The sequence below is a fragment of the Epinephelus lanceolatus genome, chromosome 10, assembly GCF_041903045.1.
Source record: "Epinephelus lanceolatus isolate andai-2023 chromosome 10, ASM4190304v1, whole genome shotgun sequence".
Lineage (NCBI taxonomy): Eukaryota > Metazoa > Chordata > Actinopteri > Perciformes > Serranidae > Epinephelus > Epinephelus lanceolatus.
In genome coordinates, this window is record NC_135743.1 from 17777892 (window position 1) to 17833667 (window position 55776).

Here is a 55776-nt window from a genome sequence, read left to right on the forward strand (position 1 = left end):
ATAAAGTGAAATTTTTCTGAATTCTAGTATTAAAAATGTATTGACAATTTTGATGGTTGTATTTTACCACTTCTATGTCTTCTGTATGGTTTTCATCAAAATCAAATGATTTAGAGACATTTTTTCACAATGTAAGTTCATGGGAAGAAGTCTTTTTGGGCCCAATAGCATCCATTACAGACCCGTAAGTTGAAATTCCACATTTGGCTACTACGTAACATTGGCTTTAAACCTGGCGCTGTTCCTGGGGGCATGGAGAGGACCCGCTCCATATGGACTAATCAACTCATCCTAAGGTAATGAAAACACAACAGTGATTATTTTGGGGTCATTATAAACTAATAAAAAGACAGTTATGAATACTAGATGCCCCTATTGTACTCACTAGACCTTTAATATGCACATTTGAGACCCACAAAGGATGAATTGTTATTACTTAGGTGGCTCTTTCCTTTAGCACCATCATCAGGTCAAAACTCTTTCATTTTGGTTTCTGATCAAATATTACACCTGCCCACCTGCCCTCCCATCTCTCTCAGTTGAACTTTGTGTTTGACAGAAATGTTAGGCCTACATGTAAGATACATGACTCTTGTCAAATGACAGATTACTCACTAATTTAAACAGTATTAAGTTGTCCCAATGGTATCAAAGGACATTATCTTGAATAAATGAAGCATTTAATAATGGAGTTAGCCTATTTATCAACATTTTTAAAATGTAAAGTAGCCTATATTGCATTTCAGAATGAAACACTCAAACAAAGAAGCTAAATAATGTTATGAACATATTTATAACGAACATCTGTTTAAAATCATGCTTATCATGTGGGACCCTCTTACCTCTAAGTGTATGACTCCTCAACCAGGACAGCAGTGTGGCCCTGCAGGTTTCTGACCTGTCATGGACTCTCAGGTAACTTTACTTCATGATTACATAACCTTTCCTTCAGCGCCATCGTCGGGTCAAACTTTTTATTAGTCTATATCTTGCTCTAAGACCAAGTACCAGTATAACCAATGACATTTCCATTTGCCTCGGCTCTCGACTGTACTTTGTTTTCTGCTAATTTGATAGTTAGCATGCTAATACACCAGGTAGCTAATACATTTGCTAGCATGCTAATACACCAGTTAGCTAATACACTTGCTACCATGCTAATACACTAGCTAGCTAATACAGTTGTTACCATGTCACTACAATAGTTAGCTAATACAGCTGTTAGCATGCTAATACACTAGTTCTCTAATACACTTGTTAGCATGCTAATCACTAATTATCTAATACACTTGTTAGCATGCTAATACACTTGTTAGCATGCTAATACACTAATTATCTAATACAGTTGTTAGCATGCTAATACACTAGTTATCTAATACACTTGTTAGCATGCTAATACACTAATTATCTAATACAGTTGTTAGCATGCTAATACACTAGTTAGCTAATACACCTGCTAGCATGCCAATAAACTAGTTAGCTAATACAGTTGTTAGCATGCTAATACACTAGTTAGCTAATACACTTGCTAGCATGCCAATAAACTAGTTAGCTAATACAGTTGTTAGCATGCTAATACACTAGTTAGCTAATACATTAGATAGCATGCTAATACACTAGTTAGCTAATACACTAGGTAGCATGCTAATACACTAAACATTGGCAAAGCCGTTAAAATAACAAGATGGTGACCGTGGTAAAGATTTTACCTACTTTTTACCTACGTGTGTTACCATTGCGATTTTGGGAATGCCAGCACGTTGACCCCAAACTGTTCAAAAGCTTATTTATCTTTCATACAGTCTCTGACGCTAACGTTAGCTTTTAGCTCAAAGCACCACTGTGGCTATGTGCAGCCTCACAGAGCAGCAAGCTAGCATGGCTTTACAAAAGTTTTTAAAAGTCAATTTGATTTTGTTTCATGGGTTATTAACTACCTGTACATAAACTATAAACATGTAAATGTCTTACTGTGAAGAACTTTTTCATATCTTTTATATACTAATGTGTAAAAGACATAAGAAGAAGGCTGCAGATTGTATGATTTCTATCAACAGTCAGTGCACTGCTAGGAAAGGCAGCTTTATTTGTATAGCACATTTCATGCACAAGAGCAATTTAATGTGCTTTACAGAGCAATAAAATATAAAACACAATATAGCATACAGAAAATAGTGAAGAGAAAAAAGATATTAAAGGTCAATTCAATACTAAATGATTTACAGTTTTAAAAAATCAAAAATTAAAGTGCAGACAAGAGGTGCAAAGATAAAAAGATTATTCAAAATGATTTCAAATTGAGTTTGAACACAAGGTCGCAGTCATTACAGGTTGAAGAAGGCAATGTAAAAAAGGTTTTTAGCTTTGACTTAGAAGAGGTCAGAGTCAGGGCTTGTCTAACATCATCTGGGATGTTATTCCAGGTTTGTGCTGCATGATAAAATGCTGCCTCGCCGTGTTTTGTTCTGGCTCTTGGGATGGTCAAGAGGTCGGCCCCAGATTTACTCAGGGTACTAGAAGGTTCATATGTTACAAGCATGTCAGAGATAAATTTGGGTGCTGAGCCACAGAGTGATAACTACTAAAACCCCACACCCACAAGCCAGATACTTTGCGTCCAGAACTTGAAGGCTATTTTTATGTGGGACATACATAGGGTACAAATCATCAGGTATTTTCAGGATTGCAATGGATAAATTACTAATGTCTAAATACCTTCAGTAAAGGATACATTTGTCATGATTATTTCTTGTGTCTGTGGTGCCACTAAAACATCACATGGCACCAGCATAGCACACAATCTGCACCATTAGACTGAGTAAACCAACAACCTCTGCTTCAACATCCACAAGAGGGAGACACTAACTCAACCACTGCTTAGCCATTTCACTGTTACCACTAAAATATGACTGTTTGACCCACTTAAATGCCCCCAAATCCGTCTTAATTTAACTTCACTGAAGGGCATATATGTGCTTTAAAAATACTTTAAAATCTTACGACTCAACAAAAGTACTTTGCTGGATTTTCTCTAGTTGTACATGCTGCAGTAACAGCTCCACGGCCTGCTGTAAAATACAAATATTAAAGCTACTAATCAGCAGCCAAAAAGCAGTAGTTTGCTCTGTATTGTTCAGATGTAGATTAATTATTTTGGAGATGTATTTCTAAATGCTTAGTTCAGAGTCTAGCTGCATGCTGCTTGCACCTTTGCTCTCCTGGCACAAGGGGGCCTCATGTTACCTCATGATCTGCATTGTTATCCTGCTACAGTGTCTCAGAAATATGGTACCCCTAAATATTAAAGGGGTATGGGTTTTCTCTGTGTACATAAATGTGCTTTTAAAGACTGTGAAACCTCAGTTAATGTCTCACTCATTAAGCAATGAACTCTGTCGAGTGTGTGTTCAGGCTGAGACTGGCCGTTAAAGAGGTGGGCCCATAATTATATATTTATAAACAATGATACTTAATGCCAGGGGGGACCATAATGGTTGAGTGCTTTGACAGCTGCAGAGCATGTTTGTATAGTCTCAGGGTGTTTTAGGGACTTTAGACACCAAGCTTGACTTTCTGTTGCCAGCTCCACACTTCAGTGGAAAGAGGAAAGTCCCAAAGTGACCCTGGTAATCAGACCCTGGTCTGAGGGTGGCTCAGGATAACGTTAAGGAGATGAGGTGTGATTTGTGCGTGGGTGCATATGCAGGCTTATACGTGCATTTATGGTTTGTATTGTGATGTGGTAACATGGCCACACACAGGGCAGCAGTGACATTAAGTCAGTCTGTTGAAGAGGGCATCTTCTCTCTGAATTCTTCTTCTATTCTCCTCATTCCTGCTTTTGGGAGTGCAAGTTTAGCTCTGATTCTGCAGCTTGGTGACATATGACCAACCCGAGGCAACAGATGAACTGACTGACACTGTGTAGCTGATTTACTGCAACGCGCAAAATCTGCATCCTCCAAAGGAGACTACTGTCAAACATTATAGAGTGAAGCATAAAGTTTACACGAGCTTTTACGTCTTGTTTATTCATAGTGATATGAGTTCACTTGATACAGAACATGGAGCATTTATGAGTCTATTTATGAGCTATTACCAGAAAGCTGTCATTTGTAGACAAGTACAATCAGCTGTAATGTGCCACAACTGAGACAATATTGTCTGCTCTATAACGAGACTGAGGTGTGAAAATCAACGTTCTCTCTGCTGACTTAAGGCACTGAAACGTGAACAAAATAACATTAAAAAAATCCCTTCCATGACATCAAGAGGGCACAGAAAAGTTCATAAAGGAAGTTTAAGTTTCAGTGCCTTTCTGTTTTTGTTTGCCTACTCTACACTGATCTGACATTAACATGACTTAAGCATGATAATACGCCCAATTCAGAATAACAGTATCATTTTGCAGACTGCATGTTGTTAAAGTCTTTTCCTTGTTGCGTTCTCTATAAAGTGGGAGTGGGACAGTTTGTTTCTGCACTAAAGCAAAGAAATAGACTTTACATTAAGTAACACGTTGGTGACTGTATTTGTAAAAGACTTCTCTTCATGCTGTGTGAAACTAGTTTATGTTAAGTGCTCCTCATGTTTGGAAAAAGCATGTTTTGCATTTGGCATCTTGACTGCGTTTAAATTTATTCCTGAAGCTTTCATTATTAACATGACTGAACCATTCAAAGCAAGAAATAAAAGTGTGCCTTTGAACACATTCAGCTGAATTCATGTTAATAATTAAGAGTGCATTAAATTGCAGATGGGGTAAACGTTAAGAGTAAAAGCCATTGACCCAGACTGAGTCATTTTCTGCACCGAGACATGACCAAAGCACCCGAACCGAGAAAAGCATCGATCCTTGAACTTCTTGAGAAATTCAGCCTTAGTTGTTTTGAACTTGAATGCAAAACAGGCAGATGTCAGAGAGGTCGGAAATGCAGAAATTATTATGAATTCAACGAAGTGTTGTCTCTTCTCCTTCCTGCAGTGTAATTTGCCCTTGAGCGCTAATCGCTTTCAGTTTGGGGAAAGCACCAGTCAAGTGTCACTGTGCGTTCATTAAAAGATGAGCGCTGCACTGTACCTGCAGTTGTTACCATAGGTGCGCTGGGATACACATTAGGGGCTATCTACACCAAACTTCTATTAGCTCTTCTCCGAAAATACATTTGCACGCTTATCTAAAATACTTAAGTGACACTAAAAGGAAACTGATGATTTGATCGCTGCCCATTTGATTTCATGGGGATGGGAAAGGCGCACTATTGGCCACTTTGGATGGAGTGATCCCATAAACTGTCACTGAACGTCGACAAGTTTTCTTCACGCGCACACACCTGAAGCTTCTTCAGATCCTGAGCGCCCTCGCCCCCCGGTTGATGCCGAGGATCATGACCATGAACGGTGACCATCCGTCGGTTGCCACCGCGCCGCTGGATCTGCGCACCACTAACCGAGAGCGTGGGAGCGCCGGGTCGAGGACTCCGGACTGTAAAAGCTGCACCAGCAGGGACGCTCGGGTGACGGACGGCTCACCTGCACCCCCCACGTGCACAGGGACGGACAGTTTGGAAATACACAGTCCCACGGTCAGGAGCGTCCCGGGCTCAGAGACCGGTGCTCCTCGCAAACGGCCAGCGGACAAATCTTCCTCCAGGCTTCCTTTCAGGAAGCGCCCGTTTGTTGTCGAGCCGGAGACCCAGAGACAGTCACCGGCTCCATCAGAGAGCGCAGACCGCTTTTCCCCTGCGGCAGAAACGGACTTCACAATACGAGACGATTTTGCTGGGCGTTTGGAGAGAGCCGCGGATGAAGGCAGGTTGGGAGCAGCAGTGATTCCCAGGCGGGTTGACGAGGCAGCACAGAGTCCACATAGATATTCCATCCCCTTTTTGCACCAGTTTGATTATGGTAAGACATGCTGGCCAACATTCACTCTATTATTTTACTTTTTTATTATATTCTTTAAGTGTTTGTACCCAAATATGTAATAAGAAGAATTTTGAACTTTGTTACACTTCAAAGGTTTCATCTATAGCACTGTATTTCTAAGGAAACCATCATTTTGTATGTTCAAAATAATCAAGCTGGGTATATATATGTGCATAATGTGTGTCTGTGCACCCTATTGAGCGAATGTTAAGTGGGAGATGCAGGAACATCATGACACAACCTGCAGGGGCTCTCTAAATTATCTTATTTTGGTACATGACACTATTTTGGTTTTAAGCAACACACAACACAGCACACGCTCCTCCTTACTTAACATGTTGGGTCACATTGTAACACTGTGGTAGAAAAGGCAGCCGAGTTGTAGGTGATGCAGCACTGCCGCTGAATCAATGGGAAAATGTCCAGTCAGCTATTCTGCAGCTTTTCTTCTGCATGGACAAAAGTAGCTCACTGTGTCAATTCACAGTCTAACTGAATAGTATGCACACACACACACACACACACACACACTACTTTCACAGTTGCACACTTCCTTATTACAGAAAATGGCTTGTGTGTCAGGGCTGTGTTTCCATTATTATATATATTTTAATAATTTTCTTTTTTTCTTCTTCCTCTTTGCCTCTCGACTTTTATGTCTCACTCTCCCCTTCTGTCTCTTTCTCTCTGTGTCGTTCCCACTCAGTTCCATACCCAGTGTACTGTTTACCCCATGTCCCAGAGCCGCACCACCCTGTGGCCCACCCAGCTGAAAACCTGCTGACTGCTATCACTCTGGCTACACGTCAAGATGAGGATGGAGACACGTATGTTAATGTCTTTTAAATGGCTTAAGTTGGAAGTTATGCCACATATCCAAGTCACTGATGCATACAGTAAACTTAAAGATTACTGTGATTCATCCTTTATGTTACATTACATAAGTAAAACTGCACCAGTTAAGTGAGTTTGTAAACAGATGTTTTCATAAAGACTCTTTTAGGGCCGACGTCACAACAACGTCATTTCATTAGCTGGAGGCAAAACACGACTCTCCACCACAGGGCTGTAGGCTACGTAGGACTTTTAAAATGTCGTGTTGTTGTGTTATTGAGAGCCAAAATAGAAGGAGTCATGACTCAAAGCTTAAAATTTATTACATACCAGCCGCCACTGCCTGTCAACAAAAACAAAGACAACTATGGTTAAATGCGATGAGACGAAAGGACTGGACGGAGGCGATGATCAAAAATGCTCTCATGTGCAGCGCACACTTCATATCAGGTTAGGGAAAAAGTATTTCCTGTTGTAGGGATAAACAGTGTTGTGCATATTAAGAGTTATCATGTCCACCTCATCAGAAATTGGGGAGGTGTTAAGAGGAATACTGTATTTCTCTGTAACGCTAACTTTTTAGCACATTAGCTAACATTAGTTTCAATAGCAAAACAAACCGTAGGAAACCGTTCAGGTGTCGTCTCTCTTTGTAAGATTGGCACAGTAATCAACCACAAAGCCGACCATCCTGTCAAATCATCCATCCACTGAGTGAGAGCATACGCGTCGGCCAGTCTGGTCCCATTGGTCAGTCTTTACTTATTCAAGTAACACTCACAGTTCTGGAGAGTGAGTGACCTGACATGGTGTGTTCGTAGATTCAGTGTGACGCTCTACATGAAAAAGAGCCCTGTTGGACGAAGAAACAGAGCGTTATATACCTTTATAAATTGACTAATGGTTACGTAAATCACACATTCACTCCGCTCAGTGCTCTGCTGCTACGTCTCTCCGTACAGAGTTCTGGGAGTGCGCTCTGCTGCTCCGAAAGTGCGGTGCTCAGGATAACCGAACGGTACATTCAGGCAGTGCTTCAAATTTAGGAACGGTGCAGTTTGTGCCAAAGTGCGCTCTGACACTTGGAATGAGTATTTCTGAATGCATCATCTTCCTCCATTGCCTAAAACAAGCCAACAGAACTAGCTAATTAGCACTAGCTAATGTCTGTAGAGAATTGTTTTGCCTCCAGCTAAGCGACGCCCACCAAAAAACATCATACCGTTGACCAGTTTTGCTGTTGTTTAACGCGGTCCCCTGTGACTCGAGTTCATGTCCATGTTTGGCTCCTTCGTTCACCATCAAGGCATGCAAAAAAAAACACATTCACAAAGTTCATGTAACATGGTGTGATTAACTGATATACATATGGTCATTTAGGGAGTGAAGTATTCCTTTAAGTTTTGTTTTGTTTTTTTCTTTAAAGTGGTAACTATTCATGTTTAAAGTTTCTCACATAATCTATGTGTGTTCATGGATCTGGTAAATCTGTCTATAGAGCTGCATCTTCCTCTGTGCGTGAACCATTAGGCGTTTTCCACAGCAGACATTTTAACTTGTAGGAGTAGGTATTACTATTATTAGTATTCAAACGTCCCTGTAAGCCGTCATACTGTGACATTGAGCCAGTGTGCTCACTACCAGGATCCTGAAACTGCGGCAGCTAAATGGAATTCAGGCATCATTAATTTTATTCTTTACACCTCATCTTTTCCTACTGTGACATGTTAAAATGTCTCACATGATAAAAGTTCTGTGACATTTCAGTCGGCATCTTAGCTCCGTACCAGCCAATAACAGACTGCAGTTCTGCACACTGCCTCTCTGCAGGCCTGACACTTTTACTACTTGAACTATCTTCTCAAGGGGAGACCGTCGACACGGTCATAAAGAGTGAAATTGAAATGGTCACATAAAAAACAAGTTAACACAAGTGATTCACAGGGATACACCCATAAAACACTAGTCTCAGCGAGTGAAGATCTGACCTCATAAACAAACTTCTGGCGTTGCGCAACCTGGATGTGGTTTGTGAGGCATCTGTAATATCATCTCAGTTTATTTGTTATGCTCCCTGTGACTCACCTGGTTGTTCATATTGAACAGGTACAGTCAGTGCCCCCTTTATATCCAACTGTTGTTTCACTTCCTGTAAGGGAACCTGGTACAGTGTAGATCAGGAATGATTCACAAAGTGTCAGTGAAGGTTTTGATCAGTCACGTTAACCTGGACACTGTAGCAGATGAGTCTGTGCTGCTTGAGTCTATAATTTTAAGTCTCTCAGGGCGTAGGATTGAGAGTACCGTACACAGGACACTGGAGGAGTTCTCGAGACCACATGAATGCAAATATTAGGCTTTAACGCATGGATACTTAACTTTGTGTAAAGTTTTAACATCCACCCACACACTAACTGAAATGTCAAACTCATACAAGAGTGCACACACACATACACACACGCTCACACACGCTCACACAGAGTCATAAGACTGGAAACATAGCATGTCCAAGAATTAAATGACTTTGATGTTGCGGTTTCAAAAAGTATCAGCATCATTTGCATCCATTCTCGTGATGACCAACATTTAGCAGAGCCGTAAGTCCCGTGACAAGTCACAGCTGCTTATTGTCCCATATCTGCCCGAGAAACTCATAATCACCATGACACATCCCCTATTAAGAGATAGTGGCAAGGAAATAAGTAGAGTGCAATGTTAACTACGCTAACGCTCACAATAGCCATGATAAACGGTACTTTTTTTTGTTTATATATACTTGTTGTATCGTGACAATAAATTGTTGACATTCCTCTCTGGAGCGTCATACGAGAATGTTATCCAAATTTGCAATGCAGGCACAGATCTAAATGGAAATATTTTATTTATGAGATTTAATGCACCAAAGCTGCAGTGCAAAGACTTTTCAAAAATCTGGCCCCTTTGTGATGAAGTGGAGACCTCGGCAGGCTTCTGCAGTACCTACTTGTTGCTCTGTGGTCGTCTGAAACTTTGTGTGAATTCTGCAGAAAGAAACATTCTCAGCCCCCCTGTACTTTTCACACCGTCTGTATGTACATGAGTGTGTATGTGTGTGTGCGTGTCAGCATAAAGTGAGTGACGGGGAGCGTGCGCGTCCTCTTACGTCAATAGGGCGTTCATCGTCTGTTCTCAGCGCTGCTGAGCCCCTTAGTTTCGGGAAAACCAGTGAGTGCTCAGTTTTTAAACACGATTGCGGTTTTTCTCAGGTGTCTCTGTCTCTCTCTCTTTCTTCTCTGTGTTTTTAAATGAATGGGCTCAAAAAACCCAAACATCCGTTCCTCACTTCCTCATTTACCGCTTTCTTTCTATCAGATTCATCTCTTTCTCTCTCTCTCTCTCTCTCTCTCTCACCTCTTGTCACTTGCTTATCCACGCTATCATTTGTACATGAGATGTGCTGATTGTCTTACAGCTCCTACAAATAAATTCCCTAGGTGCTTCCAGTCAGTCAGTGCATTTACATGCATAAAAACACTTGTATATGCAGAGTTTGGCAACACTCTGATGATTGAAACTGTTATCTAACACCTTTACTGAATCATTACCTTACTTGCTGACTTGGATCATTTTAAATCACCATGTCATGTAAACTCAGAACTTTGATTTTTAATGATGTTGTAATTCTGCATGTGCTCTTAACCACATGTAAACTTTTAGAAAAGACACAAACACAAAAGACTAAAAGTCTATAGCCACACTAGTGGTTCTGTAAGGCAAAACCAGGCCCCTAGGAAGTGAGCTGGGCTTTGAAGACAATTTTCATAGTGGCCAAACAGTGGAATTACATCTTCGGGTCCATCATGTGATGCCATTGGGCCCCAAAAGACTTTTTTCCCATAGATTCAATGATGTATTTGATCCATTTAGACTGACAACATTTCCAATGTCAAGAAGAGCTGCACAATCAAATCATTTAACCTCCATTCAAGTTAGCAGAGGGCTAAACTGTAAGTTAACCACTCTTACTCTGTGGGCTCAATGATGTGGAAGATATGGGGTAATTTCACACAGGGGAAGTGAAACTTTTTTGGCTTCATGTGCCTTTCATGCCAACTCCATGCCACCTTTCATGGGAATAAATGGGGCCCTGCCTTGAACGCTGTATCTAGTTCTCGGTATACATCCGTGGGGTGTACACATGATTTGAATTAAATTCTCATGTCAGCATGGCAACGTGCTCACAATTACAGCGCTAACTTGCTGATGTTCAGTGGATAATGTTAACCATGTTCACCATCTTAGATTAATATGTTAGCGTGCTAATATTAGCTAATTGGCACTTAATGTAAAGCATATTTATGGTCGATGGAAATGCAGTTTTTGAAATGTAGACCCATGAAAGGTCAGCAGATCATCAAAGCTATTACAGTTTATGAATGTGTGTATCAAATTCCATGGCAATCCATACAATAGTTGTGTACCCGAGGCCCTGATCACACAGAAAGCATTTTAGCAGCTGGAGGTGGCTTTTTGTAATAGTTTTAAATGAGAATGAACCTTTTTGTTCCCAGTTTTTGAGTTGCGATGCGCTTCGTGTTTCTGCACTCTAGGGGCCTTTTGCTGGAGCGAGTTGAACAAACTTCAACTCAGAGCAGAAAAGCACCCCACGTCATCACAGCTTTTTCCCCATTGTCCAATGGGATGACTTGAGAGGTGGGCCTTCTGTGGTGGTCACAAGTTTATAGTTGGTGTACAAAGGAGGAGAGATTGGTGGTAGTGGTTGCTGGGTGTGCAGAGCTATACGGCCCCTGAGTCATCCTAAAATATGCCTGGAAATGGCCATCATTGAGGACAAGCTCCTGGACCAAGTTGTGGTACCCCCACGTAATCCACCCTCTTTTTCGGGTCTCATTTACCCACACAGATCTCCGTTCCCCTGTGTCCACCAAACTATTGGGTAGTATCCTCTGCCTGTCCATTTTAGTAACAAGCTACTAATTACTGTGTAATAAATAAAATGAATAAATTCACGGTAGATTGATTACATGGTGGCATTCAATTTTTAAAAAAAGGGCAGTGCAGTGCGCCTTTCTGTGTGATCAGGGCCTCATGGCGCCAGAGGAAAAGTTATTAGGATTCATCTTCTGGGAACTATGGCTGTCTGAGCCAAATTTGATGGCAGTCCATCCAATAGTGATATTTCAGTCTGGACCACAATGGTTGAACCAACTGACTGACATTACCACCCATACAGCCACGCCACTAGCATGACCAGAAACACTCTATAATGGCAAATAACTGAACACATCCTGCACACATATCAACACAGCAACTTACCACCAGAGATGGAACTCTACTTACTGTCTCTTAGTTCGCAGTGCGTGTTCTGCAGACTGCCACGCATCCTTTAGGGCACTAATCTGATCTAATGATGGTACTGATAGTAATTAAGGTATTTCTGTTAATTGTATATGTTCAAGTATACATCAGACAGCCAGTCATTCGTTCCTTTTTCACACACCGAAGCAACTACGTAGGAAAAAGACGGTGTTTGCTTATGGTGTGAATGAGTCCACAGTCCTCCTGTTTTACTATCATCCAGCAACGCTCAACTGTGGCATGAAAGAGTGAATCATACTATCTGTGAGATTGTGTGTGCTGTGCTTTGAACCTCTTTTGCGAGTCCAAGTTTTCTGAGGAGCTTTCCGACCTGAGATGTGCGCAGATTAATGTTCAATATCCTGTATCATCCAAGAATGGAGCTCATATAGGAGCTTCAAAGGGCTATCACTCACTCACTCACTCACTCACTCACTAACTGTCTGAATCAAGGTTAAAACTGAGCACATTAATGTAAAATGCACTATGATTGCTTTTGACAATGAGTTGTTACCGTTATGATGGAAAAACCCCAGATCCCACCGTACAACAAACTGCTTGCTCATCCAGGTTTCCCCCACGACCACTTTATCCACAAAATCTGGAAGTCGTGGCATTCCTTATGACGAGCACAGCGGACTGTAAGCCGTCATTTCTTGTTAACCGGACTGTGGGGCGGGCTCTCTGCTTCTCTTTTGTTTACTATTCACACCACTGACACATCACCTCATTGCTCAGCTGGTCCACAGACCACAGCATATGTTAAGGCTTAGTCTGAAGTTCAGCTGCGTCCTTCACCCTCCATACCAAACAGGATACCGCACGATGCTGCCTTCTCTCTCAGCCTTCTTCTTTTTTTTTCTCGCAGTCTCTTTTCTTCTCACTCTCTCACTGTCAGTAACGCGGCAGGCTCGGGACTCCTGTCTGCGTCAGTGCCGCTGTGCCTGGGGTTATCTGGGGCTGTGGTCTGCCCCACTTCCAGGAACTAGAATCAGCATAGTTTCATCTTAAGAGAAAAAGAGAGAGATGGATGCAGATAGAAGAGAGTATAACACGAGAGATAGAGTCACTTTAGAAGTAGGGGTGTTGCAATATACTGGCACTGACGACATTTAAAAATGAAATATTAATATCATGTTAATAAAACACATCATAATGTCATGTGTAATCCAGCACCTCTTAAATCGTTTGTCTTTTTTTAATCCATTCTCGCTTTGCCTCCCTCCTCCAACGCTTCTAGTTGCCTTTTCGCCATCCATTAAGTGTAATTGTTCTTTTTATATGATTTCATACAGTTATGGTTACAGACTCACTCCACCTCCCTACACTTGTATTTTGAGTGTAATTAATTTGACAAAAAGGCGACAGAAAATATAACAAACAGAGTTGAAGGGGCTGTGGATGAAATTCAGAGTGTGTGAGTTGTACATGGTTCTCAACATGGAGGTGGCTGAGCTATGCTGCTATCGCCATAAACAGTGCTGACAGAGCTAATGGTGTTAACCATGCGGGAACCAAAGGGTGGGCTGCTGCCGCAACAATACTGTCCTGATATCGGCGGTACCTGCTGTGTGATTGCAGTGCAAAGCGGTTGCGATGAGCTAGCCAATGTAAGACACATGCGCTAACATACATGTGTGCCCGGACTTGGTTACCCCAACAAACCACCGAGGTAGCTTGACTTCATTCTCTGCTCAGGACGTCATTACTCTGCCATATCTTTACATTGCATATAGTGTTCTGCTACGCTGATGCTCTGAATGTTGCGTACATTCATTTAAAGATGAATTTTACCAGATACCATATTTTTTCTTTCTTTAACTTTATGTATAGATGTCATAGGCGGCACGGTGATGCAGTGGTTAGTGTTGTCGCCTCACAGCAAGAGGGTTCCTAGTTTGATCCTTGTGGTGGGGGAGCCCTTCTTTTCAGTTTGCATGTTCTCCCCGTGTCAGCGTGTGTTTCCTCCAGGTACTCCAGCTTCCTCCCGCAATCAAAAGACATGCAGGTTAGGTTAATTGGTGACTCTAAATTAGCCGTAGGTGTGAATGTGAGTGTGAATGGTTGTCTGTCTCTATTTGTAAGCCCTGTGATAGTCTGGTGACCTGTCCAGGGTGTACCCTGCCTCTCGCCCAATGTCAGCTGGGATAGGCTCCAGCCCCCCATGACCCCTAACAAGATAAGCTGTTACGGAAAATGAATAGATATCATATATAGATATTGCAATAATATCATTGTAGTGTACTCTTTTGGCCACAATAATCATGTCGGCTCTAATATGAAGGCAACTATTGACACATTATTTGAGCTCAGTGCTTTGAGAGATAAGTATCTAGAGTGGTAGCATGATTTATCACACCATTTGCAAAAAGATTTATTGCTGAGACTCTGCAGGGGCTTTTCAAGGCATGCGATAGGTGCCAATGAGTGTACAGTACATGTACAGTAAATATGATTAATAAATCTTGTGTTGTTACAGATTTATTCACAGTGCTGAGTTCAGTTACAGGAACACACACCAGCTGAGGAAAGAACCATCACACTCCCGCTCCAGCGTGCAGTTCTGCTTTTTCTGCTGTTCGCTCTGATGTCAGGTGCAAATCATCTGATTGTTTATTGCAGTTGCAGCTCTAACTTGCGCGTGCACAGCAGCATGTAGTTGGAGAGTTGATGTCCTTGCTGGTTCACGTGTGTGCAGTTATGCATGTATGTGCACATGCACACATTTTGCACTTATTTATTGGTTTAGTTGTAAAATTGTTGAGTTATATGCACCGACATAGCAGAGTCTGCCTTTGTTTGTCTTTCCCTGCAACCACCAAGTGAAGGTTGGCACATGCTTATCCTTCAGTTTAACAAACCGGAGGCATTATTCTGTTCATACTTGCCTTCATCAAGTTGCAAAGAATCTGAATGTTTCCACTGTGAATATAGAGATTATGTAAGATGTTTGGTTTATATGTGGTTGGAAGAGATAATTACAGTAATTTGATACTGTTATAAGGCACATAGATAGATTCCATGAACCAAACACCAGCCGCATGTAAATGCAGAGCTCAGCACTGTATGTCTGAGTGTCTGTTGTTTGCTCAGAGAGGTCTCTTTAATCTATATTTTTTTCAAGCAGGAAATTACCATCATTAATGACTCCATGTCAGTGGAAGTGTTGCAAGCGCTGTTGTCATTATAAGAACTTATTTTCTGACCTCAAATTCTATGCAAGGGTGCTTTAACTTCTCAAGAAGCGTCCCTGTTTCCTGTTACATGATTATACTGTACGTCTGATTATGACTTCCCCATTGGATGAAGCTGACTGAGTGTACGTACAGAAAGCCCCTGCAAAGTAGGTTGGCTGAGGAGTGCTACTTCACACATGCAGGTATCAAAAACAGGTGCTCTTTGGATCCAAGGACATATGTGACCCAAAAGGAGGGAGAAGTTAGACTTGTACTTTTCTTTGTGATTAATAATTCATAAACAGAAAAATATTAATGCACACTGCTTTACAAAAGTTAAAAAGCCTTTAATATTTGGGCACGATGCCCAGATGAGGACTGTGAGTTGAAATGTGTAGGCGCTAAGCCCATTTATTAACGGCCTTTTAACTTTTGCAAAGCAGTGTGCCTTGGTTTTTGTCTGGTTATGACTTACTGATCACAAAGCAAAGTACAAGTGTAACCTCTCCCTCCTTTTTTGGTTACAGAAAGCCCCTGTCAGAAACCATACAGCTTAATGGCTGGATTTCACAGCACACAGAGCAAGATAAAGAATGCTGCCATTGTTACTGACAACAGGAAGTGACATAAAATCAGTCTGGCTCTTACTGGAAGCTGCTTCTTCTGACAGCATGAAAAAGAAAAATGTGAAAACTGCTATACGGTGTTCTTTAGCATGCCCTCCCCCCGCTTAGTTTCCTGCCTTTCCCTGTCCTAAACTTTGGCCTGCGTTTGTTCTTTCGCTTCACGTATAGACCACAGATAGTGGTTTCCCCTTTAGTCTTGATAAGGGTGTGATAAGGGTGGTGTGAGTCATGCCTGTACATTTGTGGAGCTCCACGGTACAACTGCCATGGGATAATTAAGATCAAGCAGAATTTGTTACTTCTGATTTCAGAAAAACTAAAGTCTTTCGCCGGTTAGATTTTAAAGTCGAGAAGAAAATGTGTGATGTTTCATCAGCATGAGTGATAGAGCTATATACACTAGAGCAACAGTTTCTGCATATCTTAGATCAGGATAAAGACAGAAAGCAGAAGAAACCTTGCCTGACTCGGTCCAGGGGCATCAACATCGGCCTACCAGCAAATCCAGAGCTGTCAATAAACATGTTGTATCTCATGAGTTCAATCCATACGAAAGCCATGTATGTGTAAAACAAACTTTTAAAAAGTTTGACATAGCTGTGAGGTTGCCAGGTAACTGGCTGAGATGTCAAGATGACATTTTGCTTCTAGTTTCTACATATAACATGAGCTTTTAAAGTGCTGGTATGGGGTTTTACAGTCAGACCCACTTAAATATCCTTTTGCATAATCTCTCTTTCAGCTGTTGTAGAGTAAAATTATTTGTGTCTGTTGTTTTCTTGTGTATCCATTACAGAGCCCTCCATATAGCAGTGGTGCAGGGGGAGTTGGCCATCGTCCGCAAACTGATCCAACTCCTGTTGTTGGCTCGCAGAAGCCTTGATGTCTACAACAACCTCCGTCAGGTAACCAAATGCACTTTCGATACGCACCTGTTACATTTCTGCAGCACACTAAACAAAAATAGTACTAAACAGTACCCAAAGGCAGCTATTTGGCTCCGGGAATCTGTTTGGTGCTATATGGCACACATCTTAAGGTGCTATACAGCAGTGGTTCCCAACTGGTCCAGCCACTGAGTCCAGCTTTCTCTTAAGTCATCAGTTCAAGGTCCACACAATTTAATATATTCAGCATCACACTTGCATTTGGCCATGCCATGGAGCTAGTTTGCTGTCTCTGTCAAGTAGCTGTCCGTTTGTCACTGACTCTACAGGAGGAAATGCCAATTCACTGTACTTTAAAATAAAGCATGTTTTGTACAAACCTTCGCAAGTCACTTGCGGTCCATTGAGAATGGACCAACAAACCACTTTTTTTTTGTACTACAACCCACCAGTTGGGGACCACTGCTGTATAGCACATTTGTCATATAGTTCTATATAGAGCCATTAGAGGTGGCAAATACTACTATATTGTTTTAGATTTTTGAGATTTTCTGTATGCATGCAGTACTAAACTCTTATTGAGGAACACAATATGTTACCCTTTCAAGCCTGGAATATTAACGTTCACGTGGGGCAAAGGTCAAGAGCCACTCCTTTCATTTGTTATCCTCTGAAAATACACCGTTTGCAGGCTATTTTAATGTCATGTTTTTATTTTTTTGTCCCAGTCAAACTAAACTCGACTCAACTTAAAAAGTTGTTTGTGTGGCAGCAGTGCTATATAGCACCTCAACCCACGCAAAAGAACTTTCAAGGGACCAACATTTTTCTGTGTGCCATGAAAACATACATGCATGCACATATAGCTGCTGTCATTACATTTACAAATGCAGAATTCAAAATCAATAGTTTGACATTTGTGGGAAAATATTGTCCTCCTTTCCAGTCCGCTTTTTTTTTTTTTTTTTAAATGTTTCAGTTCTGTTTCGCAACACATATGAAAGAGGTCTCGGCCTCAGTCAGTATAACATAATGAAAGATAGAATAGAAATGAGAAGGGAACTTCTGTCCCAGACAACCACAGCATGTAAAATACATTCCCCGTGCCGCCTCACCCTTCTGATAACAGTAACATGGAAAAGAATGAAAGAGGAAGTGCCTTGGTTTCCTCCTTGCCTTGCACTGTGTTATCACACTCTCTTACAGTCATCGCTGCTGATGATTATGCAGTGGAATTCACCCTTCCTGGTTTCTCCACCTGCACTTGCCTCAAGCCAAAGCCAAGCACATGCCCGGAAGGACTACATGTGTTTTCCAGTGTTTTGTTTTATTTTGTACATGGTTTTCTAGTGTTCGGTGTCCCTGTAGGTAGGGATTTTTAGGTTTTGCATTTTGGATTTGCCATGTTGTGAAATTCAGATGAGATGATTAAGTGGTGCGAAGTGTGACTCCCATGAACTCTCATGAACCCAGCATTCATATCTCATGTCTTGGCCTCTTAACTCAAAGCACATGAAGAGAGTGGAGAAATGACATGATATCATGTCCCTTTAAACTCATATTACATTTGCTTTTTTCTTGACTGACTCTTTGTCCAGGGCAACTTTGACTAGTCACAATGATAATAATGGGCAAAGGGTCTTTAAACTTTCACTAAGGTGAGTAGTCTTATGAAAACTGACTGTACCAGTTACAGTGTACCTTACTGGAATGTGCACAAGGAGTAATCTTTGAGTGTTTCCCAATTCAGGGCTGTCCCAGCCACTGGCCTCAAGCCAGCACTCTTCCCCTCTGTTGTCTCCACCTTCTCTGCATTCTGCCAGCTTTCTCCTTTTCATCCTTCAGCAGAGAAAGCACCTGAGTCGTGCAGAGCTTTAGTTCTCAATGCTGGAGTTTCACACCACACAGGACACCGCAGGCTCGCTTACCAGAAATAACGCTTGTGCTATCATTGGTTGTTGTCTTTCCTCATCGCTGAGGCTTGACAGAATAGGTTTTGTGATATCCTGTGTAAACCCTGGTATGAAAATGCATGCACGCGACAAACACGCACTCACAAACCTTTTTTTCACACACTCACACATATTATGCCAAATGCATTTCTAGCCCAAAAAGGGAGATTTTCAGGCCCAAGTCCCGTCACAGTCATTTGCCTACCAGATTGTGTGGTTTTAACTACCAGGCATAAAGACTTCAAAAGGGAACTTTCTATATTTCAAAACATAAAGTTTACCAGACAGACTTGAAAACATTTTCTGGCATTGGCCAACTTCCCAAAGATATAGTAAAAAATAAAATACAGCTCCTCCAATGTTGATGACAAATCCTGAGTTTCTGTGGTTTTGCGTATGGAACTTTTTGACAGAGTGTTACTATCAGTACTGTAACTGAACAACAGTGCAAGTGTCAGTGCTTGATTTGCCTTCCACTCCATGAACTACTATGATGGTAGAGACAGCTGTTTGATACTCCCACACTGGTCATGCTATCAGTGTGGCTGCACAAACACACAGCGTAGTAGTCAACGTTTCGCTGCTCTCCCCACAGCTGATGGTGTAGTGCGTGGCACTGACACTAGTGGGGTTTGGGGACTGAATCTCCAGGGGCCACCTACACGAAAACATATTGTTATGGTCATGTGCTTTAAAGACATCCACCAAAGTGCGTGTGTTACTTCTGCAATGCAGCATGCAGATGATCCGTAACAATTTATTAATCACTTCTTTAAAAACATTTTTGCAAATAGTCACATTCACTGAACTGTAAAAATCTTTTTGTTCAGATTTATATCAGTTCATTTTTTTTCCCAGTTTTTATGTGCTTGCTGGTGGCATGCCTTTTTTTAAATGTGTGTGTGAGTGTGCGTGCACGAGTGAGACATCTCTGTGTGTTTGTGTGTGCTTTAGTATCCTTGTTCCGAGAAGTCACATGACTCCCCCCCCCCCCCCCCCCCCCGCTTTGGGCTGTTTCTCAACATACCTTGGTTCAATGGGTAGTTTACGGGGACTTTCCCTTGCTGCGTCTCTCTCTCTCTCTCTCTCTCTCTCTCTCTCTCTCTCTCTCTCTGTCTCTCTCTGTCTCTCTCTGTGCTTTCTCTATCTGTCTCGCTCTCACTTCAGTATCTTTTTTCACATCTTTGGCCGCATATATCTTGACATAATTCAGGGTTTGTCACCATAACTGATGAACTGACTGGTGTTATCAGAGTAACGTCAACAACACTGACGTAAGAGCATGTGATGTTTATTTGTGCAACAGGACTTGCTTTACGCTATACTTTTCACCACAGAAGAATACTCTCTGTCTGTTGCCTTCCACCTCTCTTTGTGTTTGGCTCTGCCTACAGCCCGGGGCTGTTCTTCATGCCCAGAAACCTCCTCTCATCTTTTCACCTCCCGAATGTTGAGCTGCTCATTTTGCAGGAATGCAAGTGTGCAAGGACAGACCCAGGGGAAAGAGAAGGGATTTTCCCTTGTTATCCTGTCTTTCCCCTGGACTCCCCTCTGCTGCTTCCGCTTCTTCCTCATTCCTCCATCTCTCCGCCCTGCGTCCCCCCCTCACCCCCTACCCACCCTTCCTCTTATCTTTGCTGGATTTTTGTTTGAGTCACTCTGAAATCCTTTACAGGAAGCCACAGCTAGGATCTGCCAAATTTGAGAGGTCTATTTTTAAGGCCTTAAAAGGCCTTAGTGTGGAAGGTACTCCTGGATTCTACCATACATGTTTCATTAGTGCTGTGTGGGGTCAAAATAGTAGTATGGCTGCTATTCACAGTGACTGATTATAGGAAGTTCAAGAAATGCAGATTTTATAGGGGATATGATTGTGTGTGCGTGTGTGTGTGCTCTTTTCTGTGTGTTTCTGTATCCGTAAGTGTGTGTGTGAGTCATTGGATTCAGGGAAACGGGAGATGAAGGGAGGAACACTGGCATTGACACACTTGAGGAATTCCACAAAGGCGCTCTCCCACTGCTAGACTACTTTTTTTAATAGTCTTTACTGGAACAAATCCCCAGCACGCACACGCACACACACACACACACACACACACACACACACACACAGTAACAATAAAGCAAAAGTGAAACTTGGAACAACAATCTGTTCCCGATTGCTGCGCTGATTGTGTAACTTGAATGGCAGCTAAAAAAGTCCAGGTTAAAAAGACTTCCCTTTATGACTGAACTGTTGCGTTGCTGAATTTAAACAGAAGTTTTTCAGTGACCGGAGTTGACATAATTATCGACAGGATGATACATGCTGACCTCACCCAAAGGAACATCCTAGATTGCTCAAGTGTATCCAATCAGCACGTCCTCTTGCAGGCAAACACCTAATAAATGTTCCGCCTTGTTTGGATATAATCACACAGTCTCATGCTAGGGTTGTTGTTGTTTGTTCTGTGATATATGGTGCAAAGGTCTCATCTTTGACAGTCTGCTGTTTTTTTGGACTTTGATTTGGTTGCTGATGACTATGAATATTGGCATTGTGTGTGGGTGTGTGTTGTGTGTATATATGGGTTAGGTGTGTTTGTGTATTTGTGGGAATAGGCACGGCGTACACATGCCTGTATCTCATGATCTTCTGATGTTTAATACTTCTAATTTTAGCTGACATGGTTCCTCCTTGTTTATTTATTTTAGGCGTTGGCCCGTCCTTACAGGCATTGTTGCTTTTGTGTATCTGACCTTTAACCTGTAGAACAGGTTAGAGATGAAAGCAGGCCTTTACTAGAAATAACAGCACTCTTCCGCCAACCTCACTTACGAGATGTGTTGATTGTAAGATTTTGTAAATTTCTATCTTGTTATTTTTCCTGTCTTGTATCCGTTACTGCCAACACGGATCTTATGATGTAACTAGTTAGTCCGGTTGGCAACAAGATATATGAAACACTTGGCTTTCTGGCTGAGCTTTGGAGATCATACCACTCTCAGGTCTGATCAGTTAATATGCAGATATTGATATTTTTTCATACCTTCATACCCTCCTGGCATTTCACCAGGTATACAGTATATGACGGTACTTGTGTTAAAAAAACAACAACAACAAAAACGTAAAAGCTGAGCTGCTGGTGATAGAGGTCATATTAATGTGTATGTCATTGTCTAGCCTACAATGCTGTGTTTCTAATATGCAATTAATCTACTTAGACAAGTCTTACTTGGTTTAAATACTCATGTCCCACAGAATAATGCATAGATAGGAAATAAGCGCCCTACTTGCCGGACGACCTGATGACACTTGTTGCTGTGGCGGATACTGACACATAAGATTCAGATTCAGATGTCTTTATTGTTATTGTGCAAACATACAGGAGCAGAATGGAATGATCAGTGGGCTGAACCGAGATCATGTGTTGAATAAAATGATGTTGCTAATTAACTGCTTTTGTAGTAGAACAACGTGACCTAAAGATAACGTTATACATGGCATTTCCCCCACATAGGCACGGAGGCATATTTCTTTTTTACTAGTTCTGTAATGTTATCCCCACCACTCGCAGTTGACGTCTTTCTTAGCTCCACTGCCTGTTCCACCAGTGGAGACTGACCTATTGTGGCGCATATTGTGCACTACATCACATCAATACAGCATCTCTGTATCAGTTTGAAATTGAAAGAGGAGCAGGAGAGGAGAAAATCATACCTTTGGAATTTCTAAATACAGTATAAACAGTAATACCTTGATACCACCCAAGCATAATGCAGCTACAGCCATCTGCCAGTTATCTTAGCTTAACATTTAAACTAGAAACAGTGGTGACCAGTGAGAGGGCTCTGTCCAAAGGCAACGAAATCGAACTACCAGCACCGAGTCATGAAATACTCAGGCATATAAGCCTGTAAAATGGTGATTTGTTGTTTTTACACTTTGATTAAAGAAACAAGATACAATAATTAGTGATTTATTGATAGGTGCTTGTCAAATTGTGTTATCTGCAGGCAGTGCCAGGCTAGCTGTTTCCCCGTTTTCAGTCTAAGCTAAGCTAACTGTCTCCCTGCTCTCTTAACAATGCCTTGCAAACATCCTGTCACTCAAGCAGCCTTGCTCTTGAGTTGTAAGAAAATTCACCCCCCCATACAGTTGTCGTGAATGTTAAAATTAGCTATAGAGACCAAAGCCGTTTGTTGTACCAGGTTGTAAACCTTGTTTATTTCTGCTTTCTGCATTTTAGCATGAGTGTCTATGAGGACTAACTCGCTTAAGGAGCCAGGAACTGCAGTTTTTGGCACTTCATGTTAGCTTCATTTTTCAGCTCCGGAGGTTGCCTCTTGCTGTGGCTTCATGTTTGCTACATGACATTTTATTTTTATTTATTTATTTATTATTTGTACACACATAAAACTGCAAAAAAAAAAAAAAAAACAGTTTAGTAAAAGAAATAAGAAATGTGTCAGGAGAGGTCAAGATCCACAAACTTATACAAACGGACCTCCCCTCAACTTGAGGAGAAAAAACAGACAATGAAAAATTAGTGACAGCAGACATGATATCTTCTCATTTAACTCTCCACCAGAAAGAAAAGTGTATTTTTACAAAATGTCAAGCTGTTTCTTTTATGGATTTGTAATTTTGAGATCGTCAAAAAAAGCCTTGGGAGAGGAACTATATTAACATACAGTAATTGCATTTGGTGAAATTCAGGATCTGGGATTTCCACCATTAGATGAGCATTTTTAGTCAGAACAGTGACACTAACATAGAGACTTGTTTCGAAATAATGGCATCCATGCAGGGTAACAAATCTATTTATCTCAAATTTTAAGAGATGGGAATAATGTCTTGGAGCACTGTTCAGCATTAGTGGGGGGTTTACGCTTTCTGAATGCCGTCTACTGTGCGCTGCAGTGTGAAATATGAAAACTATTTTGAGACACTGTGTATTGGCTTTTGTGGTTATGGACCTGAATAAACTGGTTTGTCTAAACTGTCATTTTTGCTGTCATCCTCCCCCTCAGACTCCACTTCATCTGGCAGTGATCACCCAGCAGGCCAATATGGTGGAGGCTTTGTTGAGAGAAGGGGCCGACCCTGCTGCCTTGGACCGTAACGGCCAGACGGCGCTCCACCTCTGCTGCGAATATGAGCAGCGTGACTGTCTATCTGTCTTGCTCTCTCGCTCCTCATCCTCCACATGCCTGGAGATCAGAAACTATGAGGGTAAGTTGGGGTCTACAGAGGAGGCCCCTCAGTCTGTATAGAAGTTGCTCTCAGATGACTGACTCGCTCTTCTCACTATGTTATTTAATCTGATACAGGCTTGTGCTGGACCATTTCCTCCTTAGTGATTTTTATGTGTTTAATTTAATGAATACAAGCAAAGCCATTATCATTACGCTGAAGTTTTGGGCATCGTGGTCAGCTGCCTTTTTCTCACTACTCCCTGTGTGTGTGACCAAGTTTATATTGACATCTAGAAATTGCAGACACTTTGACATCAGGTCATTTACAGTACATGTGTGAGCAGTAAAATGGTGAACAGCCACAGACTACCTTACTAGCTTGTTGGGGGCTATAAGAGATGTGAAGCCTTTTCAGGTAGGTGTGGGGTTGGTTGCTTTTGGATGTGTGGGCAGGAAGAGAAAAGGACGTGTCCTTCCTCTGTGGTCTTGTGTAGTCTCACATTGTCACATCACCAGCGTATGCCTGTGATGTTAAAGCACAGGAGACATTAGTGTGAAAGTAACAAGTCTGGGTACAGAAGAAAGCCCCCAAAATACACACAGGCTTGTCTCTCTACAATTCTATTTGTCGAGCAGGGATCAGATCTAATTACAACAACTTCAACCAAATAGCAAAGTCTACTTTCATTTTAATGTAATGGAATAATTTCCTGTCTAGACAACACAGCTTTAAGAGTCCTAACAAAGGTGAAGAAAGGTGAACATATCACACCAATACTCAGGTCTCTCCACTGGCTTCCTGTGTACCACATGATTCAGTTTAAGATGCTCCTGCTAGTCTATGAATCTTTCAGTGACAGAAACCTCTCGGCCTGGCTCTGGTAGCAGTCTGCTAACCAGTCCCAAGAAAACATGGAGAAGCTTTAAACTCACTTTAAAGGCCCAGTCTCTAGGATTTAGGGGGATATACTGGCAGAAATGGAATATATTATAATAAATGTGTTTTCTTTTATGTATAATCACCTGAAAATAAGGATCGTCGTGTTTTTGTTACGTTAGAATGAGCCGTTTATGTTTACATAGTGAGCGAGTCCTTGTCCACGGAGTCTAACATGTTGCACTGCCATGTTTCTACAGTAGCCCAGAGTGGACAAACCAGATACTAGCTCTGGATAGGGCCATTTGGGTTTTTGCGTTTGGCAATGAACTGAAACAGCATCGGAAAAACACCCATTTTTACGTGAAACTGCCTTATTAAGTGTTTTTACCGGTTTAAATCACCGGGCCCATGTGCTTTGGAGAGGAGGAGACCTTTGCGGATAATTCAGCTCCTGCAAAAAAAACCTCCTGAACGTCTGGATCTTAAGTTACCAAAGAAAAAAGTTTTAATTACCAGGGGTCACCAGGCGTGTGCACAAAACGACGCCTAAAAGAGGTGTGCACCACTTCCCATGCAGAAGTTGCGATCTATAAAAACAGACTTAATGGGATAAACTTTGACCCATGCTCATGAACATTTTGGAGACGGGAAATTGGTGACACAGAAGGTGAGGTGGAAGCCTGATTGTAGAAATGGTTGAATATTTTTTGACGCACGCCACTTTGGCTTTTGTCCGTACATACATTTGTAGTATGGATCTTATGTACTATATTATAAATAAGACACCTGGTCCGTTTGTTTGGAGAGGAGGAGGCCTCTGTTGATAATTCGGCAATGAACAGTGAAGGAATCCAACTGGCAGTTCATGCTTGGGTCATGGGAGACATTTCAGCTAGTTGCAATCTGCAGTTCTCGCTGCTAGATGCCACTAAGTCCTACACACTTAAATGTTATGCCACACACTGCCTGTGTCTCTGTATACTGTGTGTGGAGGCAGTATGTGTAATAACAGGTTTACGCAGGTGTGTGTATATGCATTTACTTGGACTTATGCCCATTGTGTGTGTACATGTGTGTCTGAATTGGTTCAATATGAAACTCAGGTTCTGCTTCGTCCCTGTTCTCAGGTTTGAGCCCTCTCCATCTGGCAGTGCTGCGGGGCCATAAAGATTTGGCCAAAATGCTGCTGGATGCAGGCGCTGACATCAACGCTATGGTCAGTCCTTGTGCTGCACTGACTCAGCACTGACTAAGTTTCACAACTTCACAAATTTAACATTTACCGTCTGTTCATCCTCTGACTTTTCCATGGTGTTGTTTTATACTCTCATCAGGACATCAAAAGTGGCCAGAGTCCTCTAATGCACGCGGTGGAAAGCAATAACGCAGACATGGTCCACTTCCTCATTGAGGTAATGAGGGTGTGTGGGCAGGGAGGAGGGAGGGGAGAGAGGGGTTGTGACTCAGCTCTATTTGATAAGTCTGGTTTTCTCTTTCCAGCTCGTAAGCTGCATACTAAGTTTCCTATTCTTTTCTTGTGTGTATAGATAAGGCCTTCAAAGAATCGGAGCAAAACATTAATAGTTTAGCTTTATTATCAGAGTGTAGCAGATGTGTTGTACATGGGCAGAATTATCTTCTCTCCTTCCTTCATCTCTCCTTTTAAAGCATTTTTTCTCCTCTTCATCTCTCCTATCTGATCTCACTCACCCTCTCCATGGATCTGTATTCTGTTTCACTTTCTATGCTGAACTGCGTCTCCTCTGGCTTTCTTTATGAATCACATCTGTGTCAACTTCTCATGTTTTTCTCTTGCAGAGTGGCTGTGATGTCAACAGCCAGTCATATAGTCGGAACACAGCCCTTCACAGCGCCTGTGGCCGGGGTCAGGTGGACACGGTACGGCTGCTACTGAAGAGCGGAGCTGACAGCAGCCTCAAGAACTACCATAATGACACCCCTGTGATGGTGGCCAAGAACAAGAAAGTGAGTGAGGGGACAACAGAGAGACAGAAAATATGCAGTATGAAACAGACCTAGCTGAAATGCCATTCTTACTCTATTGTTTGTCTTTTCATGGTTGTGAGTTGCGGCATCAGGACAATTTAGAAAAAAAAAAAATGAACTCCCAAAAAAAGGTGACCAAAATGACTGAACGACTTCTTTGTGATTGTCCAATTTTTCATTCACACACTGTAATTTTACAATGGAAAATCCCACCAATAGTTCAGTTACGTCAGAACAAATGCAACCATTGCAAAACCCTCTTGACTCGGCTCTGATTAGGATAGTCAGAAGACATGGTTGAATCCAGATGGGAAAGAAAGTGTGTGTATCCTTCCCTCTAGAGGACAAACCTGAATGGTGCAGTGTTTTCTCCACCAGTGTTATATGCTCGTTTGGCTCAAGAGCTGTTTGTTTGTAGATCAGTGTGACACTCACAGGTCATGCACACAAGGTTGTAACAGATTGTAAATATTTTTGCAGATAGCAGATGTGTTACGAGGGAGAGGCTCCAACCAGATAAGAGATCAACAGTGTGTGTCTGTCTCACCACATCGGAGCAGCATAACAGAAAATGGTAAGAAAATGCACACAGTTAACACACACAAGTACACCCAGCCAATTAAATCCCAGCATTTGATTTGTACTCTTTGCCTCTTCTTTAGGGTCCCCATCCCCCAGCCACAGTCGTGGGTGTTCACCGTCGACTACGCCACACACCCCTCATCGCAGCACCTCCCACTCTCCAAAGACTCCATCCATGCTTGTATTTCCATTTTACTAGCTCAAAGTTACTGTCCAGTGCAACTTGCAACTACCTCTGCACAGCCAGCCAACAAAGAGACTTCAGTGCCCAAAAGGGATGATAGGCCGGCAAAAGACTGCGGCTGAAATACAAGCTGGTCTTCTTTCCCAGAAAAGACAGTCACAGCTGCAATCCCTCGTCGGGTTTTGATGCCTGGACATAGTGTCTGCAACCTCTCTCCTCATCCGGCCACTGCTGTGGGCACCCCAGTTGACGACTGGGACCAAACCTAGTGACTGACAAGCTGCTGCAGCACTCAACTGGATTTCTCCATATGCATATATGTAGTAGCAGAAATGTGCCACTGCATGCAATGAAGGCTGAACACAAAGGAGTGCTTTAAAAACTGCCTGGAGATTTCAGTTAATGGTGGAGTTTTAGCTTTTTTTTTTACAGAGGACAGAAGAGTGATGACAGGAAATGAAGGGCAACAAAGAACATATTTAGACACCCTATGTAAAATATATCCAGTCTGCTTACTGGAAGGCTTCACAATGTAACTTGACTTAATATTGCACAGTTTAAATCCTTCTATCTGTCATTTTAATAACCCACTGTATGAGCCTGTGTGTGTGTGATGCTATATTGTAAAAATGTGTAGATATTTTTTATATAAAACGTGTCCAACAGAGTTGAGTTTTGTCTTGGTTTTTGCAGCTTGTCTCTCAGTAACATTTGAGAATTTGAAAGCCGTGCTGTGATTGGTCGGTGGGCGGTCCTCTGGGGCAAACAACCGGCCCAAAAACGAGCGCGCGGCCATGTTGAATTGTGAATATTCCGAAAGAAGAGACAAAAGAGTTAAAAAACTCGGTGGATTTCTGCAAACAGCGAGTATTTACCGAAACTTAATTAAAACTGATGATATAAAGTAAAGCAACGACACAACTGGGAAAACTTTGGGTGGATGTAGCAAAGTGAAGGTAGCATCTTCCTCCGACTGGGTAAAGAGTTATTTCTCAAGCATATTGATTAACACTGCCGTGTACGTTAACTCCGGCTAAGCTAACGCTAGCATGCTAACTTAACCGTTTGGTCAGGTTGAGTTAAACGTTAAAGTAACAGACTCGAATTGAAATGAACCACGCAGGTTTGCTTTGTTCTCGTTGTTTCTTGGTGAGAGGTTTGACACACGGTCCATATAGCAAACGGGAATACGATTAAAAGTTAGCGTTAGCTTGCTAGCTGGACGGTTAAAGCCACGTTGCTATGCCTAAAGTTTTACGCTGTTTATAGGTGTGCTACTAAGTTTACTTCTTCCCTGCTAGCTATGCTTTCGACAGTGACAACCAAGTATTTATGAAAGAAGATACACACGGGCAATACTCCAGTGTTTTGCTCTACTTTATGTTTTGTTCAAGAAGGGTTTAAAGTTTAGTGGCCAACTAGCTAAGCTAACTTTGAACGTAACTTCGTCAGTTGGTGTTAGCTCGCAACTCTTACTACGTTAGCTTAAGTTAGCATTAGGCTAGCTTATAAACCAAAGGCATCACAACAAAGCCGCACTGGCACGGTTGTTATTGCTTGCTATTTCGTGTTAAAATGAAGCTGTTTACGCCACAGTTTCGCCCTGTTAACATTAATTTGATACCAGGTCATTTTTAAATTAAACTAGTTTTGCGGTTGAACGTTAGCATTTGTTGCTGGCATTTGATGGCTTTGCTTAACGTGGCATTGTTTGCAGCTTATCGAAGGTGGTTTTTGCACCCATCTGATATGTGCTATTGATCGATAGTAGCTAAAGTTTGGGTAGCCCTTTGTTATTTTTTGTGCCACTAGCTCTAAACTAACCACCCACGATTGTTTATGGCCTGACAGGTAACCTGGACTTCTTGTTGATCGGCAATCCCCCAAGCACTTTGCAGACTGCCATCTCAAGTTTTGCTACAGGAGTAAAGGAAACCAGAAAGACATAACCACAGACTTTAAAACTGAACTGTCCATGTGAAAGACAAACACAGTGCTGGAGTGACTTTTTTTTTGAGCCAGTATTGAGCCCTAGAGAAGAAGACTTTTTGATGTCACAGGAACAAATCATAGTCTGAGACGTGACCAAGAAGATCATATTTTACTACTGGCCATTATGAATGTATAAAAATAGCACTTGGACTTAAAAAGCCAAGATTCACGAAGAACACAGAAAATTTTGGATCATCAATACAGCAAGAATAAGAGTACTCTGACAAGAAAAGAAAGAGTCTATGTTTTGGTCAATTTATTTATTGATATAAATGTTAATTTCTCCCTTTTTTGGAGAGTTGTCTTGTAAATAGACAGAATTGATAGGCAGGCTTCTTCTTTTCAAGAGGTCTGAACGTCAGATTGTGTACGCAATACATTCTTTAAAAAAAGAGAAAACAGTTTTTTATTTTTTTTTTTACACACGGGTGCATTAAGAAAAAGCAACCATCACAAAAAGAGGCAAATAAAACATACTGAGGATTTTTGCCAGTTCAAGTGTGTCGAATCCATGGCTACAGCAAGAACAGCAAACCCAGCAGCAATGATTGGATTGAACAAACAAGCAAATGGGCAGCTCAGAGGACAGCCGGGACTCCTTGCAACTGCCCAACAGCCTAGTGCTCTCCAGAAAAAGACCAGCATTCCTCAAAGCAGTGGGGGCATCAAGTAAGATCCAGTGACATATATTCTCTCAGTTAATCTGTATTGAAAGAAATGCAAGTTTTGTATCTGTGAAGCTCTGCTGGATACAAAAAATCTCCAGATTATAAATATAGATACAAGTGTAATTTCTTGTACAAAACTTATAATGAGTATATTTTGCACAATGAAGTTGACCGCAAACGTATTTTAACAACAGCAATAGTTTACCCTAATAGTGGCTCCATTGTGTCTTGCTGTTGTGCACTTTGGGTTCAGTATATTTCAGAGCCCTCCTTTGTCTGTGTGTGTTGTTATTTATTCAGACATAACAATGCAAATTCTTACAATTAGGTTTGGAGATGACTGGAAGAAATGCCTGGAACTTCCCCCAAAAGACACCAGAATGAAAACTTCGGTAACGTAACTGTTGATTTTACCAGTCATAATTATTCACATCCATTGTTTATAACTCTGAGATACTTTCCACATATTCTGTTGAATTTTTATATGTTTTTGACTCGCTGTCACATCAACCTCTGGATCCTATTAAACAATAGTCTCATATGTTTCTGCTCTGGTCTTCCAGGATGTGACATCAACTAAGGGAAATGAATTCGAAGACTACTGCCTAAAGCGGGAACTACTAATGGGAATCTTTGAAATGGGATGGGAGAAACCGTCCCCTGTCCAGGTAAGTAACTATGTCATGTTTGTTTATGTGAAGGGAGCTTGGTTTGTGTTTTTTGCAAACCACCTACCAAACGAACCTACCAAACGTTCTCATGAATCAGACCTCTAAAATTGACTCACCAAAACCCAGAACAGTGCTTTGTTACCTCAGTTTATGTTTCAAAGTTGAGACAGTTCCAGATTTGACTCACCAAAATGATCCATTTATTCACTTCAGGCATCTTTGTGAAGCCCAGTTCAGACCAAACATTCGTGATGAGAGGAGTTGAAACTTGCAACTATTTGTAATGTGCCGGTCTGCAACGTTGTGAGAACCTGCCATTTTAACAATACGACTAGATGAGATGGTGTATTGTCTCCATAGCAACTCTCGGTACTTCTGCTTTGATTTTCAGGCTTATTTTGTAGCTGAAGATAATTTGTAGCTTCCTTAATTATGATTGAGAATAGTGAAAGTGAGTTACTCGCTTCAGTTGCATTTCTAGTTCTGATGAAACAGAATCAAAATATAAACAAAACAACTTGCATGTCAGATGGGCTGTATTCATAATAACAAATACACCACAATAATGTAAATAACCATGGCAGACTAATCAGTCAACGTGTGTGTGTGACATGCGAACATACTTTGGGGAGCATCAGTGACCCGCTGCCCAACACCAACACACTAAGGACAGAGACAGACGCACATGACAACAGCTGCAGGGATGTAAATGAGATGGGCTTGGCGAGGATGGAGGGTTGTTGTCAAGGAATGGCACAGGGAATGAGCACACTGCCTGTGGACAGTTTGTACCGTACTTGGCCAGCAAACTTTGCTACAAGCCAACTGGCTGTTGAAACAGGTGATGTGCCTTACGCTCTAAAACCAGCCATTGGCGACTTGTCAAGCAGAGTCGCAGGTGACACCATCAACCAGTTTGAGAGTCCAGCGGAGGCTGGCCAGTTCACACTGATGCAACTTTTCTGTTCAGCGTTCTAAAATGGTTCTGTTTGCTGCAAAACTTTGGTCTGTACTGGGCTTTAGACTTCATTTGGCTCTCTGACAAATGCATTTGACTATCCTAACCTGTCATTGTTGCATGTGCATGCCAATGGAGGAGAATTTGGGGCCTGTCTTGAAGCCTCCTTTAACCAGCCACAGGATCCCATTACATGTACATGCACTCCTACAAACCACTTCTCAGTTGTATGGTCTGAAGGATTGTGATTTTTTTTTTTTTTTTTTTTCCCCATGTCCCCGCTATATCTGAACAGCAGATTGCACAATTTTAAATGAGGAAATAATTGCAGTCATGGATGCTCTTCTTTGTAGCACATATTGTTGTATTGTGGTGTGGTGTTGAGGCCCTGTTGTGGATTCGAAAGGGTCAGGTATAGAATATTAATTTGTGTGTAGGTCTGCCTGATTGTTTGCCTTATTTCCAAGTAAGTGTCATGTCCAATGAACCTTGCCCATTGTACTGACGGGACTTGTCTGTCTGTCAACAGGAGGAAAGCATCCCTATCGCTCTGTCAGGAAGAGATATTTTGGCTCGGGCCAAGAATGGTACAGGAAAAAGTGGAGCCTACCTCATCCCTCTCCTGGAGAGGATAGACCTGAAGAAAGATCACATCCAGGGTGAGTTTCAGTTGACACCTCCTGAAAGTGCTTATGTTGAAACGGTTACAGTGTGATGGACGTACGAATGAAAGTCTTTCCACAAATATTTTGAGATGGTTGTCGCCAGACGTGTAACCCCATTAATAAGTAACAGTATCACTGGCTCAACAAGTAAGGGTGTAGGGTGCCCATTAGGTCAGTGGGTAGAGCAGGTGCCCCGTGTACAAAGGCACCGTCCTTGCTGCAGCGGCTCTGGGCTCAATTCCAGCCCACGGCCCTTTGCTGCATGTCTTTTCCTCTCTGCCCTCTCTTCATGCTTGGCCTGACCTATGTAACAAAGGCATAAAAAGCCAAAAAAAAGTAGGGGTTTAATGAACCACTGATCTGAATTGATACACCAATTCAGTGATCAGCGATCTAATATCATCAGTGCAAAGTGAAAACATCGATCAGTATCATCATCTTTAGGTTACGGCTTTGTAAAATTCTCTGTCACTGTCTAACAGCAGCAGGCAGATGGCAAGCAGCCAAGTGAACGACGATGAAGATAACATTATTTATTCTAGCATAAATCAGCACTGTGGAAATATTTTAAATTTTGGGGGAAATACGGGTCAACAGACAAAGCACATGGCATAAACAATGCAGTTACAAGATTAAACAAGATACGGTCAAGTCCATGATAACTGCACCACTCTGTCTCAAATGTATTTATTTCTACTGTTGGTTAACAGGGTTTTGGGTCAGAATACATGTGTATTTTGTTTTTTTTTTCTATTTTCTATTTGCAACCACCACTTTATTTATTGTGTCTATGCATCTCATCAACCCTGGCATTTCATCAGCCCTTCCCATTTCTGTCTCAATCCAGCCATAGTGATGGTGCCAACGAGAGAGTTGGCCCTGCAGGTGAGCCAGATCAGCATTCAGCTCAGCAAGCACCTAGGAGGGGTCAAGATCATGGCGACTACAGGCGGTACCAACTTGAGGGATGACATCATGCGCCTCGATGAGATAGGTACTTGTAGTTCCATTAATATTCAAGATAGAAAGAAATGGAAAATTGTAGATAAGTAATTCTTTCTGTGACGCTACTGACCAGTGTTTCATGGAATGTTTTTATCCTGTCACTCTGAGGTCATGGCACATAAGATCAGGACAACTCACGCTTGTCCTTTTTGTCTTTTAATTATTTTTTTTCATTGGTTAAAAATGTGCAGCTGTTCTCAGAAGTTGTTGTGATGTGTTGTTTGTCTCCTCCCCTCCCAATAGTGCATGTAGTGATCGCGACACCAGGCAGGATACTCGACCTGATCAAGAAGGGTGTGGCAAAAATGGACAGGGCCCAAATGATTGTGATGGATGAGGTATGTTTGGTCTTTTAATTACTTAACCCTAATGTCAGTATTGTTGACCGTGTTTATCATTAAGTTTTCTTTTTAATATTTGTATTTTTCAGGCAGATAAGCTGCTGTCCCAGGACTTTGTGGTCCTGATCGAAGATATAATAAGCTTCATGTCAAAAGATCGTCAGATCCTGCTTTACTCTGCCACTTTCCCCATCAGTGTGCAAAAGTTCATGGTGAGAACCCAGACTGTATTTTATTTCTCCGAACAAAAGGTATTAATTAAAATCTTGTTTAACAATATACCTGTGAATAATTTTTCCAGAGCAAGCACCTAAGGAAGCCTTATGAGATCAATCTGATGGAGGAACTGACCCTGAAGGGCATCACTCAGTACTATGCCTATGTGACGGAAAGACAGAAGGTCCACTGTCTTAACACACTCTTTTCTAGGGTGAGTTTTTAGCCCTTATCAGTTGGATATTAAGAGCCTAAAAAGTTTCAGGGAGTTAATCGATACTAGGCTAAAAAAAGCAGCACTACCTCTCTGGTTTTAAGTTTCAACGCATATGTGCATATTGATACCTCAATATAGAATTACATATGATTGAGGATTTTATACCTATAGCTAACTTGAACTTGCAAAATATGATCAAAAGTTTGCGATTAGTCCTCTTTGAAGTGTGCATTGTTATTAATTTATTAATTCAAGACACCGGCTCTCATATTAGGACAGTGATGTGCATATGTCATGAATAAAATTTGATTCAAAATGAAATTAAAAAGACAAAACAGGATAAGAAAACAAGAGCCACAAATACACAGGCAAATAACCAGGGAGCGGCGTGCAGCTTACAGATAGCGGTTTGGCCTCCTTAGAATAAACTGTAGCCAGAAGATACCTGAGACAGGTAGCATAGAATAGCAGGTTATTCTTTCGGTCATCAGTAATCATAAATCTATATATTTCTGTTACAGCTTCAGATCAACCAGTCTATCATCTTCTGCAACTCCACCCAGAGGGTTGAGCTTCTGGCCAAGAAAATCACCCAGCTGGGTTATTCCTGCTTCTACATCCATGCGAAGATGATGCAGGAATACAGGAACCGTGTGTTCCATGACTTCAGGAACGGACTGTGCAGAAACCTGGTCTGCACAGGTGGGTGAAGAGAGTTTGCATTTTAAAATGTAAAGTGCAAATTTAAGTTAATAATGATTGACTAACATACATATTTTGTTGTAGACCTGTTTACTCGGGGTATCGACATCCAGGCAGTCAATGTGGTCATCAACTTTGACTTCCCCAAAAATGCAGAGACCTACCTGCATCGCATCGGCAGATCAGGTAAGATGAACTACTTATAATTTTTCACACCTTTAACAGTTTTGTTTACAGTTACAACTTGCAAAATCTTTCATGACACTACGAACCACAAACAATAGCTAAATGATGTCTCTCCTCTCGCAGGGCGCTTTGGTCATCTGGGTCTGGCGATCAATCTGATAACTTCAGATGACCGCTACAACCTGAAGAACATTGAGGATCAGCTGGTCACTGACATAAAGCCCATCCCCAGCAGCATTGATAAGAGCCTGTATGTGGCAGAGTTTCACTCTGTTGACCCAGATGCTGACGGCGACGACGAAGGTGGAGCCTTAAACAATGAACTGGGGGCGATCTGAGTGAATGGTAAGTTCTTTCAAGAGCTCAAAAAACAGACTGAAGAAACCCTTCAGGATTAAATGTACTTATGAACCCAGCTGAAGTAGTTTTATAGGTTGGTGCTGATTAACAGTTCTAGTAGGGGGTTTTTCTGCTCTCAATAAAGCTGTCGCGGTGAAGGAATTTCCCCTGCGGTGATAAAGGGTGGCTCAACAGTGCAATATGCGGTATTACCACCTTTTTTTTCCTTTTTTCTTTTTTCTTTCTTTTTTTTTTTTTTTAATACTGTTTTTGCACATTAATTTGTCCTGATTTCACTGTGTTGTTGTTGAGCTATTATTGGGTATATTGGTGCTTTTTAAATGACAGAGATTTTTAAAACAAATACAATGCTTGTTCATTGGTGATGCAGAACACAGGGCCACTGAGGCATTTTTTCGGCTGAGGTGCTTTGGTTACATCTCTAGTTGCTTTGATACAGTATATGTGCAGAGGTAAAAATGTCAACACAAGGCAGAATACTCACTCTGGATGAAGGGAAGGCAAACCCGATGGTCTGTGTCGTTTGAATATGAAATTCTTCGTAGTTCGACGATGTCACTGCTCTTTGCGGTAAGCCATTTACTCTGCTCCGACACCACTGTGAGTGGATGGCTGGGTAAAAAGTGACAGTGAGGAGCAGCTGTAGTGTTTTACACAAAGTTGAATATTTTTTAACTCTTGGCTACTAGAACTAAACGTCAGGCGTACACTGCTCGGCGCCTCATAGATGTAAATCATAGTGTAAATGTGCGGAAATTGTGTGACAAAAAGAAAAACGGGTTGTGGTGATTACTTGCCATCCCCTGCAGTTGCAGATAATTGCTATAGCCCTACTTCTTACGCTTGGTCTACACAGGTCATATATCAGCTGCAATTCTCAGTTGTCCATCTGACACCAAAAGTAATAAGGGTTGATGTCCTGCCCTGTGTGGAAGGTGTAAAGCTGTCTTGTCTGTGGCCAATGAAGGCCGGGGGGGGGGGCTTATGAATTGCCAGTCCAGGGATTGACTGGTTGGCTTGAACCCACTTTAACATTCATAAACAAGGAATATGTTAAATTAGGTAGATAATCTTGGAGAAACTTTTCATTTCCACATTCTGGTTTAGGTTGATTTGTGTGTATATGAATGAGCATTTTGGTTCATTAACACTAGAAACAAGTGATTACTGTAGCTTGAAAGAGAGCAAATACCAGCAACCTTGCTAATGTGTAATATCCTCTTTCATCAAGAAGATTAACTGAAGTTTTACAGGATTTAAAGGTGAAGGGTTAAGGGCTGTTGTCCTCGGGCTGCACAACAGCAGTCAACTTAGATTTACACAGAGCTGATCAGCGCACACACAGCCAGCTGTCTGCTCCGCAGGTTTGCTAAAGCCGTGACTCATTCATATGGTTGTTTGCAGACACTCTAACTTGTCTTGTTTTTTTTTTTTTTTTCTTTTCAGGAGAAAAACGGCGCCTGGCATTCATCACACAATATTGACTACGCATCACACAAGATCCCAAGTGATGATTACTGCTCCCTATGTTGCCACCAGAATGGTCTATTTTAGATTGCTCTTTATTTCCAGTCTGAGTTTACAGCAGTTTCCAGTTCTGTCTGTCTATATGTTGGTAAACTGTTATCTTCCCACTATCGCTGCCAGAGATGGTCACTGTACACATGATTTGGGCCAATGCTTAAGTCTGTCATTGAACTCTGCCACTCTTGACATTGTCATTGACAATGTTTTTTTTTTGTACTTTGCTGTAAGAATGAAAATGTGAAACCAAAGGTAGACTTGGATGATAGAGCCCAGCTCACATCCTCACTGTGCAGATGAACTACACATCCTGTGTGCACATCCTGCTGACAGGTCTTGAGCACGTGCTTTAAAGGAAACCCACATTTTTTAACATCTTCACTCAGCGGCTACTTTATTAGATTCTTGTTTTGGTACTGGATTGGACCCCAGTGGCATGGATTTAACAAGGTGCTGGAAACATTCCCTCGACAGACCTGTTCATGTTGACATGACAGCCTCATGCAGTTGCTGCACATTTGTCAGCTGCTCGTTCCTCTTGTGGATTTATGTTGTGTTGGAGTGAGATCTGGTGACACTGGAGGCCATTGGAGGAGACTCATTGTCTCTTTTGGGATGACGTGTTCACTGATCTGGCATTATGTCTTGCTAATAAATACCCATTTGAAGATGGCAGGTTTGGATAGTAACTTCTGTTGTCCACCTGCCACTGTGGCTGGTGGATTCCAAAATCTATCAGCAGCTCAATAGATCATTATTTTTTGGCTGGTGAGTGAAACAAATTTAGCAGCCACTTGCATGTTTTACCAACATTTGGCTGGTGCTGCTAATTTCTAACCCTGGTCGACTGGCCATAAAGGGATGCACAGACATGGTCAGCAACAACAGTCCAGAAGGCACATTTAAATGATGCTCAGTTTGTGCTAAGTAACCAAAACTGCTATTATTACACTGCCATCACCAGCCTGAAACCTCGGACTCATGTTGTTAAACCAACTTTTGACCATACCATCTGCAAGTTGCTGCAGAATTAAAGATTAGCAAGACCAGGCAACGTTTTTCCACCTGCTGTGCAGTGTTGGTGAGCCTGTCTCACTGCAGTTTTCTTTGTCCACCTTCCTGTCACCTTGAACCAGTCCGGCCATTCTCGTTTGACCTCTCTCATGAATAAGTTGCTTTTTGTACCCCTCAGAGCTGCTACTCTTGTTTGTTTTGCCTGTCAACATGTAGACTTGTGTGAAAATCCCCAGGAGGTTAACGCTGACTATCATTCCACAGTCACATTTCCTCCCCCTTCTGACATTCAGTCAGGTCAGACCTCAATGGTGTTACCATGTCTGCATGCTTCTACGCATTTAGTGGTTGATTGGCTGTTTGTTAATGAGCAGGTGTTCCTAATAATGTGGCCACTGAGTGTTGTATGTTTTTTGTTGCTTTTGCCATCATCCCAGGTTGGTTATAAAAACAGTTTGCCCACCAACTCTTGGTGACAGTTGGTGATGCAGTGTAAAAAAGACTGATAATACACATATCCCTAGTTTAACCAAATTAACATCCTTCAAAAGGGAACCAAAGTTGGGAGAGTAGACAAAGAATTACAAAAGTAAGATAGAGATGGCTTCAGAAACCAAAATGACCACTTGCTCTGACTGGGCTGCTGCGGTGCTCCAGTACAGAGCACCTGAAACCGTGTTGCTGATAGTGGACTTTATTTTATTTTAAAAGTGTTTACTGCAGAAATAAAACATTACATGACAACAGTGTAACATCAGTGACACTGTAGTGCATTTTATTACAGCACAGATCCAGTAATTACAACAAGTCAGTATTTAACTGTAAAGTTTCTTTGATCCCTTTACAGTCGTCGCGCCAGGCAGCATTTTCTCAGGTCTGACAGGATGGGAAGAGCCTGAACTCAACATATTGAAACCAGGCAACTTCATCAGTTATTTTAACGTAGGTTCTGTATCTGCTCTTCCCTCTGAAGTGCCTTAGTCTAACGTCAGACTCCTACTGTATCCCACATTTGTATTATAGACAAAATGGCACCCAAACCTTCCCTTATCAGTTGGTCTTGAAAGCACAGTCACTGCCAGAAAGGATTTTCAGCTTTTCATTATTTTGCTTATGACAAACTGTAAGTGTGACCAGCTGTGTGATTATCTTACAGCCTCAGACTTCTCGACTTCAGCACAATGTCACAAACTATATGTATTTCAGATTTAAAGCAAGCATACTGTGAAATTTCCAGCTGACCTCTTCTTGTTTCCTTGACCGATATGTTACTACAAAACACCAGCAGAGAGGGGACCCACATGTGAGCCCTCTTTCCTTCTTCGCGTCTGCCTCTTGAGTGCCCTTGTTGATGATAGATTTTGGCTTCCCCTATTTTGTAGCCTCAGTGCAGGCAACATTTGAATTAATACATGACCATTTTCTGAGTGGGTTTGTAACCATTTTGTCCCATCACTGTATCCTGGAGAAATTACTATCTTTATGACTTGATGTCCAGAGGCTTCAAGTAGAAAGACAGGCAGCAAATTTCTGTTATGTGTGTCAATGCCAGCGCCTTAATAAAAGTCCAACTGACGAACTCCTCATTTCAGCTTGTTTTTAATTTAATCTTCTTATACTTGTGCTTTTGTAAAAGATGCTTCGGTTAGTCTCGCACACTGCCAGTCGGTGTACTCTTAAGGCTAGTTCACATTACACGATTTTCACCCCGATTTTATGTCGCAGAGACTATCGTAACCTTCTGAGTGTTCATACTTGGCAATGTGTGTTTCTGTCATCGGGAGTCTCTCCAGCTGCGTTACGACCTGTGTGCACACCACAAGATTTCTCCACCGAGCCCTTGACGACAGAGCCCCAGATAACACCTTGGAGAAGACACATCGTAAAGGCATGGATATTCTTCCCAGTGTTGAATCAGATCTGCCTTCAGGGCCTGGGTCCAAACACAATTCGCTCCCTGTGATCCTGTGGACGCTGCCATTGTTGTTGCTTGCCGGCTTGTCAGTGTTGCCAGATCTGGGGAGAAGAACAAGCAACCAGGGCTATGGAAACAAGCCCAAAAGAAGCAACAGAGAGCAAGCCCAAATAAGCAACTCCACATTAGAACACAAGCCGCAACTACCAATATTTGTAAGCGACTTTACAAAAAAACGAGCCCAAAGTCATGGCTAATAAGTGGACCTGGAAAACCCTGCGGCTTGTCCTTCTCACATTTCTTCCGTCCTCCTGCGTGCCGACATGGGACGTATCCATAGCTGATGCTCTTTGTCGTGTCAGACTTGTCCAGTTTTCTAGCATTTCTAGTCACAGACTAGGGGGCGACTTGCTTGTAGGCTTGTTCGAACTTGAGGACTCGTCGTGTCAGACTATTTGCTGACTCGCCTCCAACCCAAGGTGGCTCTCAAGATCCTCTGCGACGTCAAAATCGCGGTAAAAATTGTGTAATGTGAACTAGGCTTTAGAAAGCAGGATACTTTAAGTTTGAATGTCACATACAAAAAAAAGGTGAGGTCAGGTTTCAGCTGTAGTTAAAATTCTCTACCAATTTTTTTTATTGTTTATTTAGTCATTGCTTTGGAAGGTGGGGCCCACTTTGAAACCGCAGACTTTGCAGAAATTTTAATACTGCTTTTTCGGGTTTATAACATTTGTCAAATGCATGTGGTGTATTCCTGGACATTATCTTCTTAAAAATGTCCACAGAAATTCCCATGCATGCCTAGGTTTTATTTATTTACTTATTATTATTTAATATTTATATTTACATACTACTGCAGTGTAGGTATACAGTTTGTAAATGTAACCATACACTAAGGGCCCTAAAATAGGTGTACCCTTGGAATGTCATTCAGCAGAGATTGAATGAAACCACCGTTGAGCGAATAAGCCCCTTCATACGTCATTTAAAGGGGACGGTCCCAGCAGCAAAATCAGCTAATAGCGTTTGAGATGAGATGTACGTCAGCCAATCGGCGGACGAGTATCTGAAAATAGGCGGGCACTGGTCAACTACGGTCACGGACGTTGTGGTGAACTTTACCGGTGTTGAACTACCCCTGGACCCAAACCGTCAGCGTAAGTAGCTAAACCGTTAAATTGCAGGAATATTTTTTATAATAAGGAGATAGTTGGGAGTGTTAACCCGCTATTTATCGTATTCTTAGTTACCATGTTTTAAACATAAAGAAGAAGAGATCTCGTGGTCGACTCCACATGGCTACCTAGCCAGTTAGCTAACCAGCCTACCCTGCTAGCTTACGTTAGCCTTCACAGGTTAAATACTGCCAGCGGATAGTTTTGCCGGCTTAGCTTCAAACGTGGCCTCTGTAGCAAACCACGAATCGCAGCTCGATATTTCTTGTGGTTATCAGGCTCCTTTTTAATCAGTTATATATATGTCATGAGTCTGACTGAACTGGGCCTGAGCTACAGCCACCCTGCTGTAGGATAGATCAACCACTGGAGCTAGCCAAGTTAATGGTAGCTGAGTAAGTGAGCTAACGCTTCTGAAGCTAGCTGTACCCAAGTGCATTGGATACACTGTGTGGAGGTGGTGATTGTATGCTTAGTACAGTGTTAATATGTTTATATCAAACCTTGCAAGTCATGCCGTGGTGGAAAAAGTACTCACATCTTTTAACTAAGTAACAGTAGCAGTACCACAGTGTAGAAATACTCTGTCACAAGTAAAAGTCAAGTCAGTTTTATTTCTATAAAGCACATTTCATAGGACAAATGTAAACTCAATGTGCTTAAGATGCATCATGCACGACAAACATAAAATATCTTAAAAGATAAAATAATATTACATATATAAAAACAAGCAGGACATGATAAAAACAAACAAAATAAGAAGGTATTATTATTGTCGAAAAATGGGGAGATAAACAATAATAATAATTCCTAAAACAAATAAAAATGTACTTAAGAATCCAAAGCTTGTGAAAAAAGATTTGCTTAGTCCTGATAAGCAAATCTTTTATATAATGACTAAAAGCACCATGAGCTGATTCAGAGTTGATTTTACGTACAATGAGTAGACCTTTATTTGATAATCTAAGGCAGGGACATCAAATTCATTTTAGTTCACGGGCCACATAGAGTCCGATTTGATGACAGGTGGGCCGGACCAGTAAAACCATTGCATAATATCCTATAAGTAACAAACATCCCCATATTTTCTTGTTTAAAGAAGTACATTTTAAGAACGCTCATCCATTTATAAAACAGATGACGAAAAGCCTATGATGTCTTCAGAAAATTAAATTAAATTTAAATTTAGTTTTCTTAATGTCAACTACTCACTGTGCAACGTGAAAGAAAAGAACTGTACACTGGTCAGGGTGGAAAAGCTTCTCACTGTTTAACTTGCTCCTGAAACTTGGTACTTCCTAACCTTCACAAGTGCTTCACCATTAGTTGTACAAAATCATCCAGCGGGCCGTATAATTGACGCCCCTGATCTAAGGGATCTCTCTGGTGTGTACTCTGTGAGCATGTCAGCAACATAGTAGGGAGCGAAAACATTTAAAAACAATAAGAAGTATTTGAAAAAAGATTCTCTGTTTTACTGGGGGCCAGTGAGTTATGTATTCGGACCTTTTTAGTATTTGTTAAAACTGGCTGCTGCACTCTGAATATATACAATAGAAAGTAGAAGTCATGCGTTTAAATTGCACATAACTAAAAGTACAGAAGTCTAAGCATCAAAATACTTAAAGTACCACAGGGGAACATACACATTCTTAAGGGACCATTTCGGAGTAATGGAACGTGATAAGATATGGTTTTATTTAGGTATTTAGGGCTGCAACGATTAGTCGACTAATCGATTATTAAAATAATCGGTGACTATTTTAGTAGTCAAATAATCGGAGTCATTTTTCATAGAAAATTACTATAAAAGTACCCCAAAATACTCTTATTGCAGCTTCTTACGTTCAAATATTGGCAGCTTTACACACTCTCCCATGACGGTGAACTAAAACCCTTTGGGGTGAGTATGAAACAAGACATTAGATGACATCATTTTGGGGTTTGGGCGAGACTGACCGACATTTTTCAACATTTTAACACATTTTTCGATAAAATGATTAATTGACTAATCGAAGAAATAAGTGACAGCTTAGTCGACAATGAAAATAATCATTAGTTGCAGCCCTAGTTTTATTATAAATATGAATGCACTGATGTGTTCATTACGTGGAGCCAGTTTATACTACTTTGTATAGGCTGTAGCAGTGCAGCTTGTAAATTCCCACCCCAAGGAACAATACATACTTATGTTAATCTATTATCGTAGTTTATTTGTTAATTGTATTTTGTAATAGTGTGGTAAAAAAATATCAGTTTATCGATACTGAATATTTAAAAAAGGTTTCAATACCCATTTTCCACAGTATCGATACACTGGCACCAACTGTGCCTTTACGCTCTCTCTAATTGATATTGTGAAGTGCAGTCATTCTGCTGTTCTATGCCAATAACCAAGGAAGGACAAGCCATTGTTGTCACTTTATAGCCTTGTCATAAAGGTACTGATTTATCTTTTAATAAAAATCTATGCTCTCAATGTCAATATTCTCCTTGGTCTTGAAAATGCTATTGGATAGCTAGGTATTGTATCAAAGAAAAAATTACAGTATCATGACAACACTATTTTGTATTATTAATCTAAATATGTTATTCAATTTCAGCTGATTACATTTTATTTTAAAGCCCAATATCTCAAATCACAAGTTGCCTCAGATGGCTTTGTAATTAAACTTATCACAAATGTATTGGATTAAAAACTTCACCGTTTTCTCCCAGATTGTAGTGGAGGGGAGGTGTGAGGTAACATGAAATGAAAAAACTTAAGTACAGTACTTGAATAAATGTACTTTACTTTCCACCACTGGTCAAATGACACTCCTCCAATTTTGACTCACACCTTTTCAAGGATTACCTTAACTGTCAGCAGCCTGCAGCTGTGTGATTGAATTACATTGATATAATTAATGAATCACATAAATTATTCACCCCCCCGTCTATCTCTTCTTCCAGTCTGTTACAGTCTCAGAGTATGGGCAGTGTGTTGGCTGCCGCCTCCCCCAGTCCTGCCCCAGCTGCAGCTGGAGGTAGTCAAGGGGTCCCAGGGCTGGTGTCCGTCCCTCCAGGGTTCACTATGCCCTCAGTGTCTTCCGTCCCTCCAGCATCTGGATCTGGCCAGCAGTCAGCAGATGGAGATTCCCCGCTCCCAAACCCAGGCACATATGAGGAGTGCCACCGCAAATGTAAAGGTCAGAAAATCAGTTGTTGAATTGTGCGAGATGTGCAGGTTATTCCTCACATTTGTTCACCTTTTTAAGTAATAATTTTGGTATTATTATAACAGTGTTATTATTGTCATATGATCGTCTGATGTTGAGTTACAAAGATCTTTTTGTCCCCCTTTCCTGCTTTAGAGGTGTTCCCTCTGCAGATGGAAGGGGTGCGGTTAGTGGTCAACAAGGGCCTGAGTAACCACTTCCAGGTCAGCCATACTATTACCCTCAGTACCCTGGGTGATTCTGGCTATCGATTCGGTTCCACCTACGTCGGCAGTAAACAGACTGGACCAGCAGAGGTAATGATAGTTTTCCCATCTGTTCAACAAATCCCTAAAATGCTGTTTATGTATAGAACTTTTGGTTTGAATCTTCTTGGCTATAGTCAATCTGATGAATGGATGAAAATTAATCAATAACTCAACCTTTTAATACAGATGACAAGACTTCAAATGTTGTCTACATGACTTGAAAGCTGATGAATGTGTGTTTTGTCCCCCTCAGTCATTCCCAGTCATGGTTGGAGATATGGACAACACTGGTAGTCTGAATGCCCAGATCATCCACCAGCTCACTTCTGCTGTACGCTCCAAAATAGCCATCCAGGTATGTAGACTCGTCGTTGTCTGTGTGTCTTCTCTCAGCTTTTCAAGTGTCGCTGACGTGGTCGTTTCCCCATCATAATTTTTGTTGTACTTTTTGTGTGCTGCAGACTCAGCAGCATAAGTTTGTGAACTGGCAGTGTGACATGGAGTATCGTGGCGAAGACTTCACCTCCGCTGTGACGCTTGGAAATCCAGACGTGCTTGTTGGATCTGGTACATTAATTTTCACTAAATTGTACGTGAGGTTTTGTTGTATATATTGCTAATAACAAGCTCAGCAACAGGTATGCTGTGTGTGAGATCAGTGATAAGATATAACCATGGTTTACAGCTGGGTGATAGGGCTGACATTAATATCACATAATAAGTAGGGATGTCTGGATCAAGTATTTTTCTCCCTAATCAGTCCTTTAATATAGATTGTCTGTGGATACAGTCTTTTTTTATACACATGTATGTATGATTTTTTTCCCCTTTCTTACCATGCAACAAACAGAAATAAAAGAATAGACATGACAGAATAGGACAAGACAAACCAAACTGCCAGCTCACAGAAAAAGTGCACGTATTCATTTCAATCCACACAATGACTGAAATGAGGGTCAGGAACAGAGTGTAACCAAGACCAATTGAGGTCGAGGGACACCCAAGATAAAGGCTAGATAACTAAAATCCTGGCAGATCAAAGCAACACAACAGTACAATGCAGTCCAATAAAGTTAGTTCACAGGTTGACACATCTCTCTTCTGACATGTTGATTCAAAGGGCCCCAGATTTTAAGAAACTTGGGGTGGGCTTTGGATATATATGTATACCAGATTTCTTCAGTTGAACCAGTACTTGTTAAAGCTTACCTAAAAGCCAATTAAATGTGTATCTGACATTAAAGTAACGGCCAAGCCTACTAAATCTGACGCACCTTATTTTTTACAAGCTACTCAAGCCAAATACCAGAAGCTCTGGTCTAAAAATATTTATAAGCTTATATTATTGATATGAATGAAAGTTTAACTGAGAGAATTTCAGGAGGGGTTCTGCTAGAAAGAAACTGCAGGAACATTCATTCTACTTGCAGCTGTACAGCAGAGTTACACAAACAAGCTGTGGCTGAGACAGATGCCGGCTTCAGAGAGCACTTTAACCAAACCACAGGCACGTTTAGTCTTGGCCTGTCAACAACTTAGTCATGGAATTACCGTTAATACGCAGCAGGTGTTGAGGATTACTGGTGAGCGACGTTTTCATTTTAACTGTTAAAAATGAGAGTGCGATTTAAATGTTCTGCACATTGTACATCTTTGCTATTAAGAGGAGAAATGAAAGATAAGAGATTTGTTGGTGTCGGAGCAAATCTGTGTCTGAGCTCGCTGTGTAGACCCCAGCTGTCGTAAGGGAGCAGCAACACATGCAGGCTGGAGGCTAGAGAATTCAGTATAGGGGATCAGATTTTGATCAGCTTTATTTTAGCCAATTAAGCCTGTATCATCCATTATTATTAATTTCTTCTCTGCTCTTAATATATAACACTATATGGGAAATATATACCAAATTAGAGCTGAAACAATTAGTTGATTATTTGATCAGCAGAACATTAATTGCAGCATATTTGATAATTAGTTTCCATTTTTAAGCTAGAATGCAAACATGAACTTGTTCAAACATCGCCATCGTGAGGATTTCCTGCTTTTTTGTTGTCTTATGTGATTAACTGAATATCTTTGAGCTTTGGCGTGTTGTTTGGACAAAACAAGTTATTCTTAGGTGTCACTTTTGGCTTTAGGAAAGTGTCAGCAGTCTACACAATGTTCAGACACTTCTATACTAAAAATACGGATGAGAAGGGACTACACATTATAACGGAGACTCCTTTACTACTTTCCCACAGGCATTTTGGTGGGCCACTATCTCCAGTCGATCACACCAGCACTGGCTCTGGGTGGTGAGCTGGTGTACCACAGGAGACCCGGGGAGGAAGGAGCTGTCACCTCCCTCTTAGGCAGATACACAGGTAAATCTCCACTCTGTGTGTATTGAACCATGCACTGCACTGATTCCTGAATTCATATTTTACTGTCTTGCTTTATTCACTTAATAATTGTGTGTTTGTCAAATTATAATTGTGGTTAGTTACTTTGCTGTTCTGTGACCTGGATTTAAATTGAGTGGTTCCTAATTCCATCTCATTGTTTTATGTTGTCAGTGTGATAGATGTTTAAATCCCCTTTTTCTCCTCAGGGGAAAACTTCGTTGCTACATTGACTTTGGGTGGAGCGGGAGCTCATGCTACGTACTATCACAAAGCCAATGATCAGGTACCTAACATTAGTGAAAGTGTGTGGGTGTAGTTCTGTTGGTCATGTTTTGTCTTACAAAACTGCTCAAATGCAGCGTTTTGGTTCCATCCCTGCATATTTGCTTAAAGGAAAGGCTTGCGTCTTTTGAAGTCTGTCTTAAAACAACACGCATGCCTTTATTTACACTGAAACAGTATGTGGTCACTGTGAAGCCCAGTTCAGACCGAAGATTTGGAACGAGATGAAGCCATTTTAGAATGCTGCAGAGAAAAGTTGCCTAAGTTTGAACTGGCCGTCTGAGCTTGACTCAAGCCGGCTGATGGTGTCACCTGCAACTAGGGATGCACCGAAATGAAAATTTGTGGCCGAAGCCGAATAATATTAAACGCTTGGCTGAATACCGAGTACCGAATACCGAATATTGTTCTTTAGTTTTCATTAGTTTTTGCAGATGAATCCCCTCCAGATTAGTGTTGTCACAGTACCAAAATTGGATCCCACTGTACGATACCAATGAAAATATCATGGTTCTGAGTAGTATCACGATACCACAGCGAAAATGAGGCAGATGTGCCTTTTGTCATTTATAAAAAGATAAATCACTTTTCTATAATACATCAATGATATTTCAATGGAATAAATTACTTATGACTTGTTCATACTTCAGAAACAGCATCAATGAGTGATTAACATAGGGGGGATCAAAATAAAATAAATAAATAAAATAAGAATCAACCAGCCACCCTCCTCCCCTGACAAGTCCCTTCATAAGTAACGAACAGTCCCTAAAGTGCGGTGAGGTTTGTGGGCCATTACTGCCAGAAAGAGAGAAATGTGAAAGGCTCGTTTCTCCTCTGACACATCACATACCTGTGTTCGGCTGGCTCGGCTGTTAAGGTACTTCTGGGCAGTCCACACGCCAAGAAGAGCCGACTTGTCCGTCGCCGGTAAGCCAATGGCCGCCATATTTGACAGGAATGCATTACTGTCTGTGTCTGTTACCCTCGTTCAACCCACAACCGATGGGATTCGCCTTTCGTTTCTGCTGGTGGTTGAAATCTGTAGGCTGCTCGCACAGCGTGCTGAATGATTTAAGCCTATTTTGCTCGCTCAAAACTATTTTTAGTCGCAAATGCGAGTGAGGTGACTGATGGATCGCCACACTGCCGACATTTTACTCTGCCCATCATGGCATGCTGTTTGATTGCGTTATCAAAACTTATTCCACCGAATGTGTGTTTTTTTGCAATATTCGGCCGAATATATTCGGTCTCCAAATATTCGGTGCATCCCTACCTGCAACACAGATAGTCAAATTGGCAGCAGCAGCTGGTTTTAGAACGTAAAGCACATCACCTGTTTTCCACGGTCAGTCAGCTTGTAGTGAAGTCCGCTGGTCAAGTGAAAATGACCGCAGACGGCGTGTTCACTTGCTGCTGCCAGTGCTCCATCCCTACGGAGCCCTCTGTTTTTGTCCTCACGTGTGTGTGTGTCTGACTGCTTACTTACAGCATATTATTGTGGCCTGTTTATTATGAATACAGTCCATCTGATTCTCGTTTTGTTTTTCACCACTACAAATATAGCCACAGCCATAGCCAATATCTCACTATCACTATCCTCATTTATATTTTAAGAAGCTACAAATTATATTCAGCCACAAAATAAGCCCGAAAAGGTAAAAAACACAGCAGAGGTACAGGGAGTTGTTGTGTTGGGATGATACACCGTTTCATCTCGTTGAATTGGTGTGAACCGGCAGGTTTTTAGATCGTTGCAGTCCTTGTTCTATGCAGAAAAATTCTAAAGTTCGGCTGAAGGTAATGTAAGGCTTTATTAGTTTGGGGTAAACAAGTCAAGTAGTTATCTTCCGAAGTTAAAGTCCTTGTAGGACAAAGAGTTCTCCTGTGTGTAAATAACCCTCCTCTTCGCAGCTGCTGTCTGTGGAAACACAAAGAGGAAATGATGTGCTAAAAAACAACTGTAACTCAGGAAGATACCACTCAGAAGCCTCACATTACGTAGCTTCAGTTGATTTTAAAATAACCTTTTCTACATTAAAGGAAACCTGTGGATTTTAACCCCCAATTGTTGGCAGATACGGACAAATTGGCAGACATCGGATGAGGATGAGATTAAGGAGGATGATTTGCTAACTATTTACGGATGAGAGAACATGATGAGCCTCATTTAATGCAATGAAAGAGTCACCATCAATGATGACCTTAAGACAGGATTGGTTATGTGCCACCACTGTTCAAAAGCTAGGTAGGCTTTCCTGACAGTGACAGCCATTCACATATCTCTGCTGCACGTTTATTGGAAAGGTGTGACGTCAGTGGTGATGGATTGTAATTGGCAGTTTTGTAGAACTGTAAATGGGAACTGGCCTGCACTCTGTCAGTGGACACCTCACTAATGCTGTGTTTGGATTATACCTTCAAATAGTGCTTGGAGTAGGGAGGTAGGAACTATGAGCAGGGAGCTGAGAGCTCAGGCTAAGAGGTGGGAAGCAAAACTGAGAAGTGATTGCGTTCTATTGATATTGGCATGTGAGTATTGTATTAAGACAGGCTCACATCTATTCAAGTCTACCCTTTAACTTCTGCTTTTTAATACAGTTGCAGATAGGAGTTGAATTTGAAGCCAGCACAAGGATGCAAGACACCACAACATCCTTTGGTTACCAGTTGGACGTTCCCAAAGCTAACTTGCTTTTTAAAGGTAAATAGAGTATAAATACACCAGTAGCTACATCAGTTAAGTGACTGTTTATTTTTAAATTGCTAATTAATATCAAATGTCCTGAAATTCTTCTACGTTGTCATCTATCTCTACAGGCACGGTTGACAGTAACTGGGTGGTTGGGGCAACCCTTGAAAAGAAACTGGTGCCACTGCCTCTCACACTGGCCTTAGGGGCTTTCCTCAACCACCGTAAGAACAAGTTCCAGTGTGGCTTCGGTGTCACCATTGGCTAGAGGTGCGAGGGGCTGCCTGGAGCCAGCTCGCAGGCCACAGCTTGGACCGGCACAGAGACACACAGGAACCTGGACTAAGTTTTAGAAATTGGATTCAGAGACTCTCTTACAACTGTGATTTCTGGGGCAGACAGAGAGACAAAGACAACTACCAAGGAGCCAGGACTGGCCAAGCCATGCCTACATTCTGTAGCACAATGTCTTTCCTTTATGGTGTATTGGATATACCCAGAGGCTAGAGAGATGTATATCAGAGGGCATCAGTGATGCATGAGACCATGTGATGTGAAATCAAAGTAAGTGGGTAGACCTAATATATGGTGAACATGTATGATGATTAAAATAAATGTGATTTTTGTAAAAGTGGGTTGTGATTTATATTGAAGATAGTATATCGTGCCATCAAAAGTCATAGTATAGTAGGTCAGAAAGAAATGTTATATTAAACGTCATGGTATATTATGTCATAAGGAAACTAATGAAAAAAGTTAATATAAAACAAGTAATATAAAATGTCTTTGTATAGTATGTCATAAAATTACTGATTAAAAAGATTGTACTATAATATGTCATAAGAAATGTAATGAAAGAAGTTATAATATAGTAGGCCATAACAATCTTGTATAAAAAGGTCATTGTATAATATGGCATAAACATTTTGTATGAAACGTCATAATACATTATGTTGTCAAAAAATGTGATGAACGTCATAGTATAGTATGTCCTCAAAAAATGTTACCAAAAATGTCATAGTACAGTATGTTGTCAAAAATATGATTAAAAATGTCATAGTAAAATATGGCATCAAAAAATGTTATAAAAACGTCATAGTATAGTATGTAGTCAAAAAATGTTACCAAAAACGTCATAGTACAGTATGTTGTCAAAAATATGATTAAAAATGTCATAGTAAAGTATGGCATCAAAGAATGTTATAAAAACGTCATAGTATAGTATGTCGTTAAAAATCTTATTAAAAACATAGTATAGCATGTCATTAAAAATTTCACCAAAATGTGATAGTATAGTATGTTGTCAAAAATGTGATTAAAAATGTCATAGTAAAGTATGGCATCCAAAATGGCACCAAAATGTCATAGTATGGTGGGTCGTCAATGATGTCATGAAAATATCATAGTATAGTATTTCTTCGAAAATGTGATAAAAAATATAGTATGTCATCAGAAATGTCATCAAAACATCATAGTATAGTATATCATAAAAAATGTGAGAAAAACGTCATAGTATTGTATGTCGTCAAAAATGTTAAAAAAAGAGTCGTACTATAGTATGTTGTCAAAAATTTGATTTAAAACGTCGTAGTATAGTATGTCGTCAAAAATGTGATTAAAAACGTCAATATAGTGTGGTCAAAAATATCACTAAAACGTAATGTGTGTAATCAAAAATGTCACCAAAATGTCATAGTATAGTATGTCGTCAAAAACAGGATAAAACTGTCATAGTATAGTATGTCGTCAAAAATAGGATAAAAACGGCATAGTACAGTATGTTGTCAAAACTGTGACAAAAATGTCATCGTATAGTATGTCGTCAAATAAAATGATAAAAACGTCATAGTATAGTATGTCATCAAAAATGTCACCAAAATGTCATAGTATATTATTTCGTCAAAAATAGGATAAAAACGTCATAGTATAGTATGTCGTCAAAAACAGGATAAAACTGTCATAGTATAGTATGTCATCAAAATTGGATAAAAACGTCATAGTATAGTATGTTGTCAAAATTGGGGAAAAAAATGTCATCGTATAGTATGTCGTCAAATACAATGATAAAAACGCCATAGTATAGTATGTTGTCAAAAATGTCATAAAAACGCCATAGTATAGTATGTTGTCAAAAATGTCATAAAAACGTCATAGTATAGTATGTCGTCAAAAATAGGATAAAAACGCCATAGTATAGTATGTCGTCAAAAATAGGATAAAAACGTCATAGTACAGTATGTCGTCAAAAACAGGATAAAACTGTCATAGTATAGTATGTCATCAAAATTGGATAAAAACGTCATAGTATAGTATGTTGTCAAAATTGGGAAAAAAAATGTCATCGTATAGTATGTCGTCAAATACAATGATAAAAACGCCATAGTATAGTATGTTGTCAAAAATGTCATAAAAACGCCATAGTATAGTATGTTGTCAAAAATGTCATAAAAACGTCATAGTATAGTATGTTGTCAAAAATAGGATAAAAACGTCATAGTATAGTATGTCGTCAAAAATAGAATAAAAACGTCATAGTATAGTATGTTGTCAAAAATGTCATAAAAATGTCATAGTATAGTATGTCGGCAGAAATGTGCCAAAAATGTCACAGTATAGTATGTTGTCAAAAAAAAAGGATAAAACGTCATAGTATAGTATGTCATCAAAAATGTGACAAAAACGTCATAGTATAGTCTGTCGTCAAAAACAGGATAAAAACGTCATAGTATAGTATGTTGTCAAAATTAGGATAAAAACGTCATAGTATAGTATGTTGTCAATGTTGAGATTCAAACGTCATAGTATAGTATGTCGACAAAAATGTCATAGTATAGTATGACGTCAAAAACAGGATAAAAACGTCATAGTATAGTATGTCGTCAAAAATAGGACAAAAATGTCATAGTATAGTATGTCGTCAAAGTGGGACAAAAACGTCATAGTATAGTATGTCGTCAAAAACATGATAAAAACGTCATAGTATAGTACGTTGTCAAAATTGGAATAAAAACGCCATAGAATAGTATGTTGTCAAAATTGGATAAAAACGTTATAGTATAGTATGTCGTCAAAAATGTGACAAAAACGTCATAGTATAGTATATTGTCAAAATTGGGATAAAAACGTCACAGTATGGTATGTCGTCAAAATTAGGATAAAAATGTCATAGTATATTATGTTGTCAAAAATGGGATAAAAACGTCATCGTACAGTATGTCATCAAATAACATGATAGAAACGTCATAGTATAGTATGTTGTCAAAAATGTCATAAAATGTCATAGTATAGTATGTCATCAAAAATCGGATAAAAACGTCATGGTATAGTATGTCGTCAAAAATAGGATAAAAACGTCATAGTATAGTATGTCGTCAAAAATAGAATAAAAACGTCATAGTACAGTATGTTGTCAAAAATGTCATAAAAATGTCATAGTATAGTATGTCGGCAGAAATGTGCCAAAAATGTCATAGTATAGTATGTTGTCAAAAAAAAAAAGGATAAAACGTCATAGTATAGTATGTCATCAAAAATGTGACAAAAATGTCACCAAAATGTCATATTATATTATTTCGTCAAAAATGTGAAAAAAACGTAATCGTATAGTATGTCGTCAAAAATGTGACAACAACATCATAGTATAGTATGTTGTCAAAACTGTGACAAAAATATAATAGTACAGTATGTCGTCAAAAAAAGGATAAAAACGTCATAGTACAGTATGTCATCAAAAATGGGATAAAAACGTCATAGTATAGTATGTCGTCAAAAATAGGATAAAAATGTCATAGTACAGTATGTTGTCAAAACTGTGACAAAAATGTCATCGTATAATATGTCGTCAAAAATGTCATAAAAATGTCATAGTATAGTATGTCGTCAAAAATTTCACAAAACCATCATAGTGTAATATGTCGTCAAAAATAGGATAAAAACGTCATACTATAGTATGTCGTCAAAAACAGGATAAAAATGTCATAGTATAGTATGTCGTCAAAAACAGGATATAAATGTCGTCAAGTTTCACAAAAACGTCATAGTATGTCGTCAAAACTGAATAAAAACGTCATAGTATAGTATGTCATAAAAAATTTCACAACAACGTCATAGTATAGTATGTTGTCAAAATTGGATAAAAACTAATAGTATAGTATGTTGTCAAAAATGTGACAAAAACGTCATAGTATAGTCTGTCGTCAAAAACAGGATAAAAACGTCATAGTATAGTATGTTGTCAAAATTAGGATAAAAACGTCATAGTATAGTATGTTGTCAATGTTGAGATTCAAATGTCATAGTATTGTATGTCGTCAAAAATGTGACAAAAATGTCATAGTATAGTATGTTGTCAAAATTAGGATAAAAACGTCATAGTATAGTATGTTGTCAATGTTGAGATTCAAATGTCATAGTATTGTATGTCGTCAAAAATGTGACAAAAATGTCATAGTATAGTATGACGTCAAAAACAGGATAAAAACGTCATAGTATAGTATGTCGTCAAAAATAGGACAAAAATGTCATAGTATAGTATGTCGTCAAAGTGGGACAAAAACGTCATAGTATAGTATGTCGTCAAAAACATGATAAAAACGTCATAGTATAGTACGTTGTCAAAATTGGAATAAAAACGCCATAGAATAGTATGTTGTCAAAATTGGATAAAAACGTTATAGTATAGTATGTCGTCAAAAATGTGACAAAAACGTCATAGTATAGTATGTTGTCAAAATTGGGATAAAAACGTCATAGTATGGTATGTCGTCAAAATTAGGATAAAAATGTCATAGTATATTATGTTGTCAAAAATGGGATAAAAACGTCTTTGTACAGTATGTCATCAAATAACATGATAGAAACGTCATAGTATAGTATGTCGTCAAAAATGTCATAAAATGTCATAGTATAGTATGTCATCAAAAATCGGATAAAAACGTCATGGTATAGTATGTCGTCAAAATTGGATAAAAACGTCATAGTATAGTATGTCGTCAAAAATGTGACAAAAACGTCATAGTATAGTATGTTGTCAAAATTGGGATAAAAACGTCATAGTATGGTATGTCGTCAAAAATAGGATAAAAATGTCATAGTATATTATGTTGTCAAAAATGGGATAAAAACGCCCTAGTATAGTATGTTGTCAAAACTGTGACAAAAACGTCATCGTACAGTATGTCATCAAATAAAATGATAGAAATGTCATAGTATAGTATGTCGTCAAAAATAGGATAAAAACGTCATAGTATAGTATGTCATCAAAAATCGGATAAAAACGTCATAGTATAGTATGTTGTCAAAACTGTGACAAAAACGTCACAGTATAGTATGTCGTCAAAAAATTCACAAAAACGTCACAGTATAGTATGTCGTCAAAAATAGGATAAAAACGTCATAGTATAGTATGTTGTCAAAAATAGGATAAAAACGTCATAGTATAGTATGTTGTCAAAACTGTAACAAAAATGTCATCGTATAGTATGTCGTCAAAAACAGGATAAAACGTCATAGTATACTATGTTGTCAAAATTAGGATTAAAACGTCATAGTATAGTATGTCGTCAAAAATAGGATAAAAACGTCATAGTATAGTATTTCGTCAAAAATAGGATGAAAATGTCATAGTATAGTATGTCGTCACATAAAATGATAAAAATGCCATAGTATAGCATGTTGTCAAAAATTTCACAAAAACATCATAGTATAGTATGTTGTCAAAAATAGGATAAAAACGTCATAGTGTAG

At 40.3% G+C, this 55776-nt stretch overlaps 2 protein-coding genes across 4 annotated transcripts; both read left to right on the top strand.

Moving 5' to 3' along the window:
• The first annotated feature begins 5032 nt into the window (after positions 1–5032).
• On the top strand, positions 5033–39697 carry ddx61 (DEAD (Asp-Glu-Ala-Asp) box helicase 61). Of its 3 annotated transcripts, XM_033640753.2 has the most exons (13): positions 28367–28569; positions 29444–30253; positions 30581–30644; positions 30816–30920; positions 32411–32540; positions 33394–33540; positions 33795–33889; positions 33982–34104; positions 34194–34322; positions 34847–35027; positions 35112–35213; positions 35337–35558; positions 37020–39697. In XM_033640753.2, exons 2-12 carry the CDS (start codon positions 30096–30098, stop codon positions 35549–35551), a joined length of 1449 nt encoding a protein of 482 aa, XP_033496644.1. In that variant the 5' UTR covers positions 28367–28569; positions 29444–30095; the 3' UTR covers positions 35552–35558; positions 37020–39697. The 3 variants fall into 3 exon arrangements, 1 of the variants encoding a protein (XP_033496644.1); XR_013492196.1 differs by lacking the exons at positions 30581–30644; positions 30816–30920; positions 32411–32540; ... (6 more) ...; positions 35337–35558; positions 37020–39697 and adding exons at positions 5033–5907; positions 6635–6755; positions 16719–16827; ... (3 more) ...; positions 26638–26805; positions 27307–27400 and having other exon boundaries at positions 27489–28569; positions 29444–30034; XR_013492197.1 differs by lacking the exons at positions 30581–30644; positions 30816–30920; positions 32411–32540; ... (6 more) ...; positions 35337–35558; positions 37020–39697 and adding exons at positions 5033–5907; positions 6635–6755; positions 16719–16827; ... (3 more) ...; positions 26638–26805; positions 27307–27400 and having other exon boundaries at positions 27489–28548; positions 29444–30034.
• Positions 39698–41090: 1393 nt separating this feature from the next.
• On the top strand, positions 41091–50662 carry tomm40 (translocase of outer mitochondrial membrane 40 homolog (yeast)). Its single transcript, XM_033639943.2, has 9 exons — positions 41091–41186; positions 44157–44392; positions 44558–44718; positions 44924–45025; positions 45132–45237; positions 46911–47033; positions 47261–47337; positions 49941–50043; positions 50160–50662. Exons 2-9 carry the CDS (start codon positions 44176–44178, stop codon positions 50297–50299), a joined length of 1029 nt encoding a protein of 342 aa, XP_033495834.1. The 5' UTR covers positions 41091–41186; positions 44157–44175; the 3' UTR covers positions 50300–50662.
• Positions 50663–55776: the final 5114 nt, after the last annotated feature.

Bases quoted from the DNA above. Each gene is read 5' to 3' on its own strand.
- ddx61 (XM_033640753.2), top strand. From the start codon at position 30,096: ATGGCTACAGCAAGAACAGCAAACCCAGCAGCAATGATTGGATTGAAC. The intron at 30,254-30,580 runs GTAAGATCCAGT...TCTTACAATTAG, and splicing joins CAAAGCAGTGGGGGCATCAA to GTTTGGAGATGACTGGAAGA. The intron at 34,323-34,846 runs GTGAGTTTTTAG...TTTCTGTTACAG, and splicing joins TTAACACACTCTTTTCTAGG to CTTCAGATCAACCAGTCTAT.
- tomm40 (XM_033639943.2), top strand. From the start codon at position 44,176: ATGGGCAGTGTGTTGGCTGCCGCCTCCCCCAGTCCTGCCCCAGCTGCA. The intron at 45,238-46,910 runs GTACATTAATTT...ACTTTCCCACAG, and splicing joins AGACGTGCTTGTTGGATCTG to GCATTTTGGTGGGCCACTAT. The intron at 47,338-49,940 runs GTACCTAACATT...TTTTTAATACAG, and splicing joins ATCACAAAGCCAATGATCAG to TTGCAGATAGGAGTTGAATT.